The following is a 71,589-nucleotide window of genomic DNA, read 5'->3' as shown; positions in this document are numbered from 1 at the left end:
TACAGATGTAAGTTTCTTCCTTCCACTACATGGGTTCCGGAGATCAAACTCAGGTCATCACCCTTGACAGCAAGTGCTTTTATCTACTAGGTCATCTTGCCAGCCCATAACCGCTCTTCTTTACAAAATGAAGGTATTTCATCACAACAATTCTACTTCTCCACGTAGATAAGAACAAGCAGTCCATGACATCACAGACAGGAGCTGGTTCCACTGACATTTCTTCACCACCATGATAGGCTGTCTCCTCTTGAGTTGTTCCTTGTTGGGTACTTCGTCATAACAAAAACAAAAGCAGTTAATAAACCCTGGAATCCTCAAACAATCTGATTCTTGTTACTAAATGTTGGTTGTACCTATTTTAGAACTGATTTAATCTAGGACCTTGTAATTGTTAGACAAGTACTCTACTGCTTGTACACTCCAGCCCCTCACTGGGGGAACCTAGGCAGCTGCTCTACCACTGAGCTACACCCCAGCCCCTCATTGGGGGATTCTAGGCAGGGGCTCTACCACTGAGCCACACCCCAGCCCCTCACTGGGGGATTCTAGGCAGCTGCTCTACCACTGAGCCACACCCCAGCCCCTCACTGGGGGATTCTAGGCAGGGGCTCTATCACTGAGCCACACCCCAGCACCTCACTGGGGGATTCTAGGCAATCAGTCTACCTCTGAGTCATATCAAGCCAATACTTAAGAAATAGGCAAAAATTACAACCAACTTTGTGATTCTAGATTCAGAAATCTAGAATCAAGCATACCTCAGAACCAGAAGAGAACTCAGGAATGGCTAGGTATGTGGTCAGACAAAGAGATAAACAAAATAACTGGAACAGCTTCGGAGTCCTGCATTTAATCAGATGGCTGTCACTTGTCCCCAGAGTTCAGTTTTCAGTTATACTCCAGCTAGGTTGCAATTTGCCCCATAAGGGACTCCAGAGTAGAAGAATCTTTGCATCTAATTTTTATTTTTGAGATAGGTTCCCAGTCTATTGTCCTAACTGACCCAAAATGCTGTGTAGACCAGGCTAGCCTCAGACTCACAGAAATCCACTTGCCTCTGACCCCTGAGTGCTAAGACTAAACATACATACCACCATGCCTGACCATATCTAGTTTAATTTAACATATAATCCAAATCATATACCATAGACTCTGCTCAAGCCTTTCAAACAGCATAATGTTCTTCGAGTTTACTCTCATAATATTCTACTGACTTGTTAATTGCAAGCTCATATTGTGATTTTTTTTTTAGTACCAGAGACTTTATTTTTGCTGTCCAAAGCCTGTCACTATAAATGAATGGATCCACCCTGCCAACAGCATCAGCCGCGATCCTCTATTTTCTTGGAATATGCTCTGATGAACAATTTGAGTCCTAGATGATTTCCACACCTAAATTTTTTTGGATTACATTTTTTAAAGGCCCAGAATTTATTCCCTTTGTAACGTGTAAGAAGAAACATGAGCTCTCTCTCCTCACTAGCTGTTAGGGTTTGAATGAAGAATGTCCCTCACTGAGCTGGGCAGATGGCTCAGTAAACCAAGTACGACTAAGCTGGGGAGATGGCTCAGTAAACCGAGTGCTTGCTAAGCAAGCATGGTGACCCGAGTTCACATCCCAAGCGTATGTAAAAGCTCAGGAGCTAGGCATGGTGACATACATCTGCATGCTGTGCTGGGGCAGACAGGAGAATCCCTGGGGTGTGCTGGTTAACCAGTCTGGCAGAAATGATGAGATCCGGGTTCAACAAGAGACCGTGTCTCAAAATAACAAGGGATGGAGCCAGTGTGTAAAAGCACTTGCCTCACAAGTGTGATGACCGGAGTTTGATACACACGCACACGTACACACACATCACATACAGAGGTGCACACCTGTAATCGCAGCACTCCCGCGGTGAGAAGGGAGGCTGGGGTGGAAGAACTTACCAGAAGTTAGTGGGCCAGCTAGTGTAGCTGCAGAGACGGTGAAAGACCCTGCCTGACATCCACAAGTTATCCTCTAATTTGTGTGCGTGTGCGTGTGCATGCGTGTGTGCGTGCACCTATGTCTGGGTCCCCAAAGAGGCCAGACGATGGTGTCAAATCTACTGGGACTGATATTACAGGAGCCTGTCATCCACTTGGTGTAGGTGTTAGGACCGGAACTCTAATCTCCCAGAAGAGCAGGAGTTGAGCTATCCCTCCAGCCCCATAATTTTTTAATAAATAAATATTTATTATTTAATAAATAAAAGTAAGATGGAGAGTGATAGAGGAAAGCTTCCAACTTCATCCTTTGGTTTTACACACACACGCAAAACACACCCCACACCACAGCACACACCAAAAGAGAGAGAAAGAAATGTCCGCCACAAGATCATATTGAAGGCTTGGTTCCCAAGGGTGGCCCTCCTTTAAAAGGTGATGAAGACTTTGGGAAGCAGGTCCTAGTTGGAGAATGCAGGTAACTGGGGGTTCCCTGGTAGTATAGGTAACTGGGGTGTCCCTGGAGGCTATATGTGACTGGGGGTGACTCTGGGTGCCATAGGTGACTGGGGGTATCCCTGTGGTTATAGGTGAGTGGGGATATCCCTGGGGCTATGGGTGACTGGGGGTGTCCCTGGGACTATAGGTGAATAGGGGTATCCCTGGGGCTATGGGTGATTGAGGTGTCCTTGGAGGGCTATAGGTGACTGAGGGTGTTCCTAGGGCTATAGGTGACTGGGAGTGTCCCTGGGGCTATAGGTGACTGGGGTGTCCCTGGGACTATGGGTGACTGAGGTGTTCTTGGAGGGCTATAGGTGACTGAGGGTGTTCCTAGGGCTATAGGTGACTGGGAGTGTCCCTGGGGCTATAGGTGACTGGGGGTGTCCCTGGGGCTATGTTTTATCTTAATCCCATTCATAACTCTCTGCTTCCTTGCTGTCGTGAGGTGCGTAGTTTTGTCCCTCCATGACAGTTCTGCCACCATGATGTCCTACGTTGGCATAGGCCTAGCCAGACCTGACCCAACTGACTGGACTGAAACATCAGACACTGTGATCCCAGGCAGTTGCAAATCCTTTTAAGATGTTTTTCTCCAGTATCTGTCAGTGACAGAAAGTTTCCCTTTGGACAGGGAGACAGCCAAGCCAGCAGAGCGCTCGACTCGAAGCGAGCAGTGAGATCTGAGTCTGCTTTTCAGGATCTGCCCTCATAATGCCAGGTAAGGGGGCTGTAGAGATGGCTCCGAGTTAAGATCGTGAACTCTCCTGTGGAGGACTTGAGTTCGGTTCCCAACACCCATGTCTACCGAGAAGCCGCAGCTACTCCAGGGAGTGGAGGGCTTTAGGGGTCAATGATGGAGTAGATGGTGTGTGGGTGTGTGTGTGTGTGTGTGTGTGTGTGTGTGTGTGTGTGGTCTATTGTGTGTGTGTGTGATGTATGTGTATATGTGTGTGTGATGTATGTGTGTATGTATGTGTGTATGTGTGTGTGATGTATGTGTGTGTATGTGTGTGTGATGTATGCATGTGTGTATGTGTGTGATGTATGTGTGTGTGATGTGTGTGTTGTATGTGTGTGATGTATCTGTGTGTGTATGCACACACGTGCGCACACACGTATTCATGCATACCCACATGCACATTTATCCACCTATGGATGGAGGCCAAAGGTCAATGTTTGGAGGAAAGGAGGGGTGAAAGAAAGGGAAGGAGGAAGGACAGAAGAAAGAGAGGGGAGGAGGGAGGTAAGGAGGAGAGAACCTGAGGACATGTCACAAACGCAGTAGCCACCAGCAAGCAGCCCTGTGAACAGCTAACTCTGCCTCCCGAATGCCTTGGAACATCTCCCAAACAAATCAGGCCCGAATGCTCAGCATCAGCAAATCTTCCTACCTCCTATCGGGGCCTCCCCCAGATGTTAGCTGTAGCCTCTAGCCAAGCAACCGGCCACCCGTTCAAGCCCCCGCAGTTGCACCTCATAAAGATTTTATGGGGCCATTCCATCGCAGAGTGATGGAGGCAATTAACTTCCATCCTGGTTTTATTGTGGAAAGATGTTGCGAGCTTGGTCCAGGAGAGCAATGCCAGGCACCGGCTCAGGAAACCCGGCCGCCAGGGCTCAGTGGGGTCTGCTCTCCGAGCAGGTGCACAGGCAGATGGGTGGCTCCTGGCTAACAGGCTGCTCCACGCTCACCACCCAGGAGGCTGGCACTGAGCCCCGAGGCCTCACTGTCATCGCCAAGGTCCTGGACAGAACTGGACTCAACCATCCCTCACTCTGGGCAGGATGGAGCAACGCTGAATTCACCCCAGAGGAATGCACGGTTATAAAAATCTGTTCCGTCAGCCTTCCTGGCTTACTCCTGCGCCCATTATGAACCCATCTCTCCCAGGGTTGCCAATCCAATTTCATGTCAGACATCTGCAGGGCCGCTTCTGCTCATAAGTGACGGAGGACTAGGGAGAACGGAAGGCTTGTGATGTTAGGAGGCAAGAACGGGCAATGAAGGACAGGATGGCCCATGTGCTCTGTCCAGAGTACTTTGTGTGAAGCCGGCGTTTCCTGGGCAACAGTCTCTGGCCCACCCTTGGATCGAAGTCTTTTCCATCCTCCTGCCAGGCTGGCAGACCCAGCTTGATGTCACCTCCTTCGCTTTCATTCCTATGGCTGAGTTAAGATCTTTGGAGACTCTGAATATTGAATTTGGTGATGCGCTAACCCCAGACTCACAGTGAAATTCACACAAAGGTGTGTTTTCTAGGACACAAAATTTCCATTGCCTGGGTCTGGTAAGATGGTTGAACAGTTAAGAGCATTTGTTCCATGTTTGGCTTCCAGTACTCATATCCATTTCCTCACAACCCCCTGTAACTCCAGTTTCAGAGAGTACAACACCTTCTCCTGGCCTCCATGGGCACTGCACTCACGTGCACATACACATATAAATAATTAAAAGGGAAGGAAATTTTCTTTTAAAACTTCCATTGATGCTGGGGTTTAAAAAAAAACTTTTCAATTATTCTGTCTGTCTATTTGTCTGTCTATCTTTCAAGGGACAACTATATACATATATGTGCATATATACATGTATATGTGTGTATATGCATGTATATATGTGTGCGTACACATGCATATATGTGTGTATGTATATACTTGTATATATGTATGCATGTGTGTTGTATACACATGTGTGTGCATGTATGTGTGTTTGTGTGTATATACATGTATATATTTGTGTCAAATATATGTAAATAAAAATATTTTAAAATTTTTGAAAAATGGGCTGGTGCTACATGTCTTTAATGCCAGCACTTGGGAGCAGATATGTGTTCTGAGGGCAACCTGATCTATATGGGAATTCCAAGCCAGTCGGGTATAAATAGTGAGACTGTCTCAGAATAATAATAATAATAATAATAATGAGAAATAAAATTAAAATTAAGTTACTCAAATGAGCAAATGGCTAGAACAACCCTAAAAGATACATGTTATCCCTGCCCTCCTATAAGCAACCCTAATAAACTCATTGGTCCACCAAACTGGGCTTTTGTTTCTAATCTAGGGTGAGTAGATATTTCACAGCCTCCTGGAGTAGGGTCATCACAGGAACATCATCCTGAAAATTGCCAGCACAGACAAACATCAAAATTCAGAACTTGAACTACAATTCTGTTATAGTTGGTCTCCCCATCTGGCTCACATGTTTAAACACTGGTCCCCAGTCAGTGGCGCTCTTTTGGGAAGGTGGTGGAATATTTGGGTCAGGAAGTAGGACTGGATGAAGCAAGTTACTAGGGGCTGTCAGCTGGCTTAACTCCTGGCCCCGATTGCTCTGCTACCTGATCAGCCAAGATGCAAACAAGTCATGTTGCAAGCGCCAGCCAACCTGCTCTGGTAGTTTAAATGAAAAATGCACCCCACCAGGCTCATGGATTTGAACACTTAGTAGCCAGAAGGTGGCGCTGTTTGAGGTTATGGAACCTTGGGAGGGTGGAGCCTCACTGGAGGGTTTACAGCCTCATCCCATTTCTTTTCTTCCCTCGCTCTTCTTGTGTGGATGAAAATGTCATTGACCAGCGGGGCGATGGTGGTGCACGCCTTTAGTCCCAGCACCAAGGCAGAGGCCAGTCTGGTCTACAAGAGCTAGTTCCAGGACAGACTCCAAAAGCTGCAGAGAAACCCTGTCTCAAAAAAAAAAAAAAAAAAAAAAAAAGGAAGAGAGAGAAGAAGAAGAAGAAGAAGAGGAGGAGGAGGAGGAGGAGGAGGAGGAAAAGGAGGAGGAGGAGGAGGAGGAGGAGGAACAGGAGGAGGAGGAGGAGGAGGAGGAGGAGGAGGAGGAAAAGGAGGAGGAGGAGGAGGAGGAGAAGAAGAACAAGAACAAGAACAAGAAGAAGAAGTCATTGACCAATCTTCCTGCCCCTTCCCCTGCCACTATGTCATGCCTTCCCCGCCACGATGGGCTCTATCCGTCAGGAAATTGGAGGCAAAATAAGCCCTCCCATCCTTAAGTTTCTTTTGGTCATGGTATTTTATCACAGCAATTGAAAAATAGCTAAGACACCTTTCATGGTGAGCTAAATATGCCGAAACCATAAACCAGCATAAACCTCTCTTTTATGCTGCTTCTATCCAGAATGGGGTCACAGCAATATAAGAAGGATTATACAAGTGTCCGCTGAATGCGGATAGGCTTTTACCAGTGTGTGTTAGTCAGGGTTTCTACTGCTGTGAAGAGACACCATGACCACGGCAGCTCTCATAAAGAAAACATTTAATTGCGGTGTCTCGCTTACAGTTTCAGAGGATCAGTCCATTATTATGGAAGGGAGCGTGACAGCGTGCAGGCAGATGTGGTGCTGGAACTGAGAGTCCTACATCTTGACTCAGAGGCAACAGGAAGTCAACTGACTGTCACACTGAGTGAAGCTTGAGAAAAGAGACCTCAAAGCCTGCCCCACAATGACACACTTTCTCCAACAAGACCACACCTACTCTAACAAGTCCACCCCTCCTGATAGTGCTATTCCTTTTGGGGGCCATTTTCTTTCAAACCACTACACATTGTAAGGCTTAAAAAAAAAGAAAAAAAACCCTAAGACAAACCATCATTAGAAAGAGTCTATCTTATGTCTATATTTTATTGATATAACCAAAAAAATACCACAGAATGGGACTTTATAAACAATTTTTTACTCCTCTCAAATCTTCATACCAAAAAAAACATTTTTTACAATACTAGAGATTTAACTCAGAGCATTGCACATGCTAAGCAACCACTCTCCAGTGAACCACACTTACAGGTCTCCAGCCCCTCCCTGGGGGATTCTAGGCAGGGCTCTACCACCTCTACCACTGAGCCACACCCCAGCCCCTCACTGGGGGATTCTAGGCAGGTGCTCTACCACTGAGCCACATCCCAGCCCCTCGCTGGGGGATTCTAGGCAGGGGCTATACCACTGAACCACACCCCAGCCCCTCACTGGGGGATTCTAGGCAGGGGCTCTACCACCGAGCCACACCCCAGCCCCTCACTGGGGAATTCTAGGCAGGTGCTCTACCACTGAGCCACACCCCAGCCCCTCACTGGAGGATTCTAGGCAGGGGCTCTACCACTGAGTACTCTCCACAGAGCCATATCTGCAAGTCTCCAGTTTCTCACTGAGAGATTCTAGACAAAAGCTGTATGCATGTACATGTGTTTCTATTTCTTTCTCTCTATTACTATATCTATCTATCTATCTATCCATCTACCAGTCCACCGTCTGTGTGTGTGTGTGTGTGTGTGTGTGTGTGTGTGTGTGTGTGTATGTGTAGACCAGAGCCCAACTCGAGTATCATCCTCACCTCTAACTAAGTACCCTATCTGTCCTGACAAATACTTATTGTTTATCTGGGGCCACTCTCAGTTCTGGAATGCAGGAGGACCTGGAAACCCATCCAATATGACAGACAGTGCTCAGTTGCAGGATGTCAGGCATCACACTGTGGTAGGTGGCTCAATCCACAAACTCTCCATGGAGCCTAAGCTAGTCTCACACTTGCTATGTGGTCCAAGCTAACCTTGAACTCATGATCCTCTTTCCACAGCCCTTCAGGTGCCAGATTTACAGGCCTGGCCACTTTACCCAGCATCACCTGGGCTGTCTTCAATTCCAATTTTTTAATTATTTTATTGAAAATATATATATAATATATTTTGATTCTGTTATATCCTTTCCCCACCTAACCAACAATTTTTGAATGGATAAGGCCCACTCCTTGGGATAGAACCCATACCTGACACAGCTAAAGTGGCCAACAATCTGAGACTAGCCACATTATGGGTCTAGGGATAAACCTAACATTGTAATTCTGCTAAGAGAATATAGCAATAACAGCCTTGATACAGGGAGGAGGAGTTTGGTCCTGCCTCAACTCGGTATACCAGACTTTGTTGACTCTGAAAGGGGGGGCCTTACCCCCTCTGAGGAGTGGATAGGGGCAGGATGGTGGGAGTTGGAGGTAGGAGAAGTGGAGGGAAGGGGAACTGGGGCTAGTATGTAAAACGAAAAATAAATAAAACAGAATATAGCAATAAAATGACTCCTAACGATATACTACTCTACCCATAGATCAATGCCTTGCTCAACCCACATCAGAGAAGCTGCTTCTTGTAGTAGATGGGAATTAACCCAGAGACCCACATCTATATAATGTACGAAGAGTGTGGGACTTTGAAACACTCAGTCCTAAACAGTATGTCTTTATCAAACCCCCTTCCTCAAGGCTCAGGGGTCTATGTGGAAGAGGAAGCAGAAAGATTGTAAGAGCCAGAGGTAATAGATGATTCCAAGACAGGATGGAGGAATAGGTGAACTCGGGGACAGGGTTAGCACACAGAGACCTGCACAGGTTCAAGCCAGATGGGGTCCCAGCACCGAGAGAGAGAAGTAGACACAGGGTCCCACCCGGTACCAAGAAGTTCTTTGCAACTGATACCTGCTAACAAAGGAACAATCAGTTCTCTCTCATCCTAATTGTTGTTGCCCGAAGCCTCCCAGCCTCTGGTCCTCCCTCGCATCAGCAATAAGAAACCGACGCCGTTACTAAACTAGCCAGCAAGCTCCCCTGCCCAGGACAGAGTCCAAGAGGTGACCGTGGAGCTGGAGTCCATGCAGCCCTGACGGTTCAGTGCTGCCCGAGCCAGCTCGAGCTTAGAGAGGACGCTATTCCAGCTGGCCGGCTCCCAGCTCTTACCAGGAAGCCTGCATCTGAGACCAAAGGAAACAAGAAAACGAGAAAAGTCCTTATCCAGCTGGCAGGAGAGGGTGGCACATTGCAATTTGCTGATGTCCTTTGCACCTCTGACGTCCCTGCCGGCCCTCCCTTCCTCTCCAGGGAGCTAGCTTCTTAGATGCCTACTCCCCTCTCCTCTTTCTTCCCTTCCCTTCTCTTCCCTCCCTTCCCCCGCCCTTTCCTCTTCTCTCCTCTTCTCCCTCCCCTCTATCTTCCCCCGGGGCTAGTTTCCTGAAGGCCCCATGATCTCCCCCCCACTCCCCACGGCCCCTCTGCTCTGTAGTCAGAGTGGCAAATGCGCCCTCTGTCAAGGTACAGTCATTGGAGCTAACCTGTCCTCCTTCCAATTGGGCTGCCAGCGCCTGCCGTTGACCTGGCCCCTTTCCTAGCTGAAGGCTCAGATTAGCCACACAGGGGTCAAAGACCTCAGCCCTGCTGGGGCTCTCTCCAAAGACAAGAAGACGGACCCAGCACCTGAGGCCCAGAAGCATGGTCTCCCCTCATTAAAACTGCGTCCTTCATACACTGATGCGTGGAGACCACCGTCCCTTCTTCAGCCTCGTGCCTCTCATTTCAGAGCCACGCTCACAGCCGCGGTGACCAGTGTGACCCTGCACTGGTGTCTCTCTCTTTCTCAATCCAATCTGACAGGTTTTTTTTTTCTTTCTCCGGTACATGATCTCGTGGCCCATAAAGCTAACATCTACTACTTGTCTGTCCGTCTCTAGCTATCATCTACTGCCAACTATTCATATGCCTATCAGTGCTCAATCATCTATCATCTATCACTCAGCAATCACCTATTATAACGAGTCTTTCTCTGTCCCGGCAGCCAGATCCTAAACAACGACACCAGAGATTTCCTATTAATTATGAAAGCTCAGCCTTAGTTTAGGCTTGGCCCACTAGCTCTTTTAACTTAAATTAACCCATTTATTTTTGTCTACGTTCTGTTGCGAGGCTCGTCACCTCATCTCTCCATACTGCCCATGCTTCTTCCTCCACGTCTGGCTGGTGACCCTGCCTTCTTCTTCCCAGAGTTTTCTCACTACCCACAAATCCTCCTGCCTAGCTATTGCCATTTATCTTTTTATTACACAAATATCCCACAACAACCTGTCCTCATCTATCTACCATGCATCCCTAATCAGTCATCAATCTATCAATGATCAATTATTTACCTATATAATATCATCTATCATCTATCCATATCTATTTACCCATCACCTACTACTTATCTGTCATCTATTCAATCTATTAATCATCTATCTACCACATGTCAATCATCTATAAATCAAGCAATCATCTATCTATTATCCACCTATCATTTATAATCTATCAATCCATATCAATCACCTATGATCCATCTATCATCTCTCTATAATCATTCATCTCTATCAATCAGCTATCTATTCTCTGCATATCAATTATTTATAATATAGCAAGAATCTACCTATCTATATCATCTAAGTATCTATATATCTTTCTGAGAGAGAAAGATTCACTTTGCTACCCCATCCTATCCTGGAACTCACCATGGAGCCAAGACAGCCTCAATCTCACGGCAATCCTCCTGCCTCAGCTTCCCAATGGTTGGAATTACAGGCATGCACTACCATGCCGGGATTCTAATGCTTTCTTTCCCAGCAACAATGAGCCACAGAATATTAATGGCTGGTCCTATCTGTTTATTTCCTACAGCACCTCTTCCTGACCCGTTAGCTACAGTTCTCCAGAGCAAGAGACTGATACAGTAGACATAGGTGTGAACTCTATGGTTTGTATATCTGTACATCATGATCTATATGTTGACATTTAGTCACTGGTGCAATATAGTCAGAGATAGGGCTTTGGGGTAATAATGAAGTGTCCTCATGAGTGGAATTAGTGCTCTTACAAAAAAGACTGGACCATGGAAATTGGAGAAGTAGAACCTGCTCAACCTCCACACATACATCATGGCAAGAATGTGGCCACACATATGATAGATGATAGATAGATAGATAGATAGATAGATAGATAGATAGATAGATAGATAGATAGATAGATGATAAAAGGAAGAGAGATAGAAGATAGAACAATGATAGAAGATAAATAGATAATAGATAGATAGATAGATAGATAGATAGATAGATAGATAGATAGATAATATAGAGATAGGTAATAAATAGACAGGTAGATAATAGATTAGATTAGATAGATAGATAGATAAAAGATGGATGGATGGATGGATGGATGGATGGATGGACGGACAGACAGATATTGAAATTAAACAAAGAAGAGAAGGTCTGGTCAACATGACATCCACCCTGTCCTGCTCCTGTGAGATCATAGAACTACACCTACCAAGGACATCTGACTCCAGGGGGCAACCATCCAGAAGGACAACACCTCTGCAACCATCTGCTGCACCCCTTATTCTCTACCCAGGTGGCTGTACCCCTCTACCAACACCTTCAAGCCAGCTACTCAGAAGCTAGGCACAGGCCAGACCACTAGGGAACTCCCAAGGTTCAGGGACCCCAATACACCTTCTAGCTAAGAATTTGGTACCATCTGCCTGGAAAGAAACCACTGTCGCGAGTCCCTACTTCCCCGCGCCAACTGGGAACAGACTGGAGTGACAGCTGACGGGATCTGAGCACAAGGACATTAAGACGAATCAGCAAACATCATTTCACCCGGGCTTCATGGTATTCTGCTTCCAAAAAGTCAATACTTGAGCTGACAAGATGGCTCGGTGGGTAAAGACTCATGAGGAAGCCTTACTTCTCCAGCTTTCGTGTAACCCAGCTCTGCAATGGGAACAAAAAGCCAGACATGGTGGCAAAACCTGCAATCCCAGAACACAAGTTAGCTGAGGTGGGAGAATTATGAGTTCCAGGCCAGGCTAGACTACAGAGTGAGATCCTGTGTCAGAGGAAATAAAGGAAAATAAAGCCACAAGGTGCCTCAGGGAGTGAAGATGTTTGTCACAAGCCTGCTGACTTGAGGTCAATCCCTGGGACTGGGACCCACATAGTGGAAGGAGAGATTCAACTCACGTAAATTGTCCTCTGACTTACACGCATGCGCGTGTGCACACACACACACACACAAAGTAATAGAAAATAATAGAGTAAAATAAATAAAATAATTTTAAAATAAAATCGATGGGAAGAAAAGCGGCATACTGATTTGCAAAGTTTGTTATGTGGTAGTCAGAATGAGAAATGTCCCATAGGTTCAGGTGTTGGAATACTTGGTCCCCAGATGTTGGCGCTGTTTGATGAGGTACCGTAACAGCCTCGATTGAGAATGTAATGCACTGGGGGTGAGCTTGAGGAGTTACCGTTTCACCCCACTTCCAGTTTGCTCTCTCTGCTTCCCGTTTGCAGATAATTATGTGATCTCTCAGCTCCTGCATCTACACCTGCCTCTGGCTGCCATGTCTGCCCACGTTGATGGGCTTTGGTCCCTCTGGAACTATAAAACCAAAAGTAAATCTCGTCCTTCGGTCATGATGCCTTATCACAGCAACAAAAAATAGCTAACAGATACGACAAACGGGGACTTATTAGATTGGCCTACAAGACAAGAGCTGAGCAGTCCAACAATGGCCATCTGCATCGTGGGGAGACTGAGGACCCCGTAGCTGCCTGATCTCCAAGTAATGGCTCATGACCACGGAGCATCAAACTATATAGGCGGAGGCTGTGAAGTCCAGGGAGAAAAAGCTTAAGTCACATAACCGTTGACTTCCTCAGCATACCTCTGTCGGTAACTGGCAGATAAGGCGAGTAGTAATCAGGTAAGTTATAGTTAGCGGTGTATTGTTTTTATTTTTAACTGTGATAATACACTTGGGTCTGGGTATGAGTGGGAACCTGTTAGGTGAGATGTCGGCAGTGTCCAGAAGAGGGCGCCAGATCCCTTGCAGCTGGAGTTGGTTGTGAGCCGCCTGGTGAGGGTGATAGAACTGAATTCAGTACCCGCAAGCTCTTAACTCCTGAACCAACTCTCCACCCCAGGGTACAACATAGTTCAATTGAGCCAGTGTAGTGTCTTTGGCCTGTAATCCCGACACTCAGGAGGCTGGTAGAGGCTTGAGGACCGTCTGATTTCAAGGCCACCTGGACTATAGCTTGGGAACTTGTCTTTTGTTAAAGGCTGGATATATAGTTCAATGATCATTTGCCTAGGCTACCCCAGTAAAAGACTGGGGGTGTAGCTCTGTGATAAAGCAATTGCCTGGCATGTGTGAGGCTCTGAGTTCAATCCCTAACACCACGAAGAAAATGAAAAAAAAGAAAAGAGTGCTAAGTCCCATAAATGTGATAGCCTAGAGTGTATCAGGTCCTGAAACACAGTCTGCCCAGAACTCACAGCAGAGACAGAAAGTCTTTATGTGTATCCATCTATTAAAGGCATTGAATCAACAATTAATAATGTTCTAAAACAGAAAGCGCCAGGCCCAGATGGGTTCACAAACATTTAAGAAAGAAACGGTGCCAACTCACTACGTCTCTTCCAAAAAGAAGCAGGGAGAACGTTGTCTGAGTGGTTCTGTGAGACCAGCGCTGTCCTAACGGCAAAACCAAAGGAAATACAAGAAAAGGAAACTACAGGCCAGTCTTCCTCGTCAACACAGAGGTAAAAACAACACTCAGCAAAGCGTCCATGAATCATGGGGCCAGTGTGATGCTCCGCGGATAGAGGGACTTGTCGGACAAGCCTGGCGGCCTGGCGTCCAAACTAATCGGAAGGAGAGAACCGAGTCCACAAAGCTGTCCTTTGACCTTCTGCACAAACACACAAAAATGACAACAAATATGTGTGTGTGTAATGCATTGTATGTATATGTGTGTGTGTGTGTGTGTGTGTGTGTGTGTGTGTGTGTGTGAATCAAATCCAGCAATCTATACAAATTATTCACAGAGACTGGAGAGATGGTTCATCAGCTAAGGTCAGATTCCAGTGTCTATATAACAAGCCAGGTGTCTCTCACACACACCTGTGACCCTCAACTCTGAGGGGGCTGGAGGCAAGAGGGTTGATGGGGCTTGCAGGCTTCCAATCTAGCTGGGAAAATGTGAGTTTAGGGATTAGAAAGACCCTGCCTCAAGGGAATAGGTGGAGAGGGACAGAGGAGACTATCTGACGCCCTCTACTGGCCTCCATACAAATTCACACACGCACGCGCGCGCACACACACACACACACACACAAATAAATAAATACTCTTGAAAAGGATAAAAGGTAGCTGGGTAGTGGTGGCGCACACCTTTAATCCCAGCTCTTGGGAGGCCCAGGCAGGCGGATCTCTGTGAGTTCAAGGCCAGCCTGGTCTAAGGAGTGAATTCCAGGACAAGCTCCAAAGCTACACAGAGAAACCCTGTTTTAGACCCAAGAAGAAGAAGAGGAAAAGAAGGAGGAGGAGGAGGAGGAGGAGGAGGAGGAGGAGGAGGAGGAGGAGGAGGAGGAGGAGAAGGAGGAGGAGGAAAAGAAAAAGAAGAATTAAAAATAATTACATAGCATGGCTTCTAGTTTAGCTGTGGTTTTGGAAGGTGGTGGCCAGGGGAAATGCTGGGTCTTTTACAAAGTGTAATACTAGCCTCGTGGAAGGATTTATGCCTCATAGGATGGGATTAGTTCTTTCAAATGCAGTTGTTCTAAAAGAACTGTCCTGGTCCCTGTGTTTTCTGCCTTTCTCGGATGTTAGCTATCATGTAGTAACAGGGTTCCTTGCCAAAAACAACAACAACAAAACTCTTTTCTTCATACATTTTCCAGCAATGGGTATTCTGTCATGACAATAGGACACAGATAAACACTAGGGACCACAGAATCATCGAAGTGACAGGACAATCTTGAGATCCTAAAACAGCAAGTTCTAAGCCCAGCCTGGGCCTTCCCAAAGTCTAGCCATTTTTGGCAAATTTCCAAGCTTCTTGGTCTGTCTGTCTGTCTGTCTGTCTGTCTGTCTGTCTGTCTATTTGTTTTGGGACAGATTCTCATGTCGCCTGAAAATCCCACATAGCCCAGAATAACCTTGTACTCCTCACTTTCTTGCCACTCCCTCCCGAGTGCTGGGATTGCAGGTGCTCACCCCCACACCCAGTTTTATGTGGCACTGGGGCTTGAACCCAGGCCTTTAGGTCTGCAGGCAGGCACTCTACCAACCACACTACCTCTGACTTTTCTGGGTTGATTTTTGACAAGCCAGGAGCCGTTGGTGGCACAGCTGGAGAACAGACCACTTATCTGGCTATCGCGGGGTCCCATGCCTCTTCTGGTGGGGACATCTGCTCTAACTAGAAAACTCAGGGATACACTCAGAGTACAGCGACCTCAGTGGTGTGGTCTGTACGGTCCCCCAAAACAAAGGAAAGGCTGGAAGAGCCACGCGCAGAATGGTGCTCAAGGAAATGTTCATCACAACCCTCGGAGATGTGAACCACGGTTTGGCTATCAGAGATCCAGGCCACATAGCTGTAACTCCAGGATAACTACTCTTCTAAGGGCTGGGAGGTAGGGTCAGGATCATGCTACCATCTGGACCAGTCTTTGGTATGCCCGCCTCCCCAATTGGCTCCCCAGGAACCTGAGAAGCAATACAACACAGAGGGGAGGCGGCCACTTAGGTGTCGCTCGCAGCCACTGTCAAGGGACTGCAAGCTTGCTCAAGTCGCTTCGGTGTGTTTTCAGAACAGCAAAGTCACATCAGCAAGCCTGAGCAGCCAGAGCTGCAGGAGGAGGCTTTAGCCAAGGGAAGGCAGATCCAGATGTGAACCGCAGCTCCAGCTCACATCCCATGGATCTAGAGCTTCTTCACACAGCTCCAAGAAGCCCCGGATGAACAGAGCCTTGCTCCCACCCAGGAGCACCCTTCCTTGTCCTACTAGCAGGAACAAGGGGAAAATGTAAGTCACTACGAAGGATTCTGGATCCTAGGCAGGCGTTCTACCGCTAAATCAAACCCCTAGTCCCTCATTGGTCAGGTACTAGGAGGCGGAACCTGGCTGGAGGAAGCAGGTCATTGGTGGTGTGTCTTTGACTAGCGTATCTCATCCTCCACCCTGTGTCTGTTTCTCTCTTTGTCAAGTAAGCAGCTTTATGCCGCCCTAACCTCCCTACCGCGATGTTCTGCTCTGTTCAAGCCCAAAGTTGCGGGGCCACCAAATGGGTATTGAAGGGTCTAAGACTGTAAGTAAAACCAGTCTTTCTTGAAGTCCTTTTCTTTGGCTATTTTGTCACCGCGACAGGAAGCTGAGTAACCCAGCACCCCGGGCCCTAGATGAATTTAGCGGGAACAAAGTGTATTAACAGAAACATGGCGGCCTTTCCTCATAGGATAGCCATTTAAGGTCTGCAGGATGATTCACGGTGGACCTCCTGATGGTTACAGACCTGTTATCCCAGCTACTCAGGAGATGAAGGGAAAAGGATTAAAAGCAGAAGGCCTGTTCTAGGCAGTTTAGTGAAACTCTATGTCAAGAACAAACGGTAAAAAGAGAGGGAGAGAGAGAGAGCCTGGAAATAGAGCATCTGCCTAGAATCTCCCAGTGAGGGCCTGGGGGCATAGCTAACACATCCTAATAATGTCATTAAATTATCAATCTGTGTCACTGTTGATCCATTGGTGAGGTCACAGTCATCCAGAGTCAATCGCTTCTCGATGATTAAATCCATCAAGTGGGGAACCAACGTTTTTGGGGGGACACTTTATATTCAATACATCGCAATACATCTGTGCGGCCTGGGTGGGGTAGAGGTGTTGCTGTCTCTGTTAGGTTTCTTTTGCTGCGATGAACACCGTGATCAAAAGCAGCTTGGGGAAGAAAGGATTTATTTCCGCTTACATCATACAAGGAGGTTAGGACAGAAACTCAAGCGGGGCAGGAACCTGGAGACAGGAACTGAAGCAGAGGCCACGAAGGAACATTTCTGTTTTCTTATAGAAGCCAGGACCACAGGCCTAGGGATGGCCCCACCCATTGTGGGCTGGGCCCTCTCCCATCAATCATTCATCAAGGAAATGGCCCCACAGAATCGTCCACAGGCCAATGTGACAGAGGCCATTCCTCGGTTGAGATTTCCTCGTCCCAGATATCATCTAGGTTTGTCTCAAGTTGACAAAATCCAAGGCGTACAGCTGCTGCTATCGATCCGATCCACAGTGCTTGGGGAGCTAGCGCTGGCTGCCTGTGGGGTAGCTCCTGATGGATGCGGTGGCCGTACAAGTGCCCGCAGCAAACCGGAGCCTTAGCAGCAGCTTCCTGACACTTTGTCCGAAAGTCTGAGAAAGGGTGTGGACTGTGGTCAAGCTCCTCCCACACTCCTCCCCTCCTCAGGAACCCTGGCGGGAGGGGCTCCCCATGGCCCCATGGCACAGTATGTCAGACTCAAAGCCAGAACTAAAGGATACTGAAAGAACCTAAGAGTCACAAAAAAAAATTTCCCGCTGGACAAACAGCGGAGTTTTTCTGACCTTTCCCTTCTTTTTTTTTTTTTTAAGTTTCTTTTGTTTCTTGTGTTTCGAGACAGGGTTTCTCTGCAGCTTTGGAGCCTGTCCTGGGACTCGCTCTGTAGACCAGGCTGGACTCGAACTCACAGAGATTCATTCACCTGTCTCTGCCTTCTCATTGCTGGGATTAAAGGCGTGGGCCGCCACCACAACCACCCGGCTTTTCCCTTCCTTCTTTAAAGGGCTAGAGAGAGAGAGCTCGGTGGTTAAGAGCATTTGCTGTTCTTGTAGAGGACCTGGGTTCAGTTCAGTTACAGCCACCTGTAACTCCAGCTCCAGGGGATTTGACACTTTCTTCTGGCCTCCGTGGGCACATACACTGCACTATACACACACACACACACACACACACACACACAATAGGCTTAAAGAGATACCCAGCCAGCTTGGCTCTTATCACCAGCTTCTCCACTCTGAGGTCTCCTGGCAGATCCACTACACATCTTGACTATCATCCGCCTCTGGGACATCCTCCTGGATATGCGGCTCTCACTGCCTCAGAAGCTGAGCTGGTGCCCTCCATATCAAGTGCTCTCCACTCTGGCTACTTAATAAACTAAAGTGTGTGTGTGTGTGTGTGTGTGTGTGTGTGTGTGTGTGTGTGGTGTTTAAACTCTCAAAACCCATCCTAGGTGACACACTTCCTCCAGCAAGGTCACATTCCTAAACCTCCCCAAACAGTGCCACAGCACCACCAACAGGCGACCAGGTGTCAAATACATGAGCCTCTGGGGGACATTCTCATTCAAACCACCACAGATAGTTTTGTGTTACTTTGGCCCCGTGAGATGGCGGACGTTGCTGCTGTGCAAAGACAGGTCTTGTCACATAGGAAACTATCTATATGAATGTCAGGTAGCTGCCATGGACAAATGGCCACTAGGTGAAGCCAAGTGTGGGCTGAGGATGACATACAGGGAAATGATCTCACCATCCCCACCCTGCTTTGTCGTAACCACGTCTCTAGAAGTAGCTATGTTGGGTCATGCACCAACATTGCTCTTGTCTCAGGTCATGGCTCTCCAGTGTGAGCCTGTGTCCTGATCACCTATATACCTGGCAGGAAGCATCCCAGGGCTTCCTATTCAGTAGGTTTAGAATTGGACTTCCATGGCGTTTGGATTTCTAGCAAGGTTTTCAGGCTGTTGCTGAGGAAGGGATGGCAAAGTGTAATGGTCTTCCAACCCTGGCTATAATTTGCAACTATGTGGGGAACCAAAACGGATTTTTTTAAAGGTGGCATATTTATCCAATGTGGCCACATTGGGAAGAGGTACATAGAGGTCCAGTAACCTATTTGGATCTTGGCATGGAGGTTTAGGTTTAAATAGAGGGCAAAAAGTTTGCATAGGGACCAGTGAGATGACTCAAAGGGTCACGGTGTAGCTATCAAGCCTAACGGCCTACAGTCCATCCCTGGAACTCATATGGTAAAAGATGAGAATAGAGTCCTGAAACCTGACACACACGCCATGGTACCTATGCACGTGTGCATACACACGGAATTAGCTAATCAATTAATTAACTAATTAATGTGATAATGAGGTTTCCATAACTAAACAAGCCCAGTCAAGGTAAGGTTTTCCCATCGTTGGCCCATTGTTGTCTGTGCTCCAGTCTCCCTACAAAATGGTCTTGTAATTTATCAGAAGTTAGGGCTGGAAAGGTGGCTCAGTGGTTAAGAGCATGTTTGGCTCTTGCAGAGGACCCAGGTTCAGTTCCCAGCACCGACATCAGGCAGCTCTTAACTGTTTGTAACTCCAGATTCAGGGGCTCCAGCAGCCCCTTCCAGCCTTGTAGCACCCTGTGCTCACAGATACAAACTCATAGACAGACACACATAGAGAGAGACAATTTAAAAAAAAAACTTTTTTCTTTAAAGAAACTCACAGGAAGCAACTGAGGGAGTCACCGGGGGAGGGGGGGAACCTACACTGATGATACTTTCTGAGAAAATGCCTTTGATACCTAAAGATTCCCACTAAGCCCAACTTTTTAAAAACCCAACCACCAATCAACATACCACAATAAAGAACAAACCTCCAACACTGGAGCCCCGGGGTACAAATTATAACCAAATCATTAGTGATTGTTTTTACAAAGAGTCCTCAAGTGATGCTGGCATGAGCCACGATTCGAAAACCCCTATGAGAAAGAGCTGTCCAGCTTCAAATTCTACCGCCAGTCATATGCGACTTTGACTATAAAGACATAAAAAGAATCTAGGCGTTGTAATGTTCTCCTGTGCTCTTGGGGGGTGGATGCAGAAGAATTACAAGTCTGGGGTCATTCTCAGCTAGTAAGTTTGAGGGCAGCCTGGGCTCCATAAAACCCTGTCTAGGGAAGATAGAGCTCAGTGGCTAAGACACCTTTCACACAAGCAGTGAGCATGAGGACCAGGGCTCAGACCTCCAGCCTGCACACGAACTCCCTGTGAGGGGTTTGAAGTTGCAGTTTAGAGGCAGAGCATGAACAAGATCCTGGCTTCAATCCTCATACCACCGTCAAGAAACGAAAACAGCACATGTAATTTTTGGCCAGGTGGCAGAGGCAGGTAGATCTCTGTGAGTATGAGGCCAGCCTGGTCTACAGAGTGTTATATAGCTGGCCAGAGCTATATAGATATATAACAAAAGAGACTATGTCTAAAACACACACACACACACACCCCAAAAAAATCCTTGTCGGCATGGCAACTCACTTATATTTCCAGTGCTCTCTCAAAAAGTGTAGCTAGGGTGTTCCCAAGAACACACTGCTTAGCATGATATTGTAGGGGTGGGCCAGCCATATTGTAGTGGTGAATTCTGGGTTCAACTGACATTTCAACGTGTAATCAAAATTTAAGAAAATATTTGTGAAATAACTTCCATATTTCCCATGTGGAGTCTTTGAACACCCAGTGCATTTTGCACACACAGAACTTCTCCACTTCAATCAAATCTACCAGGGCTGAATGTAGACTTTTTTTATGGTTTTGCATAACTAAATTATTTCCAAGTGATGTGAGTGCCTTGATCTTGGTTGAACAGAGAATGGCCTGTGCTTGTTAAACTGAAAGCCTCCCATCCTGGCCAACCATCTTACTCTCAGGGGAAACAGAACAATTGACCAATTTCTCCCGTGCGTGTTGGCATATTTTCCAGTGCGTCAGATTTTCAATGCAAAGGAATTAAAATAATGTTGAGCTATTGTGTCCGTTGCCCATGGCGATAAATTATGTGAGAGATCCTGTCTCAAAAAGGCAAAGGTTGGGGATGCAGCTCAGTGGATGTTCTCAATCTTCCAGTGTGTTCAAGAACCTACCAAGAATCCCCTCCTCCCCATAGGGGGCTGGGGTGTGGCTCAGTGGTGGAGCACCTGTCTAGAATCCCCCAGTGAGGGGCTGGGGTGTGGCCCAGTGGTAGAGCCCCTGCCTAGAATCCCCCAGAGAGGGGCTGGAATGTGGCTCAGTGGTAGAGCACCTGCCTAGAATCCCCCAGTGAGGGGAATTGAAACGTGTCTCAATTGTAGAGAGCTTACCTTGAACCATGGTTCAGCAGTAGAACACTTAACTAGAACCTAATAGGGAGGGGCTGGGGTGGAGGGCATCACTCAGTAGGATGTCCTGCACTTAATCCCCAGCCCCCACCACACAAACAGAAACCTTTATGTCACATGACTGTGCACATGTTAGACCCACATGACTAAATCATAAATTCTGGTGGCAGAGCAACCTCCCTCTCCTCACCATGCGCATGTCTCTGTGCCCTTCTGGAGTCTCAGTGGGTTTTTATGCTAGTCATGTTCTGAAAAATTGATTTCACCATCCACTTTCAGGTCACAGCCTGAAGATTGGAAAATCTTGATTTGGCCCACTGGGAGCAGAAGCCAGAAAACTGGCCAGATCGTGATTGGGAGCCTTGTTTGTTTTGCTTCGTCACCTGTTAGCTGTTTGGAGACGCTGTACCTCAGGCACGATTCCTTTTCTCAAGTGCAGTTCTGACTGGTTGATACTCAATTATCTTTATTGGTTGTTGTTTTTTGCTTTTGTTTCTTGAGACAGGGCTTCTCTGTGTAATAGCCCTAGTTGTCCTGGAACTCACTCTGTAGACCAGGCTGGCCTCGAACTCACAGAGGTCCACCTGCCTCTGCCTCCTGAGTGCTGGAATTAAAGGGGTGCACCACCACCCCCCAGCCACTCAACTACCTTAACCCTCACTCTAACCATTGCCATTTAGGGATCTGAATGCATTTGGGGGGAGGGAAAGAGGTAGTTCACAATGTAGCCCAGGCTAGCTTTATGTACCTAAGGATGACCTTGAACTCCTGATCCTCTGCCTCCCAGGTGCTAGGGTTATAAATATGTACCACCAAGTTGGCCTCCTGAATACATTTCTATCTGGGCCTTCTAGATCTGTCGAGTCCATTGCAAATGCATAAACTTATGCATGTATGCATTCCCTAGACACTGAATGAGTGGCTGTCCCTCACGTACCAGCTGTTGCTAACAGTGAAAATACAGCAGAGAACAGTCAAAAGCCTTTTAATTTTTTATTATGTTTACTTAAAGAGGAAAAGGAGAGAGAGACAGAGAGAGACAGAGACAGACAGAGAGAGAGAGACAGACAGACAGACAGACAGACAGACAGAGAGAGAGACAGAGAGAGAGACAGAGAGAGACAGAGAGAATACATATGGAAGCCAAAGGACAGCTTAGGGAGTTGGTTATCTCTTTCCACCGAGTGGGTCTTGGGGATTGAACTCAGGTCATAAGGCTTGGCAGCAAGCGCCTTTACCTGCTGAGCCATCTACCAGCTCCCAAAATCATTGGCTTTATGGAACAGAGATTTTTAGAGAAGACAGATTCTTTTAGTTGTTAGTTTTGGTTTTTCCTTTTTTATTGTTTTTATTGAGCTATACATTTTTCTCCGTTCCTCTCCCTTCCTCCCCCTCCCATGACCCCCACGCTCCCAATTTACTCAGGAGATCTTGTCTTTTTGTCCTTCCTATGTAGATCCATGCATGTCTCTCTTAGGGTCCTCTTTGTTGTCTAAGTTGTCTGGGGTTGTGGACTATAGATTGTTTTTTTTTCTTTATGTCTAGAAGCCATTTATGAGGGAACACGTACTATATTTGTCTCTCTGGGTCTGGGTTGCCTCACTCACAGACCCTCACTATGGAGCCAAAGTCTGCCGTGAATTCACTACGAAGCCCAGGCTGGCCTCCCACTAACAACAATCCTCCCACCTTGACTTCCAAGCACTGGAATACAAATGTGTGTCATCATGACCAATATCTTATTTGATCTGTTTACAGTGCTGGGGATCAAACTCAGGGTCTTGTAACTGCTGGGCAAGTGCTCTACCACTGAGCTACCAGCCCAGCTTGAAACCTAGTCTCTTGAGTGGTCTATTAGGTGTGGTGAGGCATTCCCTCACTCCAAGAACTTGAGAGGTAGGAGTATGAAAATCAAGAATTCTGGGCTAACCTGAGCTACAAGGAAACCCAGTCTCCAAAAACTGAGAAAACAAAAATGAGGGCTGGAGAGCTGCCTTGGTGTTTAAGAGAGAACCTGAGTTCTGTTCTCAGAAACCATGTCAAGTGCCTCATGACTACCTGTAATTCCAGCCCCGTGGGATTCAATACCCGCTTCTGGTCTCCTGGGGCACACATACCCACAGTATAGACACAACATACACACACAGAGACATAAATAAAAACAAATACTACCTAGACTAAGTAAGGGACTGGGGAGATGGCTCCGTGGTTAAGAACACTGGCTGCTCATCCAGAGAACCCGGGGTTCAGTTCCCAGAACCCATAGAGCAGTTCACAACCATCTGTAACTCCAGTCCCAGAGGGTCTGACACTCTCTTCTGGACTCCCTGGTCACTAAGCATGCTTATGACATACACACATACAAACAGGCAAAGCACCTATATACACAAAATAATGTAATTTAAAAAATTTTTTTAGTTAAAAGTAAAGAAAACAAAGGCTTGGATTCCTAACTTGAGAGAGTGTGCCTAGTATGTATGGAGCCCTGGGCTCCATCCACACCATCGCATAAGCCAGATGTGGCACTACACACCTGTAATCCCAGCACTCAGGAGACAGAGGCAAGCAGAACTGAAGTCTGAAGTTCAGGGTAATCCTCCACCACATAAAGAGTTGAAGGATGATATGAAAGAAATGAGGCCCAGTCTCAAAGACAAAATAAAAATAGGGTAATTAAGGGCTGGAGAGATGGCTCAGAGGTTAAGAGCATTGCCTGCTCTTCCAAAGGTCCTGAGTTCAATTCCCAGACAACCACATGGTGGCTCACAACCATCTGTAATGAGGTCTGGTGCCCCCTTCTGGCCTGCAGGCATACACACAGACAGAATATTGTATACATAATAAATAAATAAATATTAAAAAAAGTTTTTAAAAAAAATAGAGCAATTAATTATTTAAACTACGTGTGTGTGTGCGCATGAGCACGCGGTTCCCATGTGGAGAAGATCAGAGGAGAAACTACAGGAATCGGTCCTTTCCTTTCAAGGTCTGGATCCAGGAGATCTACTTAGGTCACCAGGCTTGGCAGCAAGAGTCTTTATCCACTGAATCTTCTCGATGGCCCAATCTTAGTGAAATTAAAGCAATAGAGCGATGAACAGGCTATGAGACATACTCAAGATTTTGGGTTTCACACCTTTGTCAGTATGAAGAAGCATAACGAGCCCCTATCTAATAGAAGGGGACTGAGAATGTGAGATAGGCAGGCAGGACTATCCCCCTCCCAAAAGAAAGTTTCCTGTCAGCCTCGCAGGTAGATTGACCCACCACACACACACACACACACACACACACACACCCGCCTCCCCAAGCATTCTGCCAAAGGACAAAACCACTAGTCAGTAACTTTAAGCTAAAGGATTTTAAAACCTAGTCAGCCATGAAAGACTGGGGGTGGGGGTACATATTAGCTGAACAGCGCCCCCACCCACCCACAGCATGCAAGCCTAGGGTTAGAAACACTAGGGATGACTCTCATTCAGATTCAGGTCCGCTCCCCACCCCTCCCCCGCACTCTCCCCCCTCCCAGAGATCCACAGTTACTTCAGCAGCTTTGCACCCATGATCCCGGAGACCCGGGTCCTGGTTCCCGTGCCTGCCTTATCTCTCTCCTCCCTCACATTTTCCGCAGCAACAAAGCCAAACACAGTACCGGGGGGGGGGGGGGGGGGGCCTTTCACGCTTCCATGCGTTTGGACACGGTGTTCCTTCTGCCTGGAAGGCCGCGCAGCTCTCTCTCTGAGCCGAGCCCCCCCCCCCCCCCGCTCTCATTCAGCCCTCAGCACCCTTCCACAAGGACCCAGCACCCTTCTCTATCTAACTCAAGCCTTGTCTTTTGCTTTGGCTTCGCTGCACGACAATCACCGATTCCTCTAAATCTCTCCCCTGGCAGGCTCAGGCCTTCTCCAACGCTGGAGTTGTTTGTGGAGGAAAGGGGTTGCTCGCTTGACACCCCAGAGAAAGCGCCTAATCCTGAGTTTGAGCGACGACAGAGCATGCACCTAAGCTTAGGACGGCTCCAAATGTGTCCCATAAGGGTTCTTCTGTGTCCCTGCGGAACCCCGAATCTTGCATTCCGGGTGCACCGTGGCGCAGCAGCCCAGCCCCCCTGGCTTGACATCAGCAAGCTGGAGTAGTCCAGGGGGAAGGGCCGCGTAAAATCGCGAGTATGGACTACAAATCCCGATAGGCATCGCGTGGCCCCGCGGCTGGCGCCTGCGCAGCACGGGCCCGGCGTTTGAGTGGCAAGTTGTTTGTTACAGCGAACACCAGCTGCTGCTGCGCCGGGCGCCGCGCTCCGCCGGGCGCTGTTTGCTTGTCCACCCCGTAGCTCGCTGTACCCCGCAGGTCCTCCCCAGGCCTCCTTTTTTTGCAACTTGCCAAGCTTCCTTTTTTCTGGATCGAGTACAAATCAGTCCAGCACCGAGCACCGGGCCCCCTTCCCTGGGCCGGTTGCCCCAAGGCTTGGGGCGCGCAGGGGGCGGGGGCCGCTGCTCGTCCCCGTCCCCCCCCCTCCCCGCAACTCGGGCCACCGCGGATGATCCGCTGTGGAGGAGCCCTGGACAGACGATGGAACTGCACATTCTGGAACATCGGCTGCAAGTTGCCAGCGTCGCCAAGGAGAGTATCCCGCTCTTCACCTACGGCCTCATCAAACTTGCCTTCCTGTCTTCCAAGACCAGGTGAGAGAAAGAGAGTATGGGGCGAGGGGATGGGGGGGCGCATGGTACCCGCCCCGGGACAGACAAAGAGGCGCACCCCGGGGGGACGCAGTGCAAAACAACTTCATCGCGCCCCCACCCCCCGGGATCTCTGCCATCCTCCTGCATCGGACAAAGCCACCCCTGTGCTCTCTAGTTGGGGGTCCCTTCCACCCAGGTCCCCCCCACCCCACTGCGCCTCCCAACTGCTGACACCAACACCCAACCCTACCCCCCATCTCTGTCCCTTCCCCGAGATCTTGAGTAACCTCCTCAAACGGCCTCTGATGCATCCGTGAATGAATGAATGAATGAATGACCGAATGAATGAATGAATGAATGAAAAACAGGTGTGGGGATCCGGAGGTGGAAATTAACAAACTAAACATGCCCCATCCCCCCATCCATCCACCACCACCACCACTCCCCTCCTCCTGGTTGGGCCGGCCCCCCTGTAGCCACTGGCAAGCAGGGAGGGATGGCGCTGAGCTCGTCTACCCCAGAACAGAAAAAATCATAAAATCATTAGTAGATGTTTATCTCCAGGTGCCTGCGAGGGGAGAGAGGAGGTGCTAGCAGCGGGGGAGGGGCTGCAGGGCCAGGGTCGCTGGTTTCTTTTCTCTTTGGGGGTCCAGCGAAGTGGGAGGGAGGGGGGATTTTGAACCATGGAAGGGGAGGAGCAGGCGTGTTTATGGATCTTCCTGGAGGCTGGTCTTGGATGTTGCAGGGGGGGGAAAAATAGTGGAAGGCCTTGGGAGGTAAGAAGAAAAAGAAAAAAAAATTTAAATCTTGGATTTTTCATATTGCTAGGTGTGCGTTTGACTTCATAAACTCCTGTTGGATTAGAGTCGGGTTGCCTTTTTTTTTTTTAATTGCCCTTTTCCCCATGTGGAGTGGGAATTAGAGCAAGCAACGGTTAACTTAAACCTCATTCGCTTACCATTATGATGGGTCTGGGAGGGGGAGCCGTCAAGGCGAAGGTGTTTCAACCTCCCTGTCTTGTACAGGAATGGGTACTTTACAAGTGAAGATTAAGTTAAATTGACAGCACACACACACACACACACACACACACACACCTCCTTTCTTCCTAAGCTGTCTTGTCTCGTATGGGGTTGAACTCAGGGGAAAGAGCCTGTTAAAAGTTCTTGCTCAGGGACTTGACTTCAACGTTTTGGAGCTTGATCAGGGCTATTGTTTGGAAGATGAAGCCAGCTAGGTAGCTTTACATCTGTTTACTTTCTTCTCCGAGGGCTGTTCTCTCTGTGGGGACCCAAGGTTTCACCTCCCTTGTCTGAGGGTAGAACCCCTTGCTCCTTAGATGGCCCCAGGTAAATCATTAAACAGGTCATTTGAAAACAAAGCTAACAGCGCAGATTCTGAACACTCTCTCTCCCACACCCCCAAGTGCAAAAAGCCCCTCTCTCTGTCAGCGCCTTCTAATCCCTACCTACACTTACTTGTCCTCTGCCCACCCCCAGGCAATCCCTAGGACCCAGAGGCTGGAGGGAATGGAGTCCCAACCTCTGGCCCCGGGAGCCTCCGACAACCCTCTGGTTCCTCCTTTCTTTCTCAGGCTGGAAAAAAGGGCTTCAAGGCAGACACTCCTTAGAAAGACAGGAGGAAGGCTGTCTCTGGCTGTTCCCTGTGACTTGGTGAAGGGACTGACCTTTCTGGGCATCCCTCATCTGCGGGCCCCTCCCAGGGTCCAAGTTGAAGGTCTCAAATTAAGACCCAGAGACAAGCTCAACACTGGCTTACTTCACCACAGGGAAACCTTGGCCCCTTGAAAGGTGGGTACCCCTCCTCCCTTCCAGGATAGGCCCAAGTGACCATTTGCAAGATGACTGAGAGGTCGAAGGTCATCTCCTTGTCTCCAGGCACTGACTCTAGAAACCGCTGAGTGTAGCCGGGTCTGAGGACTGACAGCCTGCCGCCCTTATGCACTCTGAGCCCAGGCGTGGCTTCGTGTTGGAATTAGCCCCAGTGGCCCAGGCCAGGTCGCCGTCCTTTCTGTCTCTCTCTCTCTCTCTCTTTGTCCCTCCATGAAATGGACATAGCACGGCCCCGCCCACTTCCTTTTCAAAGAACTGCTTGCTGGGGGGTGGGTCATTCAGTTCATGCAAAAACAACTGTTCACTTATTCGCAGCATGAACCATGCAGGTAGTAGATCTTGATTCTTCTCCCCCACCATGTTGGTCCAGATGCCTGTTAGCATCTACCTCCCCACAACGGGGCATCCCCGGAACATCTCACTGCCTGTTTAAAAGAAACAATCACTGTTTCTACTGGGCCAGGTCCTCGCTGTGACATTCAAGGCCTTTTGAGGAACCTGGATCCAGAATGCTTGTCTTTACCTATCCCTCCCCACCCCCACGAGGAGATAAACTAGTAACACCCACGGGTGGCCTGCTTTCGCGCCCCTCTTCCCTCCTGTATGTCGTTCATCTCTTCCTGGAATGTCCCCTCCACCTCTGTCAATTCAACTTCAGTCTTCAAGATGACATCACCCTGAACCTCCCCAAGCACTCCCCTGCCTCCACCTCCTAGCAGACTTAGTCACTTCCTCTCGCTTTCTTCTTTCTCTCTCTCTCTCTCTCTCTCTCTCTCTCTCTCTCTCTCTCTCTCTCTCCTGATGTCTCCTCGGAGTGGAGAAGGTAGAACATGGGAAAGGGAATAACACTGGAAATACTCACTCGGTGCCAGGGTACCCTGAACCCAAGGGATGTAGAGACCGACTGTCCCTCCCTCTCCCTCTGCCTAGCTGAGAGCCCAGTCCAGGGAAGGAAAGGTTGGAGTTAAGGAAACATGGTCCAGCAGGGTAGAAGAAAGGAGGCCCAGGCCTGGGGAGATGGCTCAGCAGTTAGGACTGATTGCTGCTCTTGCAGAGGATCTCAGTTCACTTCCTAGTGCCCATGCCAGGTGGCTCACAGCCTCCAGTAACTCTAACTCCAAGGGATCCAGTGCCCTCTTCTGGCCTCTGCAGGTACCTGCACTCATGTGCGCATACCCACACACATGTATGTATAAATGTATAAATGTATGTGTATGATTTTGAATAAAGAAAGGGGGAACCGGAGACTGGCTAGGGCGGCCTGGAAGCCTACCTGAATAAAGGGGCTTTAAATGATATGCAGTATCTTAATAGGAATTAGGCAGGAGGGGGGATCTAGTCTCTCTCTATATAGAAATATAGACATGTAAATGACATATATCCTAGTGTGACGCAGGGAATGACAACCTGGTGACAGAGCTTTTACAAAGAAGGAACTTGGAACTCAGGGATTAACTTGCTCAAGGTCATGAGATCGGTGATCGAGCCCAAGATTTGAGCCTGCATCTCTGTGGATTAAGCTTTGTTTTTGCCAACACAGGTTACGAAGGAGGCTCGTAGTCAGCAGTGCCACCAGCCCTTCTGTTTTCAGTTGCTGTTCAGAAAGAGTCAAGAGCACAGGATCAAACCACTGACCTCCCTGTTCCCTTGTACCCGCTTTCTTATTTGCAACAAGGAGTGGACTTGGCCTCCTGCATACAAGACAAGCACTCGCTACCACTGAGCCACATCTCTAACCCCTCACTAAGGGATCCTAGACAGGTGATCTACCATTTATCAATACTCTCATCCCCTCACTGGGGGATTCTAGGCAGGTGCTCTACCACTGAGCTACCCTTCCGGCCTTTTTTCAGTTTTTATTTTGTTTGTTTGTTTTTTAAGATTTATTTATTTATTATGTATACAGCATTCTGTCTGCATGTATGCCTGCAGGCCAGAAGAGGGCGCCAGATCTCATTACGGATGGTTGTGAGCCACCATGAGGTTGCTGGGAATTGAACTCAGGACCTTTGGAAGAGCAGGCAGTACTCTTAACCACTGAGCCATCTCTCCAGCCCCAGTTTTTATTTCGAGACAGGGCCCTTATTAAGTTGCCCAGACTGACTTTGAATCACTCTGTAGCCAAGACAAGCCTGGACTCAGGAATTTTCTGCCTTGACCTCCTAAGTAACTGGGAAGACAGACCTGGGCTACTACATCCAACTTCAGTATTTTTCTGGCTCCTTAACCTAGCGGTACTTGGATGTATCTTTCCTCAGGGAAAGCTGGAGCAGGGTAGTGGGGCTCCACTTCTACAAGGGGTGTCTCCTGTTATTCAGCCCCCAGGTTGCTCCTCGGAGGCACTACCAAATCCCTAGCTCTGTGCTTGGCTCTGAAATCTATCACATAGTCCCTAAGCACTTGCGGAACAGCATGTTCAGGGCAGGGGTGGGGACAGCCTGAGTCAAGTCCCCACGCTTTCTATCCACTTGTGCTCGTTCGTTCATTCTCGTTCCTATTCTGTCTCTCTCCTCCCCTCCTCTCCATCCCCCCTCCCACCCTCATATCCTAGAACTCATTAGGCTAACTGCCCTTCTCCAGCCTTGAAGTCCTGAGAGTAAGCTTCCACCCCTGGCTTAGTTCATCTTAACTCTCGGCAGCTCAGTTTCTTCTCCTCTTTGCAGACTGTTTGGCTAAGTCAAGCGCAGCTTTTAGAGCTGGGGAGATGGCTCACTTGGTAAAGTACCTGTATGCAAACATGAGCAGCGTGAGTTCTGATCCCTAGTGCTTATATTTAAAAAAATGGCTGGGCAGTAGTGGCGTACACCTTTAAGCCCAGCATTCACAAGGCAGAGGCAGGTGGATCTCTGAGTTCGAGGCCAGCCTGGTCTACAAAGGGAAATCCTGTCTTGAAGAGAAAAAAAATGGACTGGAGGCTAGAGATGGCTCAGTGGCCAGGAACACACATGGTCCTCTTGCAGAGGACCCAAGTTGAGTTCCCAGCACCCACATTAAGCAGTTCACAACCACTTGTAACTCCTGCTCCAGCAAATCTAACGCCCTCTTCTATAACCTGCCATCATGTTCACACATGCGTGTGTGTGCCCCCCACGCACATATACATAATTAAAAAGAAAACTTTGAAACACGGGGACGATAAACTTCAGGGTTAGAAGAGACTATCTCAGAAAAGGAGGGGTAGAAAAGAAAAAGGGGGGATAGAGAAAAACGGAGGGCGATAACCTGATATCAACCTTTGGTCTCCATGTGAAACATACACGCGTGTGCTTGGGCACACATGCACCTCGTGTGCACATAAAAGAGTAACTTTTACTATATACAATATGGTGTGGGAAGGACAGCTGTCTACTACTCAGAGCTATGACAGAAAGAGCAGGAAGGACAGCTGTCTACTAACTTCTCAGAGCTATGACAGAAAGAGCTTGAAGGAGGAACTGTGTCCATCGGCTCACAGTATGACAGTACAGTCTGTCATGGCGGGGAAGGCACGGTGGCATTCATAGCCAAGGGAACACGGCTATGCTTCTCACATCGTGGCAGGCCAAGAAGTGGCTGACAAACAGGAAGGAGGAGCCCAGCCATGAAAACTTCAAGGCCTGCCCACAGTGACTTCGCTTCTTTCAGGGAGACTCCATACCCCAAATGCCATGCCCTGAACTCTGTTCAAGGGCCAAGTGTTTAAGCCTGTGGAGGACATCTTAGAACCAATGTTAATAGCGATGACAGGAGAGTATTCTGGGATGGAGGGCCGAGAGAAGGCTCTGTCATTAAAAACACATTCTGGCCGGGCGATGGTGGCGCACGCCTTTAATCCCAGCACTCAGGAGGCAGAGGCAAGCAGATCTCTGTGAGTTCGAGACCAGCCTGGTCTACAAGAGCTAGTTCCAGGACAGGCTCCAAAGCCACAGAGAAACCCTGTCTTGAAAAACCAAAAAAAAAAAAAAAGCCACACATTCTGCTCTTCCAGAGGACCCTAGTTCAACTCCCAGCACGCACACGGGGTGGCTCACAACCACCTGTAATTCCAGATCCAGGGGATCTGATGCCCTCTTCTGGCCTCTCTAGGCACCCGCACTCACGTGTGGATACCCACACATGTAAACAATTTAAAAATACCATAAACCATTTAAAAAGTAGTGTTCTTGGCCACCCAGTGGTGGTGCACACTTTTAATCCCAGCACTCAGGAGGCAGAGGCAAATCTCTGTGAGTTCGCAGCCAGCCTGGTGTACAAGGCTAGCATTAGTACCGCCAAGGCTACACAAAGAAACCCTGTTTCAAAACAAACAAAAAGTGTTCTTGGCAGTTTTAACCTAGAAGACAGAATATGGCAGGCTGTTGTTGAGCAGAATTGTAAAGCCATGGTTCTCAACCCTTCCTAATGCTACAACCCTTTACTATGGTTCCTTGTGTCTCATGTCCCAAGCATAAGATTATTTCATTGCTACTTCATAAATGTGATTTGCTGCTGCTATGAATTATCATCTGATATGCACCCCCAAAGAGGTCGCAGCCCATGGATGGAGAACTGCCACGGTGAAGGGGGGGAGATGTGAGACGGGCCCTAAGGAAGTAGGAAAGCTGCATGGAGTCGGTGAGGGCTAAGGGGTCTGTAAGAAGAAAAGGTTCCGTGTGAGGAGGAGGATAGGGGGGGCGCAGACTGCAGCAGTGCGTTAGATGCATGTGTGAAACTGTCAGAAGAATAACCTGAAGAGAAGTGCTCCGTGCTGGGCCTGATGGCATAGGCCTGTCATTCAAATACACAGGAGGCTGAGGCGTGAGGATCACAAGTTCATGGCCTGCCTGTTCTAGAGTAAGTTCAAGACTAGCCTAAGCAACTTAGCAGGAGCCTGTCTGAAAATAAAAAAAAAAATGTTGGGGAGTGTGTGGCTCAGCAGCAGAACACATGCCTACAGTCTAACAATAACAGGTAGGGGCGTGTCTCAGTGGTAGAACCCCTGCCTAGAATCCCCCAGTGAGGGGCTGGGGTGTGTCTCAGTGGTAGAGCCCCTGCCTAGAATCCCCCAGTGAGGGGCTGGGGTGTGTCTCAGTGGTAGAGCCCCTGCCTAGAATCCCCCAGTGAGGGGCTGGGGTGTGGCTCAGTGGTAGAGCCCCTGCCTAGAATCCCCCAGTGAGGGGCTGGGGTGTGGCTCAGTGGTAGAGCCCCTGCCTAGAATCCCCCAGTGAGGGGCTGGGGTGTGGCTCAGTGGTAGAGCACCTGCCTAGAATCCCCCAGTGAGGGGCTGGGGTGTGACTCAGTGGTAGAGCACCTGCCTAGAATCCCCCAGTGAGGGGCTGGGGTGTGGCTTAGTGGTAGAGCCCCTGCCTAGAATCCCCCAGTGAAGGGCTGGAATGTGGCTTAGCAGGTAGAACACTCACTCTGGAAGAGTTACGCCCCTAGTACCACCAAAGGTGCTAGGAGCTGGGCTGTTTGGCATCCATTAACCTAAAGATGGGATGGTGTCATCAGGATCTTTTTCTTCTCTGTCTTCCTAACTGGCCGTCCTTAGCATTAGCTGTGTCGCTCTGTGGAGCAGCTGGGTGAGCTTCTTTGTGAACAGGGAGGAACCCAGCTGGAGCAAGTGCTGTGGCTTCCAACAGTGCCCTCCTGCAAAAAAAAACATACAGGCCCTATAATCTCACCCTGCCGCCAAGGCTTACTCGGACTGTCTCACCTTATTGGGTGGAGCTATGTCACATGACCATGCATGAGATCGCTATGGACCAATCAGGATTCACCCCTTTAAGGTGGGACAGACTGCATGAAAGTTTCTAGCCTAGAGAAGGGGAGGAATCTTTAGGTGGTCTATCCATCCAGGTGATGGAGGGTAACCACAGTGTGGGGAGGTTTAGGGACACATGACATGTGAGCGCCCTGCTCAGGGTGGGTCACACTACAGTCCCTCTGCTTTGCTTGCCTCTGCCCTCTGGAGAGGTTGTGGCTGGTCTCTGCCACAGCCTCAGAACCCAGGACCTGGTAAGAGGGATCAAAGACTGTCACCATGGAAATCCAGGCGCTTCTGGGACCCTCCTGTCAGTTAGGGCGCTCTAACCACACAGCAGCCCTGAGGAGCGGAAGCCTAATTTTACTGATAAAGGAACAAAACAGGAATGAATACCCAGAAAGGGGTGGGGAGCTGTGGTGTGGACCCAAGAATTCAGATCAGGAAAACCTGTTACTCTGAGCACCTAGCCAGATACTCAAGCTGGCTTGGATTCCTGTCACTAGGAGTCTTTTGATAGCCAAGGCCACAACTGGAAGGCAGTGGACATGCTGTAATCTTTGTGTCTGTCTGTCACGGTCTGGTGTATGCTTATGTGTGCACGTATGTGCGAAGATACTATACCAGAGCCATACCCCAGCCCTTCACTGGGGGATTCTGGGCAAGCCTGCTATCCCTGAGCAATACCCTCAGCCCCTTACTGGGGGATTCTAGGTACGCATGATGATACCCTTAAGGTGCTCACTGGAGAATCTTAGGCTTTACCATGGTGACAGGTGTCTGTCGTCCCCCCAGCAGTTAGAAGACAGAGGCTGACGTCCGGTACCTTCCTCTGTTGCTCCCCACCTTATCTTTAAGGCATGGCCTCTCCCTGAGCCTAAAGCTCCCCAATTCTACTAGTCTGGCTGGCCAGTGAGCCCCAATGATCCTAACTCCACACCTCCCCAGATCTGAGTTCACAGGCACGCACTGACATGTTTGGCTTTTTACCTTCCTGTTGGGAATTTAAGCACAGGTCCTAATGGCTGCACTTTATCAACCGAACCAAACACCTAGTCCCTGTTACAGCCTTTACGAAGTGCCACCGTAGAAAGCACCTGCCAGGCATAGTAGTGGCACAGGCCAGGGGTTGGCAGACTGAGGCAGGAGGAGCATACACTTGAGTCTCACCTATGCTACAAAACAAACAAACAACAAAAAAGCCCATTTCATTTGATTGGCCCATAGTTTAGGAAGCCCCATAACCACCACCTGGATTGGGCATACATTGAAGGTCTCTGGTTCATGCTGCCCCGTACTGGGTCTCTGCATTGCTGCTGTATTAGCTCTCACCAACAAACTGCTGGACATTTATGCAAGAAAAGCTTAAAGCTATACAAAGTGTGTCTAGATCTTTATTGCTTTCCGAGGTGAACCGGGCTGAGGCTTCTGTCTGAGAGTACATTTAGAAAAGATAGGATAGCCCTAGGAGGCCTCCAGGGAAAACTCAAGATAGCCACACACTGGCAAGTGTGATCGTGAGCAGATCATTTGACCTGTCCTGTCGGAGCTGCCACCTTCGTAACTGTGAATTGGGGATATAGAGCCTGGTAACCTGCCTTAGCTGAGGTCACAGTCAGAATTGGATGACTTGAGACAAGGAGCTGGGGAGATGGCGTAGTGGGTAAAGCGCTTGTCATGCAAGCATAAAAAAGCCAGGCGTGGTGACATGCACTTGGAATTCAAGCACTAAGGAGACGAGCTGGGTCCCTGGAGTTCTTTGACCAGTCATCCTAGCCTAATGGAAGAGCCCCAGATCCCAGTGAGAGACTTTATCTTTAAAACATAAGGCTAAGGGGCTTGAGGATGACTCCAAGGGTAGCGGCTCTTGCTAAGCATGGGGTCCTGAGTTCAAATCCCCAGCACACAACGTAAAAGTCAAGCATGACTCCACACAACCTTTTGCACACATAAGAAAGCCAGAGAGGGGCTGAAGAGTTGGCTCAGCTGTTTAAGAGTGATTGCTGCTCTTGCAGAGGACCTGGCTTTAATTCCCAGCACCCACCTGGTAACTCACAACAGCTTGTAACTTCAGTTCCAGGGCCAAAGTTCAGGTCCCCAGAACCCATACAAATGCTAGATGAGTGTGATAGGCACCTGTAATTCCAGCTTGAGAGGCAGAAACAGGATCCCCAGAATAAGCCAGCAGGCACACTAGCCTTAGTAACTAGTTTGGGATTTGATTGAAAGACCCTGCCTCGGTGAATAAGGTGGAAGAGCAAGACAGCACATAAGGCAAAGCTGGGACCCCCAGAGGCACATTTACACACATACATACACCGTGCACACTTGACCACGTGCATATACCTTATCCACACCACACACCGTACACATGTGTAAACACATATGCATATACCATATGCGTACACGTGAGAACTATTTCCACACACTGTCCATGAAAACAGACAAAAGAACAGATGGTCTCTGCCTGTGGTAGAAGGTGACACCCCTGAGGCTTGACAGGGGCGCCAAGCTCCCACCTAGAGGTGACCACTGAGACCGATTTCAGATGCTTATTCCAAATCCCTGGCCATATTTCTACTGTGCTACAATCCTCAAATGAGTCTGTAGAGGTGGCTTGGTTGGTAAAGGACATGAGGACCTGAGTTTGGTCCCTAGAATCCGAATTTTAACAACAAAAAAAAACCCAACTAGGCTTGGTGGTGAATGTGAAATTCCGGTGCTAGGGGAGCAGAGACAGATAGATGGGCCCCTGGGACTGGCTAGCCAGCCAGCCTAGCCTGTTCAGTGAGGGACCAGGCACATGACCGACTCTGACTCAAAACAACAAGGTAGACAACAGCTAAAGAATGACAGCCTCCGTGTTGCACAGGAGCACACATGCATGCATACTCGTGCACACACGTTGTCTTAGTCGGGGTTCTCTTCCTGTGAAGAGACACCATGACCATGGCAACTCTTAGAAAGGAAAGCGTTTAATTGGGACTGGCTTACATTTTCAGAGGTTTAGTCCATTATCATGGTGGGAAACGTGGAGGCACGCAGGCAGACAGTGCTGGGGAGGTAGCTGAGAATTCGACATCCAGATTGGCAGTCAGCAGGAGAAAAAGACACTGGGCCTGGCTTGAGCATTTAAAACCTCAAAGCCCACCCCCAGTGACACTCCTCGTCCAACAGGGTTACACCTCCTAGTCCTAGCCAAGTAGTGTCACTCCCTAATGGCCAAACATTCAGAGCTGTGAGCCTATTATACAGGCTACCACACAGATGCACCTGCACACACACAAATACACACGCAACACATGTGTACTTAAAAGAATCCTCCTCCTCCTCCTCCTCCTCCTCAGGCTCTCAGCCTGGCCTTTTGCTCCAGGCTCACATTCCTTTCCTGGCAAGGTAGTTCAATCATATTTATATCAAGTACATGATATAAACAACCTAGGAGAGGAAGGGTTGGTTTTGTCTGTAATTTCAGAGGTTTTGGTCCATCCTGGTGAAGAAAGCAACGCTCAACAGCTCATTTCGTGGCTGCAGGACTGTGTGGTGAGGCTGTTCACATCGTGGTGGACCAGAAAGAAAAATGGAAGCTGTAACAGGAAGGGACCTAAGCCTGAGGTTAGCCATGAATTTATAATCCTCCTGCCTCCACCTCCCAAGTGCTGAAACTACACACCCTCAGCCCTACACCCAGTTTCTGAGTTGGTTTTAAAATGTCTGACGTCACCGGGCGATGGTGGCGTACGCCTTTAATCCCAGCACTCGGGAGGCAGAGGCAGGCAGATCTCTGTGAGTGCGAGACCAGCCTGGTCTACGGATTGAGTTCCAGGACAGGCTCCAAAGCTACAGAGAAACCCTGTCTCGAAAAACCAAAAAAATAAAATAAAATGTCTGATGACTCCAGCACTCTCATGGAAGAGCAACAGTGCCCCTTCCTCTCTCTCCTTCCAATGCGTGCCTTAGGGACTCTGTTTGGGAACATCCGAGGCTAGGTCATAAACAGTGAGCTCTGCCTAGTGTTTGCCACCTCTTGGAGCCTTTGCTTGGTAGGAAGCCTGCTGCCATATTGTGAGGATACCCAGTCCTCAGGAGGTTGAGGCAGGAGGATCACACGTTCAAGGCCAGCCTGGGCTACATGGCAAGACCATGTCTCCAAAAGGAGAAGAGAAAGAGATCGAATAATTCTGTTTTAAACTCAGAATCTCTGCTGAACTCTATTTGTTCTAGCATCTGCCAGCTCTTTGAAGGCTGCTGCCTCCTTTGTCACTCTGCTGGAGGACCCCAGTTGACAATGGTTCCTCTTTCCTTCCTCCCTGACAGGGAATAGCATTTTCTTTTGCTTCGTGGTGGAGCCTCCTGTGATTTGCTGCCCTCAACAGATGTAAGACCCACAGTGGGGGCCGGAGATGTAGCTCAGTTGCTAGCGTGCGTGAAGCCCTGAGCTCCACCCCAACACCGCACATCTCAGCAGTGAGGAAATGGAGGCAGAAGGATCAGGAGTTCAAGGCCTGCACTACTGTTTCTTAAACAAAAAGAACAGAAAACAGGCTGGAGTGTTTTCAGTGGTGAAAGCACTCGCTGCTCTTTCAGAGAATCAGGGTTCAATTGCCAGCACCTACACAGGGCAGCTCGCAACCGCCTGTGACAGGTCTATCCCCAGGGAATCCACCATCTGAGCTCTTCAGGTACTCAGACACGCGAGTAACGCAGAATTTAAGTTAAAAAAAAAAAACTCAGATAGTAAACTTTAAATGAATAAAGTACTGGGAAGAGGTGGAAAGATTGGAACCTGGAACCCTCACAAATTGCTGGTGGGTATGTAGGATACTCTTTAGGAGTGGGACACTGTCTCCAAAAATGTAAAAGCAGAGCTAGCGAGATGGCGTAGCAATTGCTGTCAAGCCTGATGATTTGGGTTCATTGCCTGGAGCTCACATGAGGAGATGGAGAAGTAGCTCCCACAGGGTGTCCTCTGATCGCCACCCATGAACTATAGCCATCATGTCCACAGAGACAGACAGGCAGATATACACACAAGTATAAAGAAATCAGTTTCTAAAAATTGATACTAGAAAACCCAGTGTAGTGGAACCCAGCTCTCATCCCAGCATCACACTCAAGCAGGGGTTTAAGGCCAGCCTGGTCTACAGAGAGCATTGGCAGCCACCTTGAGCTACATAACAGGATCTGGTCTCAAGAGAATCTAGGCGAGGAGATTGGAGCTATGGCTCAGGAGTTAGGAGCATTTGCTGCTCTTGCAGAGAACCTGAGTTCTGTCACCAGCACCCACGTGGTGGCTCACAGCCGCAGCTTCAGGGGATCTGAAGCCCTCTTCCAGCTTCTATCTGCATGTGCACACACACACATACACATAACTAAACTTATATATGTTAACATATATATATTAATCTGAAAGGAAAGAAAATGAAAAGAATTACATTTGCGGGCTGGAGAGATGGCTCAGAGGTTAAGGGCATTGCCTGCTCTTCCAAAGGTCCTGAGTTCAATTCCCAGCAACCACATGGTGGCTCACAACCATCTGTAATGAGGTCTGGCGCCCTCTTCTGGCCTGTAGGCATATAGACAGAACTTTGTATACATAATAAATAAATATTTTTAAAAAAGATTAAAAAAAAAAAAGAATTACATTTGCCTTTCTGGGTATACCCTGAAGAGTTGGAAGGAGGATCATGCGTGGCCTATACATGCATGTTCCCAGCAACATGATTTACCAAAACCAAAATAGGGTCGAAGCCCAGGCATCCGTCAACAGGTGAACCATGACTTGCTACATGGGTGTGGTGAAATACTGTCCACCTTCAAGGACGAGCTGACAGCTGCTACAGCTCGGATCACTTGTAGAAGACCATTATGCTAAGATATACGTCAGTGGGGGTGGGGAGGCAGGCTGTGTTACTTCTCTGAAGTCCTCAGTAGCTCACTTTTTTTTTAGAGACAGATGAGGCAGGTGTGGAGTCCCGGCACTTGGGAGGTGAAGGCAGAAGGATCAGGAGTTGAATGAAGTTAACTGCATAGTAAGTTTGAGGCCAGCCTAGGCTACATCAGACTCTGCCTCAAAAATAATCATAGAAGGGCCAGAGAGATGGCTCAGCAGTTAAGACTGCTTGGTGTAGCCAGGCATAGTGACACATGCCTTTAATCCCAACCCTTGCAAGGCAGAAGCAGGTGGATCTCTGAGTTTGAGCCAGTCTGGTCTACATAGTGACTTCTAGTACAGCCAGGGCTACATTATGAGAACCTGACTCAGACCAAAGAAATGGGGGGGGGGAATACGAGACCAAAAATACAGGTGTGGGGAACTCACACCTTTAATCCCAGAATTCAGGAGACAAAGGCAGGGAGATCTCTGTGAGGCCAGCCTGGTCTACAAAGAGAGTTTCAGGACAGCCAGGGCTATTCTACTACAGAGAAACCATGTCTTGAAAAAACAAAACAAAAACAAACAACCCTTAATGCTCCTGGAAAGGACCTGAATTTAGTTCCCCGCCTTCCAAAGGGCTACTCACCACTGCCTGTAACTCCAGCTTGGGGGATCTGATGCCCTCTTCTGGTCTCACGGGCACAGACACTCATAAACATACATGTATATATACATATAAATAAAAAATCTTTACAAAAGAGATACTAAAAATAGTAATAGTGTTACTATTCTTGTCTGTGTAATAGCCAGGAGCTGGGGGAGGGGCTTAAGAGTTATTGCTTAAGGGTATTGGGTTTCAGTTCTGCAAGATGAAAGAGTTCTGGAAACAGGTGGCCTTCATGGTTACACAACGTGACTGTCCCTTCTGCCACAGGATTGTGCAGAGAGTTAATATGGTACGGTATAGATTCTAGATGCCTTACCACAGTTTTAAAAAGTACTTTTAAAAAGGCCTGTCATCCCAACAGCACAGGAGGCTGAGGTAGGAGGATGGTAGATTCAAGGCCCAGACTGGGTAATTTAGTAAGACACCGTATCAAAAGAAAAGCTGAGGGCATGACTCAGTGGTAGAGCCCCTGCCTAGAACCCCCAGTGAGGGGCTGGGGTGTGGCTCAGTGGTAGAGCCCCTGCCTAGAACCCCCAGTGAGGGGTGGGGGTGTGGCTCAGTGGTAGAGCACCTTGTGGGGGAGTGTCTTGGTAGGGGAGAACTTACCTAGAAAAAAGCAAGGGAGGAGGAATTTGCATAGTCTGGACCTAAAATGCTTTCCTCCTGCCCTTGGACATCAGGACTCCAGGGTATTCATTCTCTAGATCCCAACACCCGAAACAATGGCCCCTCAGGTTCTCAAGCCTTCAGCTGCGACTGGCAGTTAAACCATCAGCCTCTGCCCAAGGTCTGAGGTCTTCACGCTAGACTGAAGACGGGACTTTTCAGTACCATGGTCACTAATAACATACTGATAATACAGTAATGTGTCATAGTTCTCTAACAAATCTCATCTAGATGGATGGATGATAAATAGGCTGATGATCAGTCCATGGGTGAATGATAAATAGGTAGGTGGATAAATAATTGGTCAGGTAGATAGATGACACATATATCCATGGACACATAGATTCATCAATTATGTTGATTAATTATTCAAAAATTAAGTCTACCTGTTGAGTACAGCTATGGTTTTTTAATGTAGCCCAGGCTGGTCCCGACTCAGAATGTAGCTGTGGATGACCTTGAACTTCTGGTCTGCCTGTCTTGACCTTCCAAGTGTTGGGATTACAGGGGTGTGCCACCACGTCTAATTTATTGCTAAGCAAGCACTGTGCCAACTAAACCAGGTCTGCAGCCAGGGTGTTTTTTTTTTTTCCCTAGCGAATACAGAACCATGCTTATCTGAGTCTGAAATGTTCCTGGAAGGTCACGTGATAAAGGTTGGCTGCGAGCTGCCAGGGCTTTGGGGTAGCTTTTGGATCATGAGGGTTCTGACGTTAACATTGCATTGATCCATGGACGGACTCGGAATTTATTTTTTAATGAAGCTAAAGACTTGTGAGGCTTTCATACATGTATACGGTGTGTCATAATCCGAACCACCGGCACTCCTATCTTCTCCCATTTGCTCTCCCGTTTCCTCCTTCTCCACACCAGCCCCCCAACTCCATGTCCTCTTTTGTTATTTTTTTTATCCTACTTAAAATGACAAAATAAGCCAATGGTGGTGGTGCATGCCTTTAATCCCAGCACTCAGGAGGTAGAGGTAGGCGGATCTTCATGAGTTCAAGGCCAGTCTGGTCTACAAAGTGAGTTCCAGGATAGCCAGAGCTGTTGCTCAGAGAAACCCTGTCTTGAAAAACAAAACAAAAGAATAAAATAACAAAAATAATTATAAAAGCTAGGTTGGTGACTCATACCAGGAAGGGGGAGAGAAGGAGGAGGGGAGGAAAAAGGAAAAAAAGAGAAAAGAAAAACCATCTTGACCAAGCAAAGAGCACCATCTTGGGACTGGTGCTAAGTGCTGGGAGGGTGGAGTCTTAAATGCCCGTTTATCCTTCTAGCTACCTCTCCACTCACATTTTAATGGGGTATGAATGCCAGTGCCAGAAGCTGCACTGTGTGGCTCCTCCCTGAGGACCACTAGCCTCGCAGAGAAGGTCCAAGAGAAAGAACTGAGAACTGCGGGGGGGGGGGGGGGGGGGGGGGGGGGGGGGGCTGGAGAGATGACTCAGCAGTTCCAAGCCCCTGCTGCACTTACAGAGAACCCTGGTTGGGTTCCCAGCACCATGTTAGATGATGCACAACCTCCTGTAACTCCAGCTCTGGGGAATCTGAGGCCCCCTTCTGGCTGCTGTGTGCACCTGCACTCATGTGTACATATATACAGACAGGCACACATATACATATTTTAAAAAAAAAAAGAATTTACAGAAAAAAAACCGCATAAAATCCCAGCTTTCTCCCAGGGAACATTTCATGTTCCCTAGTGAAGTGTAGCCATCACACAGGGTGACTCGGTGAACAGTCAAGACACTGGAATTATAGTCATGGGCATGGCCATAGATTGCCGCCAACCTAAAGTTCCTCATTGGACAACTTACTAGGGGCCTGCAGTGACCAGAGGAGCCCAGGCTTCAGGAAGGGACACTGTCCCCACACGCCAGCCTGCCTCCAGCTATGCTGCTTGGTGAGACAGTAGCCTAGGCTTTGTCGTGACTCACAGCAGCCCTCCTGCCTCAGCTCCCATGTGATGGGATTACAAGCCTAAGATCATCGCGCCGAGTCTTATATGATGCCAGGTATAGAACCTAGGGCCATGTGTATGCTGAGCACTCTACCCCCCCGGGAGGCCAGAGGTTAACTGTGGCTGCTGTTCCTCAGGCCCTGTCCACCTTTTTGTTTGAGCTGGGGTCTCTCCCCAATTTAAAACTCACCAAATAGCCTAAGCTGACTGGCCAGCAGGCCCAGGCTTCCTCTGCTGGAATCCCAAGTCAGAATGACACGTTCGACCCTTTCGCATGGGTTCCAGAGTCATGCTCAACCCCTGTCCTTCCGCCCAGCCTTCCACCAAGTGGGTTTAGATCTCAGCAGGGGCAGTCGGGTGGACAGCGCCTTGGAAACGGACAGGCCTCCCATCCCTAGGTGCATGCATACAGAGGCTGCCAACATGGCCTTGCAGTCCCGCCCCTTTCCTCTGACTCCTACTGCCTGTCAGGATGTTGCCAGGAAGTCCTTCCTCTTTCCTGAGACAGGGTCTCGCCGTGTCGCTCAGATTGGTGTTTAACTCAGGACCCTCCTGCCTCAGCCTCCTGAGTACTGAGTATCTAGGCTTACATTGCCCCGTCCAGACTTCTACCGGGTGTGTCGTCAGTGTGTGGTGTGTGGTGCACGCATGTGCAAGTGGTATGTGTTGTGCTTCCGCAGACGGTGTCTCAGGACCCTGAGAGTCTTCTATTGGTCTCCATCTTGTTGCCTTGATATAGGTAGGGTCTCTTACTGAACAGCAAGCTCCTGGGATCTGCCTGCTGGCTTTTTACATGGGTGCTGGGCGCTCACACTCAGGTCCTTGAGCTTGCAGAGCAAGCGCTCCTAACCCACCATGCCCTCTCTTTCGTCTTCTGTGGTCTCAGCAGGGACCCTGTGATAAACTGTGCCTCTAATTAAATGAACACTTTCGCTTCTCTTCCTTCGGTTCTGTGCGTCTGGTTCACCCCTCTCCAAAGAAGGCTTTTCTGGCAGATACTACCTCCCGCTCACCCACCCTGTCTGCCTTCTGGCTGCAGGTGTGTTTCCCAGACAGGGCTTGGCCTAGCCCAGGTTTGGGGACTTGTGGCCCAGGATGCCCTGGGGAGAGGCCCTGGTGAGGGCCTCTCTTCTGCTGGGTGAAAGAAGCGGAGAGTAAACAGATCGAATTTCCAGAGGCAGCCAGGCCATCCACCCAGGCGTCCACACTGATTGAAGACAGGAATGTGTTCTCAGAGGTGACTCAGCTCCTGGGCCCCTGATCCAGGCAGCCTTGGGCTTTGGCTTTGCCTGGGTGGTTGGCTCCAGCCGGGCCCAAAGGGAACAGCAGTAGAATTTTGAAGACCAACTGACTTGTGTGACTACGCATCAACCCCCTAAGGGCAAGGGAACACAGCAGATGAAGCCTGCTGCAGGCTGGGTGATCTCCCAGGTTCACTGTGGAACAGGCAGTGTGAGAGGGTGGCTTGGAGATATTTCTGTAGAGCCTGGCCTAGAGGCTGAGACAGGAGGATCTCAAGTTGCAGACTGGCCTGTGCTACACAGAATGAAGGAAGAAGTCAGGGAGGGAAGAGAAAGGAGAAAGGGAGAAAGAAAGGAAGGGAAGGAAGGGGTGTGGAGGGAGAAGGAAGTCAAAGGAAGGTGGAGGGAGGGAGGGAAGGAACAAGCAACATTTCAGTTGACAGCAACAGTCAGCTAGGGAAAGGCAAGTATGGGAAGAACAGCTGGACCTGAACCTGGAGGAACCCGAGGATGGTAGAGGGAGAGACCAAGGCTAGCAAGGCCCCCAGGGTGCTCCAGAGCTGTCTCCTACTGGAGAGAAGTCCCTTTAGGGAACAGAAGACAGTGGCCATTGCCAAGAAGGTGGAGACTATAGGAAACTCAGGGTTTCTGGAACGGCTCTAGTCAGCTGGATAGGGGCCCAACCACAGGTCAAGGGCAGGATAATAGGACATCAGTCTTTGGATGTGGACCGTGGAGGTCGTTGGTGAGATTAACCGGGTGGAGCAAAGCTAACTGCTGTCCAGCTGGCAAGGGTTTTCAGCATGTGACCTGAGGAAGAGATGTGGATGAAGGACAACCCTTTGGAGGATGGAAGACACCTGAGCCTAGAGAAGAGACTAAGAGGACTTGCTGTCGGTGCAAAGGACCCCACTTCAGTTCCCAGTACCCCTGTGGGGCAACACACAACTGCCTACAGCTCTAGCTTTAGGGGATCTAACACCATCTTTCTAAACCCTGTGGTCACGTGCACAGACCCACACACACAGACACAAATTATAAAAAAAGATCAATCTTTTTTTGTTTTTACTGAAGAGGCTGGGGAGGTAGCTCAGGGGTGAAGAGTACTTGCTGCTCTTTGAGAGGACTCGGGTTCTGTTCCCAGCACCCACAGAGTGGTTCGCAGCCATCTGTAACTCCAGCTCCAGGAGATCTTATGCCCTCTTCTGACTTCCGTGGGCACCAGGCACTCATGGGCAATACACATGTAGACGAAACACTCACACACATAAAATAACTCTCTCAATTCCTTTTTTTAATAATTGGAGGAAACTTGAGCCCTGGGAAGGAAAGAGCCAAGGATGAAGAATGTGGTGAGGAAAGAGGTGCTTGAGGGACACAGAAAGGAGTCACAGTTTGTGAAAGAAGCCATTCCCATCCCCCCCCTCCCCAGTTTCTTTGTGTAGCTTTGGAGCCTATCCTGGAACTAGCTCTTGTAGACCAGGTTGTCCTCGAACTCAGAGACCCACCTACTTCTGTCTCCTGAAGACTTGGGATTAAAGGCAAGCACCACCACCGCCTGGCTGAAAGTGATTCTTTTTTTTTTTTATTTTTTATTCTTTATTTATTTATTATGTATACAATATTCTGTCTGTATGTCTGCAGGCCAGAAGAGGGCACCGGACCTCATTACAGATGGTTGTAAGCCACCATGTGGTTGCAGGGAATTGAACTCAGGACCTTTGGAAGAGCAGGCAATGCTCTTAACCTCTGAGCCATCTCTCCAGCTCCCTGAAAGTGATTCTTAAAAGCCAAACTGCACCCTGATGGTGGTGACACACACCTTTAATCCCAACACTCAGGAGGCAGAGGCAGGCAAATCTCTGAGTTCGAGGTTAGCCCGGTCTAGAGTTTCAGGATAGCCAGGGCTACAAAAAAAGAAAAAAGAAAAACAAACTGTCTCAAAAGCCAAACTGCACATAGTTTCAGGGTTTTGAGAAGGACCTGAGTAGATTCCTGTATCATAGAAATTAAGGTGCTTGGTGAGCCGGATAGGGAGAAATAGGCCTTGGAAGGGAAGGAAGTAGAGTCAAGTGTCAGGGAGGGGATGTCTAGGCTGGAGGAATGGTGAAGGTTATCTAAACATGAGGCTGGACACAGGGGCCACCAAGGACAGACAGCTAAAAGAACACGGCCATCGACAGGGAGTTTGAGTGGCATTGACCCAGAGAACAGGGCACTTGAGTTACTAGGCAACCAGTCAACAGCCGCAGGCAACACCCGAGCTGGGCCCTCCAGGGAATGTCGTTTGCAGTTAATAGTGTCTGGGATGTGGGGAGACGGCCACAGGACCACAGATTGCTTCATGGGCAAGGGTTGACTTCCTCTGTTCTTATCTTCCTGTGTTGACAGAAAGTTGGGCATCCTTTGGAGGATGGATGGGCTGTTATGCAGAGCAAGGGACATGGGAAATTCACTGGGTATCAAGTCCCATGGGGAGAGGGAAGAAGAATGTCATAGCTTTTGTCCAAACTCAGTACAAGGAAAAAAAGGAACAGATACAGCTAGGGGTGTGGCTTACACCGCATTAGAGATCTTACCTAGAACCCCCCAGTGAGGGGTTGGGGTGTGACTTAGTGGTAGAGCCCCTGCCTAGAATCCCCCAGTGAGGGGCTGGGGTGTGGCTCAGTGGTAGAGCCTCTGCCTAGAATCCTCCAGTGAGGGGCTGAGGTGTGGCTCAGTGGTAGAGCCCCTGCCTAGAATCCCCCAGTGAGGGGCTGGGGTGTGGCTCAGTGGTAGAGCCCCTGCCTAGAATCCTCCAGTGAGGGGCTGAGGTGTGGCTCAGTGGTAGAGCCCCTGCCTAGAACCCCCCAGTGAGGGGCTGAGGTGTGGCTCAGTGGTAGAGCCTCTGCCTAGAATCCTCCAGTGAGGGGCTGAGGTGTGGCTCAGTGGTGGAGCCCCTGCCTAGAATCCCCAGTGAGGGGCTGGGGTGTGGCTCAGTGGTAGAGCCCCTGCCTAGAAACCCCCAATGAGGGGCTGGGGTGTGACTCAGTGGGAGAGCCCCTGCCTAGAATCCTCCAGTGAGGGGCTGAGGTGTGGCTCAGTGGTAGAGCCCCTGCCTGGAATCCCCCAGTGAGGGGCTGGGGTGGTGAGTCACAGAGGAGGCTGACACAGAAGGGTCGGAGGTTGAAGACTGGAACAGACCTGGCACTTGCTGATTCCAGGCTGGCCCAGAACGGTTACTCACAGTGTAACCCCGTCTGGTTGAAATGTACGGCAACCCTTCATGGCACCGGATGTCAAGTGTGCTGTACCAGATACCTGGCTGGTACTGCGTAACGATTAAGGGAGCTCTTCCTCGTACACACTGTGTGCAGGGTCCCTGTCACATCGTGATACATGGTCAGCCCAAACCCTGCCCCCACTGTCCTCCAGTCCCCTTACAGATAGCTTCAGACTGTGGAATACCATGAGGAGCATCTCTTAGCAAAGGAAAAGGAGATGGCTGCTGGCTGGTACCCTGCCCTGCCCCCCAGATGCTTGACTGAGGTAATAAAGATGAGCTGGAAGTTCGCTGAACAGGGAGGGGTTCACTCCATAGTGGGAAGGGCAGCAGCAGAAGACGTGACGCTGAGACGATAGGCAGGTGGGCCGTGAAGGAGGGTGACCAAGTAGAAGCTGGTGATAGTCTCCACCCGAACTCACACAGTGGGGAGGCATGGAGAGAGGAAGATGGGGCCCGCGAGGATGGCTCAGTTAGTAAAGTGTTTGCTATGGAAGCATGAGGACTTGAGTTTGGTCACCAGAACTTCCGCTTAAAAAGCTGGGTATGCTGTCATGTGCCTATAACCTCAACACTGGCGAGGTAGAGATGGCTGGGGAGGGGGGGGACAGGACCTGGGACTCACTGGCTGGTTAGCCGAGCCTACTTGGTGAGCTGCAAGCCAGTGAGAAACTCGCCTGACCGACAGTGGTGGTGCACACTTTTAATCCCAGTACCCAGGAAGCAGAGACGGGTGGATCTCTTGTGTTCGAGGCCAGGCTGGTCTACAGCCTGAGTTCCAGGACAGCTTGGAACTACACAGAGAAACCCTTTCTGGAGGGGGCGGGAAAGCTAGTCGTAGGGCTAGTGAGGTGGCTCTGTGGGAAAAGGGACTAGCCACCAAACCTGATGACCTGAGTTCAATCCCACGTGATGCAAAGGAAGAACCAACTCCCACAGGTTGTCCTGAGAGCTCTACGCACACAGTCTGGCACACCCACAAACTCAATACATAAGTAAATAAATAAATGTTTAAAAAATACATGACGGTGAATAGCATCACCCACCTTAACAGCTACGGTTGTAGCGGACCACGTGTGTACGTACACACAAAGAAGGAAAGAACGGAAGACTTGGTACTCGTAATACTAATCCTCAGGAAGCTGGATCCGGGGAATTGCTTCAAGTTCCAGGCTTTCCTGGGCCTGTGTGTAACCATGAGGACCTAGAACCCAGGGATAGCCTGAAATGCCCTGTAGTGGGGGGTGGGGTGGAGAGACAGGATATCACTGGGGCCAGCTAAGGAACAGTGTAAGCTCCAAGTTCCAGAGAGACCCTGCCACAAAGGAATAAGGGGGAGAGGGATAGAGGAGGACACTCAACACCCTTCCCTGGTTGCTGATATATATAGGCACACGCATTAGCGCACTTGCGTGCATGTGTGTACCACACAAACACATATACAAACAGTAAAGGGAAGGAAACGTTTGCATATCCTAGAGCAGTGGTTCCTTTCCAATGCTGCTGTGACCCTTTAACACAATTCCTCATGTGTGGTCTGTCTCACTCACACACACACACACACACACACACACACACACACACACACACACCCCGCCAACCGTAGAATTATTTCATTGGCTACTTCATAACTAACTTCGCTATCATTATGAATTGTAATAATCTAGTATGCAGGATATCTGATATGCCATGACCCCCAGGTTGTCCTGGAGGGTCAGGTGGGGTGAAGTTCACAGACACAGGCCACTTGGTGACCAGCGAGAGCAGCAGGTCCCTCTGTCTCCTCTGTCCTAAAGGCCCTCTCTGAGGCGGTGTGCACAATGAATTGAGATGGACATCCAGCAGCTGGCTGGCCCCCTGGGACATGTCACTTCAACAACTTATTTATTTATACCTCGTGTCCACAGAGGCCCTAGTTGCCGTCTGCTGGTGTTTATGCCCTCCAGACCAATGTGTCTGGTCTATTTCTGGAGTGTCCCTACAGCTTTGAGGATGACTGGAGTATGTGTCTTGCCCATTTCTGTATACCAGGCTCTTGCTCTCTCTCTCTCAGGCAGCTGGGAGGCCCATCCCTCCCGGCATGCACCTGTTAGAGCCATCTGGAAGCTGGAAACTTCAAGGCTCTCTCTGAGGATGTGGGACCCCTATGAAGGAAGGAATACCCCTCCTAGAATATTGATTGCCACTTACAAGGGGATGGTTTAGTGTTGTTATTCTGAGGCAGTTATTAATTATAAAATGGACAGGCGGTGGTGGCGCACATCTTTAATCCCAGCACTTGGGAAGCAGAAGCAGGTGGATCTCTGAGTTGGAGGCCATCCTGATCTACTGAGTGAGCTCCAGGACAGCCAAGGTGACACGGAGAAACCCTGTCTCTAAAAGAGTTACAAGTTGGCTATGAAACAGGCATGGCTAGAGATGTCACCAAGGAACCGAGGAGGGCTGACAGGATGGTTCAGTGGGTAAAAGGGGCCTGCGGCTAAGTCTGCCAACCTGAGCTCAGTCCACAGAACACACATGGTGAACGGAGAGAACCTCCTCCTTTAAGTTGACCTCTGACCTCCACGCGTGCACCACAGCCTGCTCACGTTTGCACAGACACGGGTGAAAAGGGGAGGAGCTGGAGCTGAGTGTGTGTTAGTGACTCATCAGAAAAATTAACAACACAAGAAGCGTGTGTCACCTGGCCCCAAACAGGCATCCTCTTGAAGATCGGGTTTGCTGGCGGTTGTTCTGTTTCGGGATTTTATTTATAAGGATGCACACGAATGTGCCTGGCTGAGGTTCATGCGCACCACAGGGAGGTCAGAGGGAGCTGGGTCTGCTGGAACTGGAGTGGCAGGCAGTTGTAAGCCTCTTGATACGGATGCCCTCTACAAGAGCAGTAAGTGCGGTTGACCACAGCCGTGTCTTCAGCCCCTTGAAGATCAGGTTTGTGACATGCCATTCACACATAGCAAATGCTGCTCTTTTACCAGCTGTGGTGGTGCACATCTGTAATCCCAGCCCTTAGTGGGTAGAGGACTGGGACATGCAGGTCAGCCTTACAACGTGAGTGATGAATGAATTGGAGCCCAGCCTGGACTGTGTTAAAAAAAAAAAAGTCACCCTTTTTAGGGGACAGTTCTTTGGGTTTGATGGAGATGTAGGATTTTGCAGCCATCACTATATACCAGAGAGTACACAGGGGACCTGATGATGTAGCTTAGTGGTAGAGCACTTGCTTAGAATCCCTCAGTGAGGGGCTAAAACATTGCTCTTGGTGGAGCACCTACCTAGAATCCCCCAGTGAGGGGCTGGGGTGTGGCTCAGAGGTAGAGCACCTGCCTACAATCCCCCAGTGAGGGGCTGGGGTGTGACTCAGTGGTAGAGCACCTGCCTAGAATCCCCCAGTGAGGGGCTGGGTGTGGCTCAGAGGTAGAGCCCCTGCCTAGAATCCCCCAGTGAGGGGCTGGGGTGTGGCTCAGTGGTAGAGCCCCTGCCTAGAATCCCCCAGTGAGGGGCTGGGGTGTGACTCAGTGGTAGAGCCCCTGCCTAGAATCCCCCAGTGAGGGGCTGGGTGTGGCTCAGAGGTAGAGCCCCTGCCTAGAATCCCCCAGTGAGGGGCTGGGGTGTGACTCAGTGGTAGAGCCCCTGCCTAGAATCCCCCAGTGAGGGGCTGGGTGTGACTCAGAGGTAGAGCCCCTGCCTAGAATCCCCCAGTGAGGGGCTGGGGTGTGGCTCAGTGGTAGAGCCCCAGCCTAGAATCCCCCAGTGAGGGGCTGGGGTGTGGCTCAGTGGTAGAGCACCTGTGACTCAGCAGGAGGCCTTCCCAGACTAATCAGATGTTCCTGTGTCTTTGTGCTCAGGTGCAAGTTTTTCAGTCTGACGGAGACTCCCGAGGACTACACCATCATCGTGGATGAGGAAGGTTTCCTTGGTAAGTGTCTTCCATCACAAAGCGGGACACCTGCCCGCCTCCTTCTTTTTCTATTTTCTTTGTTGTTAAAAAAAAATCGGGGAGGGAATCTGTTTGGGGTGTTTTGTTTTGTCTTTTGGAAATTGGGAGTTTGGTGGAGATGCCTTTTTTTTTTTTACCTTTTACATTTATTGGTTTATTGTGTGTCTGTGTGCACACACATGGCAGAACATGGGTGTGGAGGTCAGAGGGCAACCTGTGGAAGTCAGTTCTACCGTTCCATATGGGCTCTAGGTGTTACCCTAAGATCCTCAGGCCTGGTGCCAGCACGTTTACCTTCTGAGCTATCTCATTGGCATTTGTTTGTTTTGTTTGTTTCTGAGATAAGGTCCCAGTATAGCTCAGGCTAACCCAAACTTATGATGCTCCTCTACAGCCTCCCAAGTGCTGAAATTATAGGAATGTGACATCATACCTAATTTTTTCCCCATTCTTTTTCTTTAATGTTTTTCATACAAAATCATTTTTATGTGTTTAGTTAATGTGCGCGCGTGTGTGTGTGTGTGTGCGTGTGTACTGTGTGCGTGTGTGTGTGTATACTGTGTGTGTGTGTGTGTGTACTGTGTGCGTGTGTGTGTGTGTACTGTGTGCATGCAGAACCCTGTGGAGGTCAAAAGAAAGCTTCAGACCCTCTGAAACTGGACTTAATGGCTACCGTGGAGATGCTGGGAACCAAAACCAGGTCCTCTGCAAGAGCAGTAAGGGCTCTTAACCACTGAGCCATCTCTCTTATCCTTATTTTTCCATTTTTTAAATTTAAATATCATTTGGTTATCATAAAATGTATTCTTTTGAGGATTAAAAAGATGGCTCAGTGGTTAAGAAGACAAGTTGAAACTCCAGAGGACCTGGGTTTGATTCCCAGCCCCACCCGGTGACTCCCGACCACCTGTCACTCCAGTCCCAGAAGATCTAATCCTCCTTCTGGCCACTGTGGGCACCAGGCACGCAGATGATACACAGACAGATGTGCAGGCAAAACACCCATACACATAAGATATTATAATAATTTTTCAAAAATGAATCACCATTTCTTTTTTGAAGTAGAAATATGGCAGGTTGTTGTATTTGGTATTTGAGATAGTCTCGAGTACCTGAGACTGGCCTTGGACTCTCTGTGTAGCTAAAGATGGCCTTGACTTTCTGACCCTCCTAGTCTCTAGTGCTGATGTTCTAGGTGTGTGCCACCACACCTGGTTTATGCCGCACTTTGGGGCGAAACCCTGGTTCTTGTCCCTGCTAGGCCAGCACTCTACAATATCCCTTGCCCCTCAGTGGTTGAGGGGGGCTGTTTAATCACCTCGAAATGAAGCTTTCCACCCATTAGCAGTTTCCACCTCTCCTCCCCAAACCCTGATGCTTACTTCCTTGTTTGAGCAGTTTCTTGACAAGCCAGGTGTGGTAGCACATACCTGTAATCTCGGTATGTGCGGGGAAGAGACAGGCAGATCTCTGTGAGTTCAAGACCAGCCTGGTCTACAAGAGTGAGTCCTAGGCCAGCCACAGCTACACAGTGAGAGACCCTGTCTCAAAATAAACAACAAAAATTAATGCCGTGCATTAAGCTTTCCTTGATTATTTAGTCACTTACCTTTGCAGCTCCAGAGATGACTCTCGGTGCTGTGCCCCTGGTAGACATGAGGTGTCCTGCTGAGCCAGACCCCCAAAACCCACTGTCCAGCTTTACATTGATTTTCCCCCCCAGAGGCTCTCTGCTAATGGAAATGCATTTATTTTGTTCTTTCGTGCACCACCGTATTGATGACAGGGCAGAGGGAGCTGCTGAATTTTCTCACAGGTATTGGAGTTCTGGAAAAACTAAGAGGCAGCCAATCTTCAGAAGCCTGTAGCGAGAGACAGGAGGGGAGGCACAGGTCGGTAACCCCAGCATCTGAGAGACTGAGTAGGAAGAGGAGTACTTCAGAGCGAGCCTGAGTTACAATGGAAGACCTTGTGTTCAAGCCCTGTCTTAGTCAGGGTTCCTGTTGCTGTGAAGAGACACCATGGCCACGGCCACTTTTATCAAGGAAAACATTGAACTGGGCTGGCTTACAGTTCAGAGGTTTAGTCCATTGTTGTCATGGTGGGAAGCATGGCAGGGTGCAGCCAGACACGGTGCTGGAGAAGGTGCTGAGGGTTCTGCATCTTGAGCTGCAGGCAGCAGAAGTAAACTGTGAGTCACACTGAGTGTAGTTTGAGCATAGGAAACTTGGAAGCCCACCCCCACTATGACACACTTCCTCCAACCACGTCATACTTACTCCAATATAGCCACACCTCCTATGTGTGATTCCCTATGGGGACCATTTTGTTTCAAAGCACTGTAAGCACAAAGGGCTGGGGATCTGATTCAGTGATTAGAGCACCTGCCTAGAATCCCCCAGTGAGGGGCTGGGGTGTGGCTCAGTGGTAGAGCCCCTGCCTAGAATCCCCCAGTGAGGGGCTGGGGTGTGGCTCAGTGGTAGAGCACCTGCCTAGAATCCCCCAGTGAGGGGCTGGGGTGTGGCTCAGTGGTAGAGCCCCTGTCTAGAATCCCCCAGTGAGGGGCTGGGGTGTGGCTCAGTGGTAGAGCTGTTGCCCATATTCAAAGCCCCAAGTTCCATTCCCAACAAGAGTATAAAATCATGACTTGGAACTTGGATTTGCCTCACCTGCTAGTTCCTGAGCTTCCCCCATGGAAAACCGTACTCCAGGGATATCTGTCCTTGGGGAGGAAAACCAAACTTGTGTGTCTTGATTGAGATGGTATCTGCCACTAAAACAGGAGGCTCTCATCACCAGGCCCAACAGCCTTGCATTCAGTGGGAACCTTGGGATCATTCCAGTAGCCCACAGGGTAAAGTTAAATGCGTATTTTACAGATGAAGAACCAGATGTCCATCAATGGAGAAAATACAAGGCTAGCCTGGGCTACATGAGACCTTGTTTTTAGACTAGAGGGATGGCTCAGGAGTTGAGAGCACTTGAGTTCATGTCCCAACATCTGCATCAGGCAGCTCACAGCCATTTATAATTCTGGCTCCTGGGGCTCTGACTCCATGGGCACCTGCACATACATGAACTCCATGGGCACCTGCACATACATGAACATATGCACATACATACATGAAATTTTTAATAATAAAAAAATATAAATAGGGGGCTGGAGAGATGGCTCAGAGGTTAAGAGCATTGCCTCCTCTTCCAAAGGTCCTGAGTTCAATTCCCAGCAACCACATGGTGGCCCACAACCATCTGTAATGGCGTCTGGTGCCCTCTTCTGGCCTGCGGACATACACACAGACAAAATATTGTATACATAATAAATAAATATTTTAAAATATATATATATATATATATATGTCTGTGGTGTCATCGTCACTCTAATATACAAGACATTAACCAACAAGCATACCAGAATCTTCCCAAAAATGGCTTACGGTTATGTTCCAAAGACAGGAGGCATTGTCTGTTTTGTTGTGGGACACATTGCAGTCTGACAGTACTGAGTCCCTTGTTGCTGTGTGGGTTTCACAACTTGCCATTAGCAGGAGGTGTGGTTGACATCAGGGGTAAGAAAGGTGACCACCTCACCAAGCTTCATTTCAAGATTCTCAGGCTCCCAGAAATCCCCAAGAGACAATAGGGGCTTCAAATGCCACCCCGCAAGAAGCCCTTGGTTACTAAGTTTGCGCTCCTTAGAAGTCTAAAAGCAAAAAGCTGTGGAAATGGACCAGTTGGTAATGTGCTTGGCGAGCAAGTAAGAGATCGAACCCCCTATAGAAAGAAAGAAAGAAAGAAAGAAAGAAAGAAAGAAAGAAAGAAAGAAAGAAAGAAAAGGCCAATTGGTGGTGGCATGGTACATGCCTTTAATCCCAGTAATTTGGAGGCAGAGACGGGTGGATCTTTGTGAGTTTAAGGCCAGCCTGGTCTACAAAGCAAGTTCCAGGACAGCCAGGGCTACACAGAGAAACCCTGTCTTGTTTTTTTTTTTTTTTTGTTTTTTTGTTTTTCGAGACAGGGTTTCTCTGTGGCTTTGGAGCCTGTCCTGGAACTAGCTCTGTAGACCAGGCTGGTCTCGAACGAGAAACCCTGTCTTTAAAAAAAAAAAAAAAAAAAAAGGAAGGAAGTTGTGGTTTGTGCCTGTAACCCCAAAGCTAGAGTTGCAGAGGCAGGAGAATTCCTGATGCTCACTAGCCAGCTAGTCTGGTTCAATGAGAGACCCTGTCTCAAAAAAAGGGGGAGGGGGTAAGGGAGACAGGCAAGATGGCTCAGTGGGTAAGGGTGCCCACAACCAAGCCTGATACCTGAGTTTCATCCCCACAGCCTGCCTACGTGGCTCTCACAGGTGGTTCTCTGACCTCAACATGTGTGCGATGGCACACGGGCCTGCATACGTACATACATACATATATACACACATATATGCACACACACACAGTAATGTTTTTAAAAGGGGAGAGCCATTAAGAAGACACCAACTAGACCTCTGACCTTCCCATGATAGGTGTGCACACATACACATAGAAAAGAATTCCAGCGCTGAGCCAAGGCAAGGTCTGGGCAGGGCCAGGGCTTGGGAATCTGGTTCTTGAAGAACCAGGTAGGAAGAACAGAGCTCACCTCCTGGGCAGCAGGTAGACACAGAAGCTCAAGACCCAGGCATTGCCCCTCCCCGGCTCTTCTTCCTCCCTCTCCTGTGAAGCTGCCTGCCTCTCCATTACTAGCTGGCTGACCACAGGCCCTTCTGAGTCAGCAGGACCAATGGGCTTCCCCTAGGCTGTGGTCACCATGGTGACTGAGCTAGGCAGATAGGATTCTGATAGACTTCCCTCAGCATCCTCTCCTCCCGAGCCATCTTTTCTGGAAGCTGGCCCGGCCCCCTCCCCCTCCTATTCTCTGACATTACTCCCAACCCCGTCTCTTTGGGGACTTACTGCTTCTTCCTGTTGGCCATTAAGACAGGGCCCGGATGGGGGGTTTTTTTGTGTTTTGTTTTTTTTAAAACCTTGTTGAGACAGGATTTCTCTGTGTAGCCTTGGCTGTCCTGGAACCCTCTCTGTAGACCAGGCTGGCCCTGAACTCACAGAGATCCACCTGCCTCTGCCTCTCGAGTGCTGGGATTAAACTTGTGCACCACCATTCCTGGCTGACCTGAATTTGTTAAGTCCACTGAGTTTGAAATTTTTTTTATTGGATTGATTGGTTTATTTTATTTATTTATTTATTTTTGAGGCGCCATCTGATGTATATCACAGACTAGTAACACCAAGGATGACCTTGAATTCCTGACCCTCCTGCCTCCACTTTCTGAGTGCTGAACTGCAGGCATGCGCCAGCACTTCTGATTTTGTGCAGTGCTGGGGCTGGACCCTGGGGCTTTCTGGATGCTGGAGAGGCACCCTGCCAAGCACTCTTGTATCTTGTGTCTTCAGCCTTCAGCCCTGGTTTCCTTTTCTTTTCTTTTTGGTGGGTTGGTTTGATTTTTGTCTGTTTCGGTTTTTGTTGTTGTTGCTTTGTCTTGTTTTTGGAATTCAAGCTCATTTTGTAGCCCAGGCTAGCCTGGCATTCAAGTGTCTTCTGCTTCAGCCTCCTAAGAAGCTGGGGTTACAGGTATTCAGTTCCCACCACACTCTACCTGGCCTCATCTTTGGATCTTAGCCTGGTTGCTCCTGGTCTGGAGGTAGTAGGCAAATCGCGTGCCCCTTTTAAGCACTTGTGTGGAGTGGACAGGCGTGCTTCCTCTACAGGGTCCTTGCGGTGTGCATAGCATCACATCCACTTCTTGCCGTATCTCTATCCTGATATGTGCCAGGAATGGGATGGCAGGAGGGGGGTCTTAGCAGGAGCCTGGGGTTTTATGAAGAATCCTGTAGTTGAGTCTCTGGGCTCATATCCATGGAGAAATGTGTACATGGTGTTGTATGATGTCTTCTGGGGAGATACGAACAAACATCTCTTCACCCAGATAGGCCACCCACGGCAGGCCCAAGAAATGATTCCACCCAAAGCCGGCTTATTGAACAGTAATCTACTGGGGTTATACTCAGGAACACAGATGAGTTAAAGGCATGAAAAGCCCTCACCTGGGCGATGACCCCTGAAAGCTGCAGTCCTGGAGCTCCCTGCACAACCCGGGGGCAGCTCCTCCAGGGAGTCTCCTTTGCCCAGCAGCTGTTTCAGGGGCTTTCTGAGTCTTGGAAGTTTCCTGAGCACTATGAGATTTGGGGTTTGGGTAGTTTTTATTTGTTTTGTTTTAACGAGACATGGTCTCACAATGTAGTCCTGGCTTTCTGGAACTTACTCTGTAGACCACCAAACTGGCCTTGAATTCACAAAGATCTACCTGCCTCTGCCTCCCAAATGCTAGGATTAAAGGTCGGTGACACCATGCCCAGATCCTCATTTTGTTGTTGACTTCCTGTATTTTTCCAGAGCCTTCCACCAGAAGGGAATGTTTCTGTTTAAAAATATAGCTACACTGGAGAGATGGCTCAGTAGTTAAGAGCACTGGCTGCTCTTTCAGAGGTCCTGAGTTCAATTCCCAGCAACCACATGGTGACTCGCAGTCATCTATAGTGGGATCCGATGCCCTCTTCTGGCATATAGGTGTACATGCACAGAGAGAGAGAGAGAGAGAGAGAGAGAGAGAGAGAGAGAGAGAGAGAGAGAGAGAGCGCACACACACACACACACACATAATAAACATATATATAATAAAAAATACAGCTCCATAGCATTTGGATGTCTGTAACTCATACCCTGTCGTATCTCCAAGGAGGACTCCTTGGAGCCTGACCCTGCTGGATGGGACCCAGAACTGTGCCATCTTTTTCCAGATTAAGTCTTGTATGCAGGTGTGACTAACATGCTAACAGCAAACAACACACAGAAAGGTTGAGAGAAGTAGGGATTCCTGGGCTGGAGCTCGGTTGGTAGAACGCTTGCCTGGCGTGCACAAAGCCCCAGGTTCCGTGCCCAGCACTGCATGAACCTGAGTGAAGGCATAATGCCTGTCATCTCAACTATCAAGAGGCAGAGGAGGTACAGGGATCCTTAACTACATAGCTAGTTTAAGGCCAGTCTTGTCCCCCCACCCAAAGAAAAGGTGGGGGTGGTGAGTTGACTTGGTGGGTAAGGTTGCCTGCTACGCAGGCCTGGTGACCTGAATTCAGTCATGAGAAAATAGAAGAAGTAAACCAGTTCCACACAGTTCTCCTCTGACCTCGACACACACACCTGGGCATGCACAGTCACTCGGATACCTCATAGCCACACAGGGCTACACATGGTAATCATAAGTAAGGGGCTTAGAAGATGGCTCAGTAGTTAAGAGCTCTTGCTGCTCTTGCAAAGGACCCAACTTTGGTTCCCTGTACCCATATTGCATGGCTCATAACCATCCGTTGTTCTGGTTCCCAGGGAGTCAGATGCCCTCTTCAGGCCTTCGAGGGCAACTGCACTCATAATGTGCACACACAACATGCATACACACAATTAAGAATGAAATAAACTCTAGGGCTGGAGAGATGGCTCGGCAGTTAAGAGCACTCACTGGCTGCTCTTCCAGAGGACCTGGGTTCCATTCCCAGCACCCACATGGCAGCTCACACCCATCTGTAACTAACTCCAGTCCCATGAAATCCCCCCTTCAGGGGATCTCCCCTCATAAGGCAACAGGCACAAATGTGGTATATAAGCATACATGCAGGCAAACACCTATATATGTTACAAATAAAAGTAGGTTTATTTTATAAAGACAAAAATAAATCTTTAAAAACAGATTTAAGTTTTTAATTTAAGAAGTAGGAATTCAGGCTGGGTGGTGGTGGGCACATGCCTTTAATCCCAGCACTCAGGAGGCAGAGATAGGCGGATCTCTGAGTTTGAGACTACCCTGGTCTACAAGAGCTAGTTCCAGGACAGCCAGGGCTCTTACACAGAAAAAGCCTGCCTCAAAATAATAAGAAGAAAAAGTAGGAGTTCAGGGCTGATGAGTTGGCTCAGACATTAAGAGGACTGGGTGTTGATTCCCAGCACCCACATGGTGGTTTACATCTCTGACTCCAGGTCCAGTGAATCTAGCGCCCTCTTCTGGCCTCCACAGGCATTGGGCACACGTGTGATACACAGACAAACGTGGACAACATGCACATAAAATAAAGCAATAAATCACGAAGGCATTACCAACTCTCCTTTACAATGGAGAATACTAAAGCTAGAGACAGATAAAACAACTTGGCATGTGCTTCAGGTCCTGTTGAGTTACCTGGCATCATAAGCCATCCAGAATATCACCTGCTTAGCCTTCCCTAGAAGGGACCTTTTAGCCCTCCTGTTTGAGGACACTGGGGGCTGCAGATATGACTCAGTAGTTAAAGGCACTTGATTGCAGAGGACTTCTGTTTGCTTCCCAGCACCAAACGCCTGTAACTCCAGCTCCAGGGCATCCAGCGCCCTCTTCTGGCCTCCTCAGTAATTGCACTCATGTGCATAGAACCACACAGGACACACACACATGCACATACATTAATAAAAATGTTTAAATGCGGAAACTGAGGCCTAGAGTCAGGCAAGACAGTCTCTAGGGCCTCAGCCGATCCACACATATCTGCCTACCTCTCCAACCAGGCCTGGCAACACCCGGGCTCCAGACAGTGACCCAACATCATCTATGTCCCTTGCTCCCTGCAGAGCTGCCCTCTTCTGAGCACCTGAGTGTGGCTGATGCCACCTGGCTGGCCCTGAATGTAGTGTCTGGCGGCGGCAGCTTCTCCAGCTCCCAGCCCATTGGTGTGACAAAGATCGCCAAGTCTGTCATCGCCCCGCTAGCTGACCAGAACATCTCCGTGTTTATGTTGTCCACCTATCAGACTGACTTTATCCTGGTGAGTCAGAGCTATGGCATGCACGCTCCCATACAGTCAGAGACTGGCTGTGCACGCTCCTAACCTCCTCTGTGTAACACACACACACAGGCACGCACGCCACTTCCAGTTCCCATACAGTCAGGGACTGGCTGTGCACGCTCCTAACCTTCTCCATGTAACACACACACACACGCACGCACACACACACACACACACACACAGGCACGCACGCCACTTCCAGCTCCCATACAGTCAGAGACTGGCTGTGCACGCTCCTAACCTTCTCCATGTAACACACACGCACACACACGCACACACACACACAGAGGCACACACACCACTTCCAGCTCCCATACAGCCGGAGACTGGCTGTGCACGCTCCTAACCTTCTCCATGTAACACACACACAGGCACGCACGCACGCTGCTTCGCACACTCTCCTCCTGTCCCATCTGCTGTCTTCTCGCCCCGGCCTTGTGCACTACGGCAGGAGGTGGGATGAGCTGGGGCTCAGGGACTCTGCTTCCCGTCCTCAGGTGCGCGAGCGTGACCTGCCCTTCGTCACTCACACCTTGTCCTCAGAATTCACCATCCTTCGGGTTGTCAATGGAGAAACGGTAGCGGCCGAGAATCTCAGTATCACCAATGGCTTTGTGAAGCCCAAGATGGGTAAGTTGGGGTCGAGGGGAGTGTCCCCAGCAGAAAGCCCGACTCTCAGAGTCCACCTGATGTTCACCGGATTCCAGGTGGGGCGGCTAGCAGTGGCCAGACGATGGCTCACGTCTCAGGCCAGCTCGTGGTATCAGCGTGGCTACCTTATAGGAGGGACCATGGAGTAGAAGCGTAAGCATTGGGAGCTGAGCCAGATGGTGGCTGTTGGGAAGGGCTTTCTCAACAGCTGAGCAGGTTACACAGAAGCCCAGGGTCCTGAAGGGAAATTTAAGATCAGTGCAGTGTGTGCTGGGGGTGAAAGTAAACCACTTGGGCCACGGTGAATAAAGTCTGAGGCTTGGTCCAGCTCCTGTACACAAAAGCGCTACTCTGGCCTTAATACTTATATCCTATGTTCTTTCAGTCAAGAGGCCAGTCATCCACCCGTTATCCAGCCCGAGCAACAGGTTCTGTGTCACCAGCCTGGACCCTGACACACTGCCCGCCGTCGCCACGCTTCTCATGGATGTGATGTTCTACTCCAATGGGTAGGTGTTGGGGTAGGGAGTAGACATGGAGATATACCACTCCATCCAGGAGCTCTGAGGGCAAAGACCTCATTTTACCCCTAAGTCCAGTCTGCAGGAGGAGACACATTCTGCCCAGGAGCCTAATCTGAAGGGGAGACACAGATCTGCCCTAGAAACAAGTCTGAGGAGAGAGGTATGGTTCCACCTAGGAGCCTGTCTTACTCAGAGTTTCTCTTGCTGCATCCAAAACGCCATGATCGAAAAGCAAGTCGGAGAGGAAAGGGTTTATCTGGCTTATACTTTCATATTGCTGTTCATCATCAAAGGCCTTTCGGACAGCAATTCAAGCAGGGCAAGAGCCTGGGGGCAGGAGCTGGTACAGAGGCCGTGGAGCGGTGCTGCTTTCTGGCTCTCTTCCCCTGGCTTTCTCAGCTGCTTTCTTACAGAACCCAGGACTGACGGTCTAGGGAGGATACCACCCACCAAGGGCTGGTTTGGCTGGGCCCTCCCCCCCTTGATCACTAATTGAGAAAATGCCTTCAGCTGGATCTCATAGAGGCATTTCCTCGACTGAGGCTCCTTCCTCTCTGATGGCTCTAGCTTGTGTCAAGTTGACATTAAACTAGCCAGTACAGAGCTCAGTCTGAGGAGCGAGGCACTGTTCTACCCAAGAACCCAGTTTAAAGGGGGAGACACGTGTGCCTATCACCCAGCTCTTACGGTCTTTCCACCCTCTCTCTCACGATGGATTCTGAGCCTTGCTGGTGGGGTCAGGGTCCCATGTAGAGCTGAACATAATCTCTCCCAGCACTTTGGCCAGGTAAGTCTGTACATTAACCGCCGCCTGATGGAGAAAGAATGCTTCTCTGGCCGCAGTTGAGAGCGGCCCGAATCCATCAGTCTGAATATAAATATCTAGAAGGCAAAATGACAACAAGTTTTTCCCTAGGGCCTGTGACCTCCCAAGCCATAGGCTTTTCCAGGCTTATGGTACATGTAAACATGGTCATGTAAACATGGATTTTACATGTAAACATGAATTTCCCCCATGTGAAGCAGGTCCTAGGTTCACACAGAAAGCAGTTGGTTGTCCTGATAAAACTGTCACGCCACTATGGCACCAGAGATCACATCTTAACCCGGCAGGTCAGTAATGTAACATTCAGGGTCGATGACTCCCTGAGTCATGGGCTTTTGGTGAAGGTGAGACACAAGGCGGCACAGCCCTTCTGCCAGACTGGTGGGTGACAGATAGTATGGAGGATGTGGCAGAAGCCACACCCTCACAGCTCCCTCTTGATCCCCAGAGTGAAGGACCCCATGGCTGCCAGTGATGACTGTGGCCACATCCGCTTCTTCTCCTTCTCCCTCATTGAGGGCTACATCTCACTGGTGATGGATGTACAAACCCAGCAGAGGTGAGCAGGGCCCTGTGTGGATGTTAAGGGGTCCGGGCGGGAGCATGTACTTTCTTCCTAGTCAGTCTGCCCTACTCCCTTCATTGGAGATGTCCCTATAGGTGCAGGGGGTCAGCCAAGGTCCACAGCATGATGGTACCAAAGTGAAGATTCGAACCACAGTCCCAGCTACCTCCAGAGTCCCACCCCAGCATTGCTTTCCCTCACCGACCCCGATGGGACTGACATATCCTTGGAGCCTCTGCTCTTTCCCACCCAAGAAACAGCCACTCTGTCATTCTGACCCTACAGTGCCCCCCCCAAGCGGAGAAGGTTCCCCAGAGCTGGGGGAGCACCAGTTAGCACCAGCTTCAGAGACCTCTTTCTTCCTTTAAAGGTTCCCGAGTCATTTGCTATTCACGAGTGCATCTGGAGAGCTCTGGAAGATGGTGCGGATAGGAGGACAGCCCCTTGGATTTGGTGAGCCCATGGGGTCCGACACCTGTAGACAGGGATCCACGCAGGCATTCCTGGGGTACCTGGATAGCTCCACACTTACGTGGTGATCTAAAGAGGGGGACCTATGCTAAAAGAGCCTGAAGTCCCTGTTCTGACAGATCCCTTGCTTGTGGTGTGACGAGTATATGAAGGCCTCGGGAGACCAATAAGGGGGGCTCTTATACCAACCCCCCCCCCGATGAAAAATTAAGGCATTGGAGCAGGAAGTGAGACTTGGCAATAGAATGTTTGCCTAGAATTCCTCAATGAGGGGCTAGGGTGTGGCTCAGTGGTAGAGCCCCTGCCTAGGCTCTAAGCATCTGTGTTTCCCTAGACGAGTGTGGAATTGTAGCCCAGATCTCTGAGCCCTTGGCAGCTGCAGACATCCCGGCATACTACATCAGTACTTTCAAGTTTGACCACGCACTGGTGAGTAGCCTCTGGGAACAGGCGGGGACTACAAGGTAGGGAGCAGGTTCCTGGGCTAATGAGCTTTTTTTTTTTTTTTCTGCTTCCTGCCCTCTAGGTTCCAGAAGAGAATATCAGTGGGGTTATCCATGCCCTGAAGGTCAGTCAAGGAGGGAAGCATTAGGAAAGGCTCATCTCTGGGCTCCTCCTAGCTGCAGTCCACTTGGCCCTTTCCCCCCACGAAGGTTATTCTTGCAGTATTTCCCTACGGACTGAAAGATCGGCCCTGGGACCCTACGGAAAGGGCATCTGGGACACACCCCCGGTTCCTGACTCCTCCAGGCCTGGACCCAAACCAAGGCTACTCCCACATCCACCTCCAGCCTTCCAGAATCCCCAGCTTTTTCAATAATGACTCGGTTTCCCCCCAGTGGGGGCGTGCCCATCTTCCTGCCCCAAGTTCCACCCCAGAATGTGGTCTCTGAGGCCCAGGGGCCTTGGAGAGAGCCCAAGGCCTCACATACACCCCCCAGCAAACACCAAAGGAAGCTGGCACCGCCCACAAGACGTTGGGATTGGGGTCCTGATGCAGCAAGGGACATCTTAGGAAGTCGGTTCCGCAAGAGTGGGTGTACAGAGCTGAGGAAGCCCCCGTGAGGAACCCCTCAGGATGAATGGTATGGTTGCTGCTCTAATCTCAGAGGCTCAGGGGCTGGTTCCCTCAGGATGGAGGCCAACAGGCCACCCTCAGGTCATAATGGTCAGTGACCCTAGACCCCACCTGCTGACCACACGGGGCCTGTGTCGATTCCCACTACGACTGCCAAGAGGGGTCCTGGGTCAACCAAGACCTCCCCTGGAGGAGGACAGAATCCCAGGACCCCTCCTTTCCCACCAGCCTAGAGCACCAGCTTCTGTCTGTCCCCTCTTCGCTCTCCCTGGACCCAACCTGGGCAAGCAAAGACTCTGTTCGCTCCCAGCAGTGGACATCCCCACCAGCCCAGGCCTATAGTGCCTTGGGCCCTGTCCACCTTCCCAGCTGTCACTTAGACCAGCCTAGAGTTTCCCCCTTCATCCTCTCTACCCCACCCGGAGGGGACAAAGAGGCCTTGGCCCCCAGCTCACATACCTGCCGGAAGTAACCCAGCAGTCTGTGACTGTGGCAAAAGCTGGGAGGTAGCTCCCATGCGCATTTAGAGAAAAAAGTCACACTTGGGGTTTTTTATTCAGTTGTTTGCATACAGGTGGCTGGGGAAGGAGTGGTTTTGTTTGAAGGACATGGGGCCTGCTTGAGTCTTACAAGGGTGCCCAGCGTTCAGCGGCACCTAGCAGCACCCTGTTTCTCCCGGGGCAGACGCAAATGCAAGGATGGATCCTAAGAATCTTGGCCTTGTCTTCTGAGGAGAGTTATCAGGAGCAGAGTTCTGGCATAAGACACCAGGACCCCTATAGTATCATCTGCAGGGCAAGAGTGCCTGCGAGTGGTACCATAAGCTGGGACTATGGGGTCCACCAGACTTAGGATCATGGGGTGTTTTCTTGGGCCTGTGTTATGCTGTCTCCAACAAAGTCAGAGGAGGGAATGTGTGTTTACCCCTGCACAGGTCTTGGTGTGAACTGCGTTCCTCCCTTCTCTGGGCTATAGGAGCAGACCCAAGGCGGAGGATGTAGTCTAGAACCCTGTAGAAGCTCAGAACCCAGCATGCTAATCAAAATTACCTCTGGTGGGGTTTGTTTGACTTGTTTTGTTTTTTGATTCCTTTTTCACAAAACAACCAAATCTCATCATATTGTTTTCTGTTCCCAAAAGGGAAATGGCCAAGTAGACAGGGCCATAGTGAGGCCCCTGAGTCCCCTTCTCTCCCCCTCCAAGGCCTTGATTGTCCAGGGCGCACCTCTCTGTAATCCCTTTGGTCCTACCTTCCAGGTATCCCTTCCCACTGTGTAAGTGTGCTGACCCCATGTCCCCTGCCCCAGAGTTGTGTGGCCCCTAGACTTGCTAGGATGAAACTGTGTATTGTACACACCTATAAATACGTGTTTTATGTTCATAGAGATATATTCTGTAAATAGCATATATTACTTGAGCAATATATATGTTAATATATTCTGTGTGCACAGGACACAGGCAAGGACCCCACCTCATGTGTGCACACTTGGGGACATTTTGAGCCACCATATATTTTTAATTTGAATATGTAGGCAATACAGTGATTGGAAAAGCCCTGGGGTCCAGGAGGCCAGCCTGGAGGGGAGACAAAAACCACCAGCCTACTGCATCTGGGACAGGTTTAGAGGGCCAGCATGGTCCGCTTTGTAGCTACTGCACCCCATTCCCACAGCCTAGAGCTCTGGATGCTCTTTCTTTATTTGGGAGAACATTGGTCCAGAAGGGGAATTGGACTTTTTTTTATTCTTTGCATTTTTGACAGTGGCTCCCTCCCTCAGGGTTACTCCAAAATCTTTTTGTCTGGTGAACCCCTTGTATTCTAACCTCCCTCCCAGAGTCCCCTCTCTCTAGGAAGCTGTAGGCCTGGCATCTTAGCTGATTTCTTGTCATTGTGTTATTTGTTTTCTTGAGGCAGTGTCTCTTTTATATAGCCCTAGCTGTCCTTGAACTCCCTGTGTAGATCAGGGTGGCCTTGAATTTATAGAAAGCTGCCTGCCTCTGCCTCCTGAGTGCTGGCATTAAAGGCGTGCGCCACCACACCTAGGTGATTTTTTTTTCTTAACTCCTGCTAGTTTAGGAATCTCAGGTTCTCTTCCCTGCTCTCTTCCTAGGGCTGACTCCACAGGCCTCAAAACACCTCACATCTTGCCATCTGGCGAGGAGCTGGGGCCTGGGTTCTGCCTGCCAGCCTTCTAGAGACCCCCACTATTTAGCTACAGTGGGTCCTTTCAAGGAAGCTGGGTCTCTGTGTTCTGTGGGTGGCACTGGCATGACATAGTCTCTACAGCTCTGGGGGATGTGACATTGAGCCCTCTACTCTTGTGTCTTTAGTGCTGTCTGCCACTTCTTGGCATCTCCTGGTTTTATGGATGTGGAGGTCACTCCACCCCCTGCTGGCCCAGCCTCAGAGGTGACCCAAGTGACATGCCAGTTGTAGCCAAGGTTCCCTATGGGGATTTTGTTTGTATTTTTCTGCAGCACTGAGGATTGTGGACAGGGCCTAGTACATTTGAGGCAAGTACTCTGCTGAGCCGCTCCCAGCTCCTAGCAGCAGAGAGTCTCTTGGCTTGCGTGGGGGAAAGAAAAATGGGCTGTTAAAGTATTGGGAGACACAGACAGACCCCCCTGGGCAGGGCTACCAGATCGTAGGCTCCAGGAGTTTGTGTCTGCCTGGAAGACTAGAAAAGCTCGGAGGACACAGTGGGACAGTGCGCTTGCCCAGTGTGCATGAAGCACTCAGGAGATGGAAGCAGGCAGATCACAAGTCAAGGCCAGCCTGGGCTACGTGAGACCCTGACTCAGAAAAAAATGCCAAATATCACCTCTATGTTTGACTACCTGTCCACGACAGGCTAATGAAACCATCCAGTGTCCCCATTGACAAAGCCCTCTCCCTAACTTCGGCTCAGCCCCACAGCCCGCTTTCCAAGAAATCTGCTTCTCCCCCAGACCCCAGCAGCAATGCCAACTGTATACTCCCTTCCTCCACAGGGTGTCTGAAGACACGCACGCACGCATGCACGCAGTTCTGGCCCCGTGAAACAAGCTTCTTCAACCCTCCCTGGAGGATCAGCATTGGCCTTGCCCCCACCAGCTGCAGACAACTGGTTCCTAGTGCGATGGGCGGGTTCTAGGGACCTGGTTCGGTCTGCTGCCCATCAGGCGGTATCTTGAGTTGGTTCCCCTGTGGCATGATGGAAGGAATTGGAAGTCAGAAGATATCAGGCAGGTGGGAAGGAGCTAGCACCTGTGCACAGCCAGCCAGACCCCTTGGTCTGGTACATGATTATCAAAGATCTGAGCCACCTGCTGCCAGCCCCTCCCCGCCCCATTTCCCAGGCTGACCTTTAAAAGTCCCCAGCTACCCTTGGGCCAAGCGCCAGAGCCTGATTGGACTATTGGATGAGAGGACAACACAGGCTCTTCTTGGCTAAGGCAATGACAGAGGGAGTGGAAAGGAGGAAGTGTCTGTTTTGACTCTGAGTTTGATGGGATTACTGCAGTCCACCACGGTGGCAAGGCATGGCAGCAGGAGCGTGAGGCAGCTGGTCACGTGGCATCCACAGTCAGGAAGCAGAGAGAGATGGACGCTGGTGCTCAGGTCGCTTTCTCCTTTCTATTCAGGATAGGTTTTCCCACCTCAGTTAATCCAGACTCCCTGACAGACTTGAGCAGAGGTTTGTCTTGTAGGTGGTTCTAGATCCTGTGGGCATGACCATTGAGCACCACAGGACACCCTTCCGCATTCATTCTGTGAGCAGTAGGGGAACCACAGGTGGGGTCAGCACTTGGCTTGGTGAGGGGAGCCTGGATGAGGAATAGAGAGGGCTCTCCAACAGGGATGGGATACAGCTTTGAGGGGTTTGGGGGGGGTTGGTGTTTTGTTTTGTTTAGAGACAAGGTTTCTCTGTGTAACAACCCTGGCTGTCCAGGAACTCTCTGTAGACTAGGCTGACCTCAAACTCCCGAGATCCATCTGCCTCCATCTCCTGAGTGCCAGGATTAAAAGTCTGCATCACCACCCCCTGGTTTAGCTTTGAGTTTGCAAGTGATGGTCATTGTGCTGAGGGTCCGAGTGTAGCTTGGAAGGGTGGCAGACCTCCATTTTGACATCCAGGAGGGAAGTGAGGCCAAGATGGCTGACAGCCGATCGGCCTTGCTTTGCTGCGTGGGGCTGTTGTGGAGTAGAGCTAACTTAACAGACCTAACCTTTTCATACATCTCTGCTTTCTTTTCTTGTCCGTTCCCCCAATTTGAAGCTACAAAAGGACACATTTAGCTGATCCCAGGGTGACCTCCAGCCCCCCCCAAAAGCTACTCATCTGGGGGAAGGGGAGCTGAGGGCACCAGTAGAGGCCAAGACCACGGTGCTTGTGAGCATCGATGTGGTGGTGATGGTTTGTGGCATCTGGTAGAAGAGCAGGGAATCTGGGAGAGTCAAAAGTGCAGGGTGGCTCCGTCCTGTGTGTCAGGAGGCGTTCTGTGTGGTTATATTTACGTGTGTGTGTGTGTGTGTGTGTGTGTGTGTGTGTGTGTGTGTACCTGTATTAGGCATGAGTGTGTGCACACATGTGCAGAGCCTATCTCAGAGCTGTGAGCTGTTTTATGCAGTGTTTGGCCCTTCAGCCCAGCCCACTGCCACACAGAGTTAACCAGATTGTGGGGGGGGAAGGGGGCGGAGATGCGGACCCTGGCTCTGGGGGGTTGCCCTGATAGGATAGGCTCCTTCCTTTATTGTCTGCATCCCCAGGAAAGACTGCCCTCAGAGACCCGGGGGGTCCATGCAGGCAGCCTGAGCTGGCCCAGGCCCAACCATGTCACTCTTCAGAGGTTTCAATTCTGAAGACAGTATTCACAGGGAGAGGGGCTGGAGACAAGAGGACCCATCGCTAACCAGGAACTCATCGTGGAAAGGGGTCCACAAAGCTAGAGGCCCAGCAATGGGCACAATTCAGGTCTCCACGGGGCAGAGCCTAGCATGGCTTCCCTTTCTACTGCCTCAGTTTACCTGTATCACAGGAAGAGTGAGAGCAGGGTCAGCCCCTAGACAATAGGGAGAGGAATGCGCGACCAGAGCTCTCCCAGCCCTCCTCTTGTATGCCAAAATCATTTCCGTTATCCTGAGGCAGGGGAGCAGGTGTGGGTGCCCTGCCTGCAGCCCCAGCTGACCCTCACCTGGCATGTTGTGCCCAGGTCACCAGCAACACTGGGCTTTACCAGTCCAGCAGCTTGAGTGAGGGGAGGACTGGAGTCCGACTCTCTTCACCTCCAGGGCCTTCATGCTTTCGTCTTGTCAAAGAAACAAAACCCTTGAGAGTTGTGTACTGTATGATGGAGAGAAAAAAAAAGTACCTAATGTTCCCCCTAAAAAAAAGACAGTATATTTTGTACTTTGTAAAGTGTTCATTAAATGAAGGGGAAAAAAGACAATGTTGGCTGATGGCTGTATGATTTTATGTTGACTTATGCAGGATCGTGTCTCATTTCTTCCCTCTTTCCCATATTGTTTGGAGAACATGGCTAGAGGAGCCAGGATAACCCTCAGGTGTAACCCTGAGTCTCAAAAGCTGCCGGGAGGTTTGTATCAGCTACCTGATGCTGTGTAATAAGTTGTCCTAAAACAGTGGCTTAAAATGATACATCTCTGTATCCTAGCACTCAGGAGGCTCAGGCAGGAGGATGGAGGGTTCCAGGCTAGCCCGAGCTACATAGTAAAACCCTATCTCAGTAAAAGGGGCTGGAGAGGTCACCCAGCAGTTAAGTTGGTTGATGCTCTTTTCCAGAGAGCCTGGGTTCAATTCCCAGCATCCACATGGTGGCTCACAACCATCTGTGACTCTGGTCCCATGGAATCTGACAAGTTCTTCTGACCTCTACATGGGTACCAGGTACCCATCTAGTACACAGACATACATGTGATAAAACATCCATATGCATAAAATAAATAAAAGTTAAAGGGAAGAATGGTATTTTCAGCGGGTTCGGTCTGTGATCATGGACCTGAGTGAGGCAGAACACCATGACGAGAACTTACAGAGAAGGAATTGTTCATGGCATCCAAGAAGCAGAGATGGGAACACAGGAAAAGGCCAGAGCAAGCTATCGCATCTTCAGTGACCTTCAGTGAAGTACCACCTCTTATCTATCACTACCTCCCAGTAATGCCAACAAATGATGAATCTATCGAGCTATCATCAATCCATTAATTATCCATTAATTAGGTCAGAGCCTTTGTAATCTGTATGTTTCTGGGCATAGAAACAGACAGGAATGTGCTTATAAACCCTAAACATCTCAGTCCAGCAAGTACCCAGTACCCACACAATGGGCCACAACCACCTGTAACTCCCAATTCCAGATCTGATGCCCTCTTCTGGCCTCTCTGAGTTCTGCACAAATGTGGTATACATACACACAGACAAAATATTCATACACATAAAAATCATTAAAAATCTTTTTTTTGAAAAAAAAAAATTTAAGGGGTTTGGGAAGATGGCTTAGTGGTTAAAGAGCCCTTGCTATTCTTGCAGATGAGACCGGTTTAATTGCTAGCACTTAATAGCTCAGATTTCCTCTAGCTCTGGTTCCCGGCAATTTTATGCCACCTTCTGACATCCATGGCCATTACACACAGATGGCGCGCAGACATGCAAGGAAAACACATACACACATAAGAATAATTTTTTTTTTTTGGTTTTTTCAAGACAGGGTTTCTCTGTAGCTTTGGAGCCTGTCCAGGAACTAGCTCTTGTAGACCAGGCTGGCCTTGAACTCACAGAGATCCACCTGCCTCTGCTGGGATTAAAGGCATGAGAACAAGAGGACACCTGGGAAGAGGGAGGTGACTCTGACTTTGCCCAGGGTCTGTATCATTCACACGCTCACTAAAGTGAGACAACATGCACACTTTACAGGAACAGCATAAGCAGCCCACAGAATGGCTTGGCAGGGTTTCCAGGTGTCAGAGCGGTCAGCACCAAAGAGACCAACACCAGCACCCAGGCACAGATGGCAGCTGAGCAGAGGCCCTGGTGGCACACGAAGAGGACAGACGTTGCATGGCCAGGCTGGCCAACAGGTGAAACAGGCTTTAAGCACACTCGAGGATGAGGGCACCCCTTTTTGCACACAGGTGACTACGGTCAGGGTGCTTGTTTTGCTTTGTAGTTTGTTGGGACAGGGTCTCGTGGTGGCCTCATGTATCCCAGACTGGCCTGACTCAATGTATAGCCCAGGATGACCTCGAGCTGATCCTCCTGCCTCCAGGTCCTGCCAGTCTGAGCTACCGGAATGTGCCGCCATATCCTGTTTATGAGGGGCTAGGTAGGAATCGGACTCAGGGCTTTATGGATGCTATAATCAAAGACCTTACCAGAGACATGTTCCTGGCCCCTTTAATTTT

General features: G+C 49.4%; 1 protein-coding gene across 1 annotated transcript; it reads left to right on the top strand.

Moving 5' to 3' along the window:
• The first annotated feature begins 25,549 nt into the window (after positions 1-25,549).
• Positions 25,550-65,572, top strand: Castor2 (cytosolic arginine sensor for mTORC1 subunit 2). Its single transcript, XM_075977637.1, has 9 exons — positions 25,550-25,974; positions 51,075-51,145; positions 59,858-60,051; positions 60,570-60,702; positions 61,109-61,232; positions 62,522-62,632; positions 63,009-63,091; positions 63,444-63,538; positions 63,636-65,572. The coding sequence occupies exons 1-9, from the start codon at positions 25,862-25,864 to the stop codon at positions 63,699-63,701; spliced, it is 990 nt and encodes a 329-aa protein (XP_075833752.1). The 5' UTR covers positions 25,550-25,861; the 3' UTR covers positions 63,702-65,572.
• Positions 65,573-71,589: the final 6,017 nt, after the last annotated feature.

The sequence above is a fragment of the Microtus pennsylvanicus genome, chromosome 1 (genome assembly GCF_037038515.1).
Source record: "Microtus pennsylvanicus isolate mMicPen1 chromosome 1, mMicPen1.hap1, whole genome shotgun sequence".
NCBI lineage: Eukaryota > Metazoa > Chordata > Mammalia > Rodentia > Cricetidae > Microtus > Microtus pennsylvanicus.
Note: the sequence above shows the minus strand (reverse complement) of the source record. Positions and strands in the feature narration are given on the sequence as shown.

Excerpts from the sequence above, each read along its gene's own strand:
- Castor2 (XM_075977637.1), top strand. The coding sequence starts at position 25,862 with ATGGAACTGCACATTCTGGAACATCGGCTGCAAGTTGCCAGCGTCGCC. Across the intron at positions 25,975-51,074 it reads TTCCTGTCTTCCAAGACCAG|GTGCAAGTTTTTCAGTCTGA; the intron begins GTGAGAGAAAGA and ends CTTTGTGCTCAG. Across the intron at positions 62,633-63,008 it reads GATGTACAAACCCAGCAGAG|GTTCCCGAGTCATTTGCTAT; the intron begins GTGAGCAGGGCC and ends CTTCCTTTAAAG.